Source organism: Vombatus ursinus, unplaced genomic scaffold, assembly GCF_900497805.2.
Source record: "Vombatus ursinus unplaced genomic scaffold, bare-nosed wombat genome assembly UNPS02014840.1, whole genome shotgun sequence".
Lineage (NCBI taxonomy): Eukaryota > Metazoa > Chordata > Mammalia > Diprotodontia > Vombatidae > Vombatus > Vombatus ursinus.
The window spans coordinates 1,452,426-1,518,533 of record NW_020954618.1 but is presented as its reverse complement, the minus strand read 5'-3'; the positions used below and the strand labels follow the sequence as shown (position 1 = coordinate 1,518,533).

General features: G+C 45.3%; 2 protein-coding genes across 4 annotated transcripts in view; one reads left to right on the top strand and one right to left on the bottom strand.

The window, feature by feature from the left end:
* Positions 1-15,828: 15,828 nt before the first annotated feature.
* On the top strand, positions 15,829-42,887 carry KBTBD2 (kelch repeat and BTB domain containing 2). 3 transcript variants are annotated; one of them, XM_027840221.1, is made up of 5 exons: positions 15,878-15,912; positions 26,533-26,608; positions 31,015-31,513; positions 37,370-37,535; positions 40,244-42,887. In XM_027840221.1, the coding sequence occupies exons 3-5, from the start codon at positions 31,344-31,346 to the stop codon at positions 41,777-41,779; spliced, it is 1,872 nt and encodes a 623-aa protein (XP_027696022.1). In that variant the 5' UTR covers positions 15,878-15,912; positions 26,533-26,608; positions 31,015-31,343; the 3' UTR covers positions 41,780-42,887. The 3 variants fall into 3 exon arrangements, with proteins under 3 accessions (XP_027696023.1, XP_027696022.1, XP_027696024.1); XM_027840222.1 differs by lacking the exon at positions 26,533-26,608 and having other exon boundaries at positions 15,829-15,912; XM_027840223.1 differs by lacking the exons at positions 15,878-15,912; positions 26,533-26,608 and adding an exon at positions 26,653-26,732.
* Positions 42,888-52,463: 9,576 nt separating this feature from the next.
* AVL9 (AVL9 cell migration associated) overlaps positions 52,464-66,108 on the bottom strand; it is a 70,140-nt gene continuing 56,495 nt past the window's right edge. The window contains exons 11-16 of the mRNA XM_027840215.1: positions 62,975-63,109; positions 61,864-62,083; positions 60,463-60,580; positions 58,603-58,656; positions 58,032-58,120; positions 52,464-56,638 (exon numbers count right to left, since the gene is read on the bottom strand). Coding sequence (XP_027696016.1) covers positions 56,523-56,638; positions 58,032-58,120; positions 58,603-58,656; positions 60,463-60,580; positions 61,864-62,083; positions 62,975-63,109 — 732 coding nt within the window. The 3' untranslated portion in view covers positions 52,464-56,522. The remainder of the gene's footprint in view (positions 56,639-58,031; positions 58,121-58,602; positions 58,657-60,462; positions 60,581-61,863; positions 62,084-62,974; positions 63,110-66,108) is intronic.

The following is a 66,108-nucleotide window of genomic DNA, read 5'->3' as shown; positions in this document are numbered from 1 at the left end:
GGAATGAGATACCTATAGCAGGAAACACACTCTCTGAGAACATTCTGTATACTATACAGGCTTACTCTCTGGAGAAGCAAGTATTTTTTCAAAATGTAGAGAAGATAAAAAATGTAGAGAAGACACAATACCTGTTGTGGGAGACAATCTTTCAGAGAACACTGCAGGTATTGCAGGATCACTTTCTGTCGAAACTCTTGTCTCTGAAAATGGAGGGAATGTGATACCTATGGAAAGAGACAGTCTCTCTGAGAATACTCCAGTTACTGCAGGATTGCTCTCTGTGGAAGCAAATATTATCACAAAACATAGAGAAGGCACAATACCTGTGGCAGGAGAGATGCTCTCTGAGAACATTCTGGATACTACACACTTGCTCTCTGTGGAAGCAAATATTGTCACAGAACATAGAGAGGACACAATACCTGTTGTGGGAGACAGTCTTTCTGAAAACTCGCCAGATACTGCAGGATCACTTTCTGTTGAAGCAGAACATGGAGGGTACACAAAACCTGTGGCAGGAGATATACTCTATGAAAACATTCTGCATACTACAGTCTTGCTCCCTGTGGAAGCAAGTATTGTCTCAAAACATAGAGAGGACACGATACCTGTTGTAGGAGACAATCTTTCAGAGAACGCTCCAGATACTTCAGGATTGTTCTCTCTGGAAGGAGCTCTTGTCTCAGAAGATGGAGGGCACACAAAGCCTGTCGCAGGAGACAGTCTTTCTGGGGACAGTTCAGATACTTCAGGATTGTTCTCTGTGGAAGTAAACCTTATGCCAGAACACTGAGAAGCCAGGATAAGTGTGGCAGGATCCACAAGCTCTGATAATAGACTGGTTACATCAGGCAGCCTCTCATTGGAAGTAAGTCTTGTCTCCGAACTCTGAGAAGAGAAGAGACTTGTGGATGGAGACAGTTCTCCAGTCTCTGCAACCTTGCTTTCTGTAGAATCACATGTGGTCTCAAAATACTGAGAAGGCAAGAGGCTTGTGGAAAGAGACATGCTGGCTGGAAACAGTCTGGCTACTATAGGTTTGCTTTCGGGAGAGGCACGTCTGGTGTCAGAACATTGGGAGGTAAAGAGACTTGTAGATGGAGACATGCTTTCTGGTAATAGTCCACTTACTGAAGACTTGCCCTTTGTTGAAGCAAGTTTTGTTTCAGAACACAAAGAGGGGACAACACTTGTGGATGGAGATGGTCCCTCTGAGAACAGTCCAGGAACTACAGGCTTCCTTTTTGGGGAAGCACATTCAGTGTCAGAACATTCAGTGGATGAAACGCTGATGGGTGATGACAGTCTGCCGGAGGACATGCCTTTTACTACTGGCTTCCTTTCTGGGGAAGCATATCCAGTCTCGGAATAATCAGTGGATGATACACTGATAGGTGGAGATAGTCTGTCTGAGAACATGCCAGTTACTACTGGCTTGTTCTCTGGCGAAACGCATCTAGTGTCCAAACTTTCAGAGGAAAAGATATTGGGAGGTGGAGATAGTGTCTCTGAGAACATGCCAGTTACTACTGGCTTGTTCTCTGGAGAAACGCATCTAGTGTCCAAACTTTCAGAGGAAAAGATATTTGGAGGTGGAAATAGTGTCTCTGAGAACATGCCAGTTACTACTGGCTTGTTCTCTGGGAAAATGCATCTAGTCTCTGAACCCTCAGAGACCAAGATGCTTGGGCCTGAAAACAGTGTCTCTGAGAACATGCCACTTACTGTGGCCTTGTTCTCCGGCGAAGTGCATCTAGACTCTAAACCCTCAGAGACCAAGATGCTTGTGGCTGAAAACAGAGTCTCGGAAAACATTCCTCCTTCTACGGGTTTGCTTTCGGGGGACACACATCTAGTATCTAAACATTCAGTAGACAACACATCGGGGGATGGAGACCCTGTTTCTGAGAACATGCCACTTACTGTGGCCTTGTTCTCTGGGAAAGCGCACCTAGACTCTGAATCTTCAGAGGCCAAGATGTTCGTGGCTGAAAACAGAGTCTCGGAGAACACTCCTACTACTACAGGTTTACTTCCCGGGGAATCACATCTAACATCCGAACACTGGGAAGACAAGACAAGGGGGCCTGCACGCATTCTTTCTAACAATTCACTTATTATAGGCTTCCTTTCTGGGGAAGCGGGACCTCCCATATCACAATACTCAGTTGATGAAATGCTAATGGGTGAAGATGACCTCCTTGGGAAGAGTCCACTTACTATAAGCTTCCTTTCTGGGGAAGCACATCCAGGATCAGCATGTTCAGTAGATGAGATACTGATGGGTGATGACAGTCTTCCTGAGAATAGTCTACTTATTATAGGCTTCTGTTCTGGAGAAGCATAGCTAGTCTCTGAACTCTCTGAAGAAAAGCTACTAGTGTCTGGAGACAGCCCTTCAGAAAACATTTCTGTTACTATAGATTTGGTTTCAGGGGAAAAACTGCTATTGTCAGAACTTTCAGAGGACAAGACAATTGTGGTTGGTGACAGTCTCCCTGAGTACATTCCAGTTACTACAGGCCTCCTCTCTGGGGAAGCACTGCTAGTTTCTGAACTCTCAGAGGACAAGACAATTACGGTTGGTGACATTCTCCCTGAGAATATTCCGCTTACTATGGGCTTCCTCTCTAGGGAAGCACAGCTAGTCTCCGAACAGTCAGAGGATGACATACTTGTGTCTGGAGACAGTCTGTCGGAGAACATGTCAGTTTCTATGGACTTTATGTCTGTGCAAAAATAGCTAGCCTCCGAAGAGTCGGAGGAGGGGGAGATACTTAGAGATGGAGACAGTATCTCCGAGAACATGCCAGTTACTACAGGCTTGCTCTCCAGCGAAGCACAGCTAGTCTCAGATGAGATGCTTATTGGTGGAGATAGTCTCCCAGAAAAGAGTCCACTTACTATAGGCTTCCTCTCTGGGGAAACATATCCAGTATCAGAGTACTCGGTGGATGAGACGCTTATGGGTGGAGAGAGTCTGTCCGGGATGATTCTGGTTACTACTGGTTTGATGTCTGGCAAAACACATTTGGTGTCTGAACATTCAACAGATGAGACATCTAGGGCTAGAGGCACTGTCTCTGAGACCATTCCAGTTACTATTGGCTTGGTTTCAGGGGAGAGGCATCTAGCCTCAGAACATTCAGCTGACGAGACATTTGGGGATGGTGACACTATCCCTGAGCACGTTCTACTTTCAACAGGTTCCCTTTCTGGCAACGTACATTTAGTCTCCAAACATTCAACAGATGAGACATCTGGGGCTAGAGATACTGTCTCTGAGAGCATTTCACCTACTATAGGCTTGCTCTCAGAGGGAATGCATCTAGCCTCAGAACATTCAGCAGTCACAACATCTGGGACTGCAGTCACTGTCTCTGAGAGCGTTTCACCTACTATAGGCTTGCTCTCAGAGGGAATGCATCTAGCCTCACAACATTCAGCAGTCACAACATCTGGGACTGCAGCCACTGTCTCTGAGAGCGTTTCACCTACTATAGGCTTGCTCTCAGGGGAGGCACATCTAGTCTCCGAATCCTCAGAGGCCAAGATGCTTGAAGTCGGAGATGCTGCCTCTGAGAGCGTGCCACTTACTACTGGCTTGCTCTCAGGGGAAGAACATCTGGTCTCCGAATCATCCGAGGCCAAAATACTTGAAGTCGGAGATGCTGCCTCTGAGAGCGTGCCACTTACTACAGGCTTGCTCTCAGGGGAAGAACATCTAGTCTCCGAACCCTCAGTAGATGAGACATTTGGGTCAGGAGACACTGTCTCTGATAACATTCCTGTCACCACAGATTTGTTTTCCGAGGAAATACATTTAGTTTCACAACACTCGACAGACGAGACATTGGGGGGATCTGAAGACACTGTCTCTGACAACATTCCGGTTACTAGAGGTTCCCTCTCTGGGGAAACACTTCTAGTTTCCAAACACTCATCAGATGAGACATTTGGGGCTGCAGGCACTTTCTCTGACAACACATCAGTTACTGCAGCCTTTATCTCAGTTTCAGAACACTGGGAAGACAAAACACTTGAGGTAGAAGATAGCTTTTCTGATAACATTTTGGTTGATACAGCCTTGTCCTCTGGGGAAACACTTCTAGTTTCTGAAGGCTCAGAGGACAAGATATTTACATCAGGAGACCCAGGGTGGGAGACTACACTTTTCACGGTAGCCTTTCCCTCTGTAGAAGCCAATTCTGAGTCAGGACACTTAGAATCCGAGCTACCTGTGACAGGAGCCATGCTCTCTGACAGCATTCTTTTTCCTGCAAGCTCACCCTCTGTGGAAACAACCTTTGTATCAGTTTCCACATTCTCTCCTAATACTTCAGTTGCCACAGGCGTGCTCTCTACGGAAGCAAACCTTTTGTCAGAACACTGAGACGACAAGCGATCTGTGTCAGCATCCACAGTCCCTGAAAATACAGCAGTTATTTCACGCATGCTCTCTGTGCAAGCTAATTTTGTTTCAGAACACTGAGTAGACAAGATACTCGTAGCATTATCCCCAGTATTTGATAACATTTCAGTTGCCGCAAGCTTGGTCTCTGTTAAAGCTAATCCTGTCTGAGAAAACTCAGACCCCTCATCTTGGTCACCCAAACTGATGTGCACGTACTTATTTTTGCTTTCTACCGGCCATCTGATAGAGTGAGCTTGTGAGGCTCCCCGCTCTAATCCAATGCCTGCAACATCTTTCTTTTTCTCCTCTTTCTTACTCTCATCTATACCTTGCACAGTCTCAGGCTGCTTTTCCACCAACCTAGGGACAACTTTCCTTTTGGGAGCGCTTAGGCCAGCCTGTGGTGAGAGGGGACGCTTCTGAGCTTTGGGGGGCTCCGGCTGGAGCTTTTGGTGGGAAGGCATCTCCTCTATATGCATGCCTTCTACCATCTGGAGGAGTTTCTCCATCGTTCGCGGTCTGTACTTACAGCCAAAGAAGACCAGGATAGAGCAGCTGACGGAACGCCCGGGGCTGGTGTAGATTTACAGGTGCCGGCAGATGAATTCCAGTACGGGATCCAGAATCCAGCATCCAGCAACCAGCCAAAGATGAGTCTAGCTGCTGATGAATTCAGTCGCGGAACCCAGCATCCAGCGGCAGATGAATTCCAGCAAGAGATCCAACATCCAGCGCAGCCACTGGTGGTTGGAAGGCGGCTCCGCCCAGCTCAGCAAAGACGCAGCTGCTCTAGAGGTGGGGGGGAGTAGGGGCGCAACCAAATGGCCGACCGACCCCCACTGCAGACCTCTCTCTAGCCTTCAGATTCTAGCCACCTTACTGAGATGGGAATGGCGCACAGCCAGCCCAGCCCCCTCTCTGGCAGACACCTGACACAGATGCTGGTCTCGAGCCTCAAAATCTTGTTCCTTGGGACCTCCGATGAGAGCCCAGGCGATGCTTCCAAATCACTTTCATCGTTTTAGTGCGTACAGTGTCCTTTGAAATGGCACCTTCCTGCCTCTTCGGGATACGCTCCAAGCACTTTGTGACGGAAAGGCAGAAGGGGTGCTGAAGAGCTGGGCGGTGCATGCAATGATATTTTGGGTTTGGAGTCAGAAGACTTGGGTTCAAATTCTGTCTGTTAATTACTAGGAATGGACTGGTCATTTCTTCTCTCTGGGTTCCAGCTTCCTCAGAGAGGACTTTGAAACAGATGACCTCTAAAGTCCATTCCAGTTAAAAATCTACGTTCCTACAGGCAGAGTTTAAGGGAGTCAGATGCCCAGTTTTCAAAGTCCACTAATTGATAAGTCACAATTCTTGAATCAAGGAAAACCGTCTCACAACGGGGCCCCTTTCCTACCTTCTCAGACTTCTTAAATGTTACTCCTTTCCACACGTACTCAACCATCAGGGACACTGGCCTTCTTGTTACTTCTTGCTCAGTTTACTTCACCTCCCAAATTCAAACTTTTTTTATTGGCTGTCCCCCATCTGTGGAATATTCTTCCTCACCTTTGCCTCCTGGCTTCCGACAAGACTCAGATCAACATATCCATCTCCTCCCCCACCGCCAGTATCTTCCCTCTGAAATTCCATCCCAATTATCTTGCATGTGCATAGTTGTTTATCACATTACCCCATGTTGTGTCCTCCATTAGACTGTGAATTCCTCGAGGGCAGAAGCTTTTTACCTTTCTTTGTATCACCAAAGCTAAGAACAGTGCCTGGCGAATAGTAGGTGCTTAATAAATTGCTCTTTGTTTTAACAGAAGTTGTCTATGTTAACCATAATTCATATGGTTGGAGTCTTAGAAGTGAAATAGGAAAGGGGAGAAAAGAGAAATATTATATGGCTAGAAGTCATTAAAACCTTTTATTTCAGAAAGGATGTTTTAGTTCCACTGTATCATACCTTACCTGCTGCAGACACACCAGAGAGGGACCTAGGTGGCACTATAGTCAGAGGGCCAGGCCTGGAGTCAGAAAGACTTGGGTTTAAATATGACCTTAGACACCTACTGTGTGACCCTAGGCAAGTCACTTAATCTCAGTTTCCTCAACTGTAAAATTGGGATAATAATAGGACCTACTTCCCAGGGTTATTATGAAGATCAAATGAGATAATATTTGTAAAGTACTCCCCCCATGACATAGTAAGTGCTTAATAAGTGATATAAATAATAACTGCAAAACATTTAGCACAGTGCCTGGCACACAATAAGGGCCATGTAACATTAGCTATTATTATTACTATTATTATTTCTTCAATTATATTCAGTAACATTCAAGCTCTGCTGAAGTCCCACCTTGGGCAAGTAGGCTTTCCCAGGCCTACTTAATCCTAGTGCCTTCTCTCTAAGATCCTGTGTGCGTGTGTGTATGTATACATACTTATACACGTGTATATATACACACGTTTTCGTGTGTAGTGTTTGTAAATAGTTTGTAAATGGTTGTTTGCATGTTGTTTCCTCCATTCCTCCATCCTCAAGATCAAAGACTTTTTTTTTTTTGGTGGGGGGCTTTTCTTTGTATGCCCAGTGCTTAGCATAGCGTCTGGCACATAGTAGGTGCTTGCTGAATTGACTTGAATAAGGATTATAGACAGTATCCAGGAATCCAGGACATGTGATAGACTGGACATTAAAAAGGGAGAATGTCTTATGTTATTTATTGTCATCCAAATATGATTAATTTCCAGGAGCTGGAGAATCATTCATGGTCTAGGCTGAAAGATATTCTGTCCCACTTAAGGAACATCAAACAGTCCGATTTACTTACTGCTACTACTACAAAATAGTACAAGGTGCTAATCAGTTCAGAAGACAACATTCGAGTAATCCTAATCCCTCCCATCAAGGCTCCCCTCTTTTTTCCATTCAGCCCTTACTCTGACTGTCTTTCCAGAAAAGACCTTGTTCAAAGTATGCAGTCAATACTCAGTCTGATACTGAGGTGCATGAATGTGCTCTTGGGTAAACACCAGGTACATTATGTCAATTACAACTTCAGCTCAGTTATCAGGAAGTCTTCAATTTCTTCAAAAGGGAAAATTTCCAAGGTTGTCTCACTGCTGAGCTCAAGAATCCCAGAGAGCAGAATTAAAATGGGGGTGGGGGTGGGGGTGGGGAAGGAAAAGGGGGTAGTAGACAGGAAAGGATCTAATGAAGATTTCACAAAGCTCACCAGTTGAAATTTCAGAAAGGTGCCTCCTTACTCTGATTTGGACTTGTGAAGGGATGGTGTCAGCAGCCAATTTAGGTCTAGATGGCACCAAAGAGACAGGTGGAGCCCTACCAATCCCAGATCAGTGTGCCCAAAGGAACTATGTTGAATTGAGGAAAGAGGTAGATGGGTTCCGTTTGGATAACAAGTGAGCCCTCACCCTGACCCCCACGATTTAACTAGAATAGTGCTGTGGAGAGGGCTGCACTCATGTAATACAGACACATGCACAAATCCTGATTAGAGGTGCCCCACCCCCCACCCCAAGAAGGAAGAAGGGGCCAGCAGTGCTTTCCAGTTTTCAAAACTTTCCTCCCCCTCTTCCTTTCCTGCCCCTCTCCCCTTTCTCTTTCCTCCTCAGGGAGGGCCCCCTGCTGTGGTGACTTAATGAATGTAGAGCTAGGGGAACGAAGGAGAGGAAGAAAATGAGAGAAGAAGGGGGACAAGAGGAGAATAAGACAGAGAAGGTGGGGAGGGGAGGATGGCAGCTTCCCAGGTATGAGCTTTGTAAGTGTGAATGCACCTGTGGGTTTCCTCATTCTTGCCACAAGATAGAGAGGCTGACTAGCACAGAAACAATGAAATGTCACAGTTGGAGAGGATTTCAGAGGCTGTCTAGTTCAACCCATGTCTGAGCAAAAATCCTCTCTCTAACATTATCAGACCAATGGTCATCCTTTGCTTGAAAACTTGGAGGATCCCCCCCCCCTTGGACAGCTCATTCCACTTTGGGCAGCTCTCATTGTTAGGAGTTTTTCCTGAGATCCAGCCTAAATCAGCCTCTTGGCCACTTTTACCCTGTTCTTGCTCCAAAACTACAGCCTGTAGTTTTGATCTTGTTCTAGACACTAATATTTCTTTGAAAACAGCTTAAGAAGGAATTAACTTTCTTTTTTTGACAGCCAGGTCACAATGTTGATTTATTTTTAGCTTTAGTCAATTAAATTTCTTAAGTCTTTTTTTCACATTAACTGTTTTGTTAAATCAGGTCTTTTCCATCTTCCACTTGCCCAAATAAATTTTTAAACTTAAGTGTACAATTCGACATTTCACCCTATTATTATACTTTTCTGGTTGAACTCAGCCTTTTATTTGACAGGATCCTTATTCTGATTTATCCCTGCTTGCTTCATGTCATCCAAAAATGTGATAAACATGCATCCCTACGTTTATGCCCCATAGAATGTAAGCTCTTCAGAAGCAAAGATTGGTTTGTGTTAATTTTCTTATTCCCACTGCCCAGCCTATGGTAGGTGGAATCAATGCTAGTTGAATGAATGAATATGAATGAATGAGTGAAAGAATGCAAGTCATTGACAAAAATGCAGAATAAGAACTCCACTGGAGTCTCCCCTCCAGGCTGACAATAACCTCCACAATCTGGGTCAAATCCTTGAAAGAATTCGGAATCTTCCTTTTGTTTGGTCCACATTTGTCTATATGTACATGCTGACATCCTTGGAGACTCTGGCAAATGCCTCAATAAATACCACTGTGTCTGTGGTTTTTCCTCAGTCTGGTGAACCGCACTTAAAACTGGGATAAGGTGGTGGCTCTAGTCACTTTCACCAACATTTGAGTGCCTTTTGTTGGAGGCACCAAAGGAGACAGAGAGATGAATGATAAGGGCTACTTGGCCCAGACTCCAGTAGAGGAAATGGATGTGTCCCACACACAGATCAGTATAATACAAAAGGAAATGCTGGGAGTCCTCTGAGAGCTGAATTGGACCTGCAGCTTCACATGCACCTGTGTTCAATTTAATATGGTTTATTCCATTCCAAATGACTAAAGTGTTAGGTTGCCTGTTCCATTAGTCATTATCACTTTTTTAATTGAACGTTTTTATTGATACTTCTGCTTTTCTATCCCTGTCACTTTCCAGCAATCCCTACTTCCTATGTAGACTCCTGCCTTGTGAAAAAGATAAACAGTGGAAAAGGTATGCTTAACTAGAGTTCCTGTTATGGGAGGTGGGTACTGTTGGGGTGAGAACTATCAACAGAAAAGAGCAGAGATGTAAAAAGGACAAAAGGCATTAATAAAACACTTTCAAGAAACAGGTAAGCAAGACAAATGCACAAATAGGTTGTATCCAACAAGCTACGCATAATTTCACTGCTACAGACCATAGCCTCTCTTTCGAGAGAAGGAAAATATGTCTCAACATTAGTCTCCTAGAATCAAGATTGGTCATTCATTATATTAATCTGAATTTTGATGTCTTAGGATTGTTTTCCTTCACATTGTACATATCATTCTCAATTCTATTTTTTTTTGCTCTATGTCGCTTCATATGTGTCTTTTCTTGTTTCTTTGAATTTCTCATGTTCATTGTTTCTTACAGTGCAATAATATTTTCTTTCCTTTTTTATGAACGTGACAAATATCAAACATGATCATTTCCATATATAAGGAATAGACATAGATAACACCATAAATCTGTATCGTATACAGCTTGCTTGTTTAACATGGCAATTCTAATTCTGTCCTGCTTTTCTCTGTGCCCTTCTGAATGACTTTCTTCTTTTTTTAAAAGTAGATTTTTATTGGTATCTTTTGTTTTTGTCACCTAATCCCTTCTCCACTCCCTTCTAGAAAGTCATGCCTTATAACAAAAAATGCTTTTAAAAAGAGGAAGACATGGGGGCAGCTAGGTGGCTCAGTGGATAGAGCACCGGCCCTGAAGTCAGGAGAACCTGAGTTCAAATCTGGCCTCAGACCAAACACTTGACACTTACTAGCTGTGTGACCCTGGGCAAGTCATTTAACCCCAATTGCCTAAAAAAAAAAAATTGTTCTCCTGATTCTGCTTGCTTCATTCAGTACCAATTCATATGAGTCTTCCCAGCTTGGCTTGAATCTGGCCATTTCTTGGTGCAATAATATTCCATTAAATTCATAAGCCATAATTTGTTCAGTCATGCCCTAAGTGACGGAGCCCCATTTTGTTTCTAATTTTTTTAACCACAAAAAGTGCTGATAGGAATATTTTGGCATACAAGGGACCTTTCTTTTTGTGTTTAACCTCTTTAGGATATATACTCAGAAGTGGTAATGTTAGAACTAAAGATACAAACAATTTAGTGACTTTTCTAAATTCCAAATTGTTTTCCAGAACAGTTAAATCATTTCACCACTGATGAATCCACCAACGGTGGATTACTAGAACAATCACTTTTGGATATGTTACTTAATTCTTTTCAAGACTGAAGTGTTGGAAGAATAAAATGGGAATGTGCAGAACATTTATATGATATGTTGAAACGAAATCAATAAAAAAATTTAATAGTCAATTTCAAGTTCTTGCCAGGGATCAATAAACCTTCACCTCACTGGTTTATGGTTTCCAGAATCCATTTAACAATTAGGATATTTGTTCATCTCCAATTTTTGAAAGCCCAGGATCAGAGATTTAGGCCTGGAAGTGGCTTTAGAGGTCACCAAGTTCAGCCCTCTCATCTTAGAGGTGAAGAAACTGAGGCTCAGAGAGGTGAAGCAATTTGCCCGAGGTCATACTGATAATAAATGTCTAAGGCAGGATTCACACTCAGATCTTCCTGATTCCAAGTCTAATGTTCTCTCCACTCTACAACTTTGATTAAATTGTCATTATTCTAAACTCATGCATTGTTCTGCTTCAGAGAGAAATGTCCAAACTGAAAGTCTCCTCCTGCTCTCAGACATTTCACTTTACACAAGACATTTTGAAGTGATATTTCTAGGATTCCTGAACAAGGATACTTCTCCTGATGATCAAACAGTCACACAACTGAGGCTACAGTGAAAGTTACCATTTTGCTTCATCCATTCAGAACAATTGTCACTTAATCTTGGAGGAATAACGTAATTCCTCAAGATTGTGGCTATTATACTGAACTGATGAAGCAAAATGTTAACTGTTTAGACTTCCTACATATACCAGATGCTTTATAAACTTTTTTTTTTTAAGGCAGTTGGGGTTAAGTGACTTGCCCAGGGTCACACAGCTAGTAAGTGTCAAGTGTTTGGTCTGAGGCCAGATTTGAACACTCAGGTCCTTCCTGCCTTCAGGGCCGGTGCTCTATCCACTACGCCACCTAGCTGCCCCTAAAAACTCTCGTTGGTTGTTGATTGATATCTGATGAAGAATTCACACTACAACCCCCAAGATGTGGTCATTCAGCCTTTGCCTACAGGCCTTTAATGAGGAAGATATGGCATCCAAAAGAAATCTTTTGCCTTACGTTGAGCTGAAATGTGCTTCTCTGCAATTTCCACCCCTTCACCCGATCTCCCTATCCTTGCCCCAGAGGCCAAGTGGAACGAACCAAATCTCTTTTTCACATGACAGGAGTCTGGGGGATCGTTTTCGCTTGCTGTCCCTTCACAAAACAACTCTGAGACCCCTAATCTCTAGTCTCTAAGTCTGGAACATCCTTAACCCCTTCCCTTTCCCCCCTCAATCTGAGTCTTAGAATAATAAACATTAGGGCAGTATTTGGAGGAAATGGTTGTGCATGGAATGTACATGTGGGTATAGTCAGAGAGCAGGGGGGAAAGAGAGCTAATCATGTTTCAGACTAAGAATATCTCTGATTTTTAAATAAAATAGAGACTTTCAGGTTGTCTGTAGTTTGGCTTTATTTATGTGTTTATTCCATTCTACTAAAACAGGTTATCCAGGCTAATTAAAGCTGAACAATTTTTATTGCCAGACTCTACCTTAACCACAAAGAAGGTGAGGAGAAGTGGGTAGTTACCCCATGAGACAATTTTACTAGCATTTGCCACATTTACAACCTATTGGGTGCCATGCACGAATGGAAAGACATGTCTTTCTTTTTTTTTAATGGACACCTTTACCTAATCTAGTTAGAATTTTCCATTTTGGGGGAGTTGGAGTGATCAAAGAACAAAATGTACTTTAGGCTGAGAATGATGACTTTTTTTTTTTTTGGTTATACCCAAGTCCAAATGGTTTATAGCTCAACATATGTAGAAAGCATTTGCATTTGAGCAGTGGAGAGCCAGTTTTCCTTTCCAGCCTCTAGTTTCCATCACTAATATCAATTTAGGAACTTTATGGAAATAGCAATCTAAGGAAATGTGCCTGTAGCACCACTGGAAAACAGAATGAGATCATTTGGACTTCAGAGGAGAGAGGGTAAAACATGCCTCCCTTCTTCCTGTAAACACCTCACAGGGAGACAAAAAAGTGGAAATGGCCAGAGGCAAGCGAGGAATCAATAATCATTGACCCCCAAAACCATTTTCATTGCACTGTGCAGATTTATGAGGCAAAAGGGTTATTTGAAGTTGAAGTCAATTTAGTTTACTTCTGTTCCACATGTTGTTTGCTCTCAGCAGAATATGAGCACCATGAGGGCAGAAACTGCTTCTCTTTTTGTCTTTGTATCGCTAGCGCCCAGACAGTGAGTGCCTGGCCCACGGTATGTGCTTAATGAATACCTGTTGAATTAAAATTGTAAGTGAAGACACCGTGAGCAATATAGTATAAAAACCTGACCAGGCCAAGAAATTATTATTCAATCTATGTGAAAGGAAAGAAGGGTATATAAAACTAATATTGAAATTCATATGGAGGAATAAAAAGTCAGGAATCTCAGTACGATGGGGAAAAAGAAGTGGAAAGTAAGGGCATCTATCAGCACGAGAGCAATAATCATTAAAACAATTTAGTACTGTTTAAAAAAGAGAGGTCAATCGGTGGAATAGATTGAGTGCGTAAAATACAGAAGCAAATGAACACAATAGCATAGTGTTTTGATAAAACCAAAGACCCTAGTTACTGAGACAGATGCTTACTACTGACAAACACTTCTGGGCAAACTAGAAAGCAGTTTTCTAGAAATCAGGTACAGACCAACAATTCACCACATACCAAGGTAAATTTCAAAAAGATGACATGACTTAGATACAAAAGCGACCTTGTAAGAATCTGATACTGTTGATCACCCTTCCCTCTCTGGACTTTTGTGACACAACTCGTTCCTGGTTCTCCTTTTACCTACCTAAATGTCCCTTCTCAGTCTCTTTTGCTGGCTCTGAATCCAGATCATGCCCCTTCATTGTAACTCTTCCCCAACATGCTGTACTAGGTCCTCTTCTCCAATCTATGGCCTCTCTTACCTGTCTGTTCATTCATTCTCAGTCTCCTGTGCTGGCTCATCGGCCACATCCTGATTCCTAATTGTAAGTGTTCTCCAAAGTTCTGTCCTATGAGCTTGTTTTCTCCATTCTGTATAAGCTCCTCGGATTCTGTTCATCTCTATGCAGATGATTCCCAGATCTAGATAGACATTTCCAGATATTCAGTCTTGCTTTACCAATTGTCTATTGGATAGTCAAACTGTTTTGTGCATAAACTCAACATTTCTAACACCAATCTCATCCCTAAAACGTCCCCCCTTCCAACTTTCCTATTTCTGGCCAAAGCACCACCATCCTGCCAGTGTCTCAGGTTCCTAAGTTCTGAACTATCCAGGCCTGTTCACTTTCCCCAATCAGTTGCCAATGTTTTGCCCTTCTACCTTCTTGACGGCATCTCTTATTGACACTTTCTCTCTATTTACATTCTTTCAGCCTCGGCCTCTCTCGACTTGTTTCCCCATCTGTAAAAAGGGAATAATAATAATAGCACCTTCTTCCCAGGGTCGTTGTGAGGATAAAATACGATGTTTGTAAAGTGCTTTGCAAACGTTAAAGTGCTACGTAAATATTACTGTTCCATTACTTAGGCAATTGTTACCTTCAGTCCTTTCTCACCACTCGTCTAAATTATTGCTACAACGTCCCATTCGATCCCCTTACCTCTGGGCTTTGCTCGCGCCAGTTCCTCCTACATTGTCACCAAAGTAATTTTGCTTAAGCATAGATCTGACCACGTCCTGGACTTCCCCACCACCTCTCCCACAAGTTCAATAAACATCAGTGGCTTCCTATCGTCTGCGGCTCAGACACCTGTATAGCTTTTAAAGCCCTAGACCACCTGGCCTCATTGGAAGTCCCTTTCTCCCCCACCCCGAGATGCAGCCTTAATCACACCCTCTTTTCTTCGCTCCGGACCCTCCCATCTCCAGTCTCGGTGCCTTTGCACTGGCTGGTCCCTCATGCCTAGAAAGCAGCGCCCTCCTCCGGAGTCCCTGGCTAGCCTTTCCTGACGCCCCCCACCCCCCACCTTGTATGCAAGTACGCTTTGTATATATCAACTCTATATACAATGTATTAACTGCACGTGAATCTAGGTGATAACTGCAGGGTATAAATGTAATTATAAGTAACGCTAACTTTGTGTGGTTCTAACGCACATGGCTTCCAGAGCGCTTTCCTCACTCGATCCTCCATATAGATCCTAGTATTATCCCCATTTTGCAACTAAGGAAACTGAGGCAGGCATACAGAGGTTAAGTGACTTGCCCAGGGTTACGTGGATAATTAGCGCCAGGCCCTAGTTTGAACTCAGGTCTTCCGGCTTGCAGGCCCCTTGGAAGGTGAGGTGCTTGTGAGGAGGGGTCGCCTACAGCCCCAGAGCCATAGCAGGCCCCGGCATCCCACGGTGGAAACGGTTTCCTGGGGTATTTCTGGACCCTCGAGGACCTGCATCTATGTGGGGTCAACGTCTCTACGGAAAACTCCCAGCCCAAGGACCCGCCCCGACTGGGTGGTCGCCCTTGCAGCCCGGCCGAGAGAGGAAGGGGAGGGGGGAGGGCGCTCAGCCCGCATTGCGGCTGGGGGGAGGGAAGGTCAAGGCTGCGGGGCCCCTCCCCCTCCCCATGCCTGGTCCCAGCTGCCGCCCCAGCACGGGGAGGGGGAGGGGGAGGCTTTCAGAGGGCAGTCCTCATCGAAAAGCGCGGACAGAGACTGGGGGGGGGGCGGTCCCGGGGGCGCGGGGGGGGGGGGGGGGGGGGGGGGGAGAAGGAGGAACAGCCCACAGGGATCACTGCGGCAGCGCCCTGGACCGAGATGCTCCTCTGAGCCCCCTCCTAGTCACGTGAGATGGGCGCCCGCCGGGGCCGGGAGGGGCGCGGAGGCTGAGGGGAAACAGAGGAGCAGAGCCGGAAGGAGGGGCGGGAGGACCGGTAGACGGACGGACGTGAGGGCGGAGCGTGGCCCGGCACCGCCCCTCCGCTCCCGCCCTCCCGGCGCGGCTCCTCTGCGCGCTGCTCCTGTCGCCGCCCGCCCGGACCGCGGACCCTCCTCGGCGGCGCCGGCCTGCGGCCCGGGTGAGTGGGGGCCGGCGGGGCGGCGTGTTGCGGCCGAAGCGCTTCCGCCGGCGCGGGCCGAGGCCGGGGCGGGGGCGGCGGACAGGGACTCAGAGCCGAGCTGGGCCCGGGCCTGGGGGCGGCTCTGCCCGGCGCGGCCCTGCCCGGGGGCGTGGCGCCGCCGTGCGCGTGCGCGGGCCTGGGTCCGGAACTGCGCGTGCGCCCCAGCCCAGCCCGCGCTGCTCCCGGAAAGCGGGCGTCGGAGGGGGCGGGGCTCCGCCGCCCACTCGTGTTCCTCCTCGGCCCCCTGGGCTGGGACCCCAGGACAGTCGCCCCCCCCCCTCCCTCCCGCGCCTCTGGGTGCCTGCCCCGTCAGCCTTCTGGCTCTCAGGCCAAGCTGCAAGCATTGATTAAGCGCCTACTGTGGGCCAGGCGCTGGGGGTACCCATGCCAATCTGGAGTGTCATCTCCTTCCCCCATTAGACTGGAAGCACCCTGAGGGCAGGGGTCTCTAGGCCAGAACTTAGTAGGCACTTACTCGATGCTTGACTTTTCCTTCCCTGCTTTCTCTTGGGGTTATTTGGAATAGGAAGCCTGTCTGCAATCACCTCAGTGCTTTAAAGTTTCCAGTGTTTTCTTCACAACCCCATGAGATTACAGTGGGGAAACTGAGGCGCATGAAGGTGAAGTGGTTTGTCCAAGGTCATTCAAGTGTCAGAACTTGGATTTGATCCCAGGCCATTCCTAAACTTAGTGTTCATTCCATTAAAATTCCTGGAGGGTTACCTCTGGGGCAGTTAGACTGGAGATCATCGTGATGCTCTAAAGTTGGCAAAATGCTGTCTTCATAATCCTGTGAGGGAAATGAACACTCACGGTCTCACCCCCATTTTACAGATGAGCAACCTGAGGCATACACTCTAAGACCTTCAAATAAAAGTGTCATTTTGGGGATTTGAACCCATCTCTTGCCCTAATCCAAGGTTCTTTCCATTAGAAACACTCCCTTAGTTTGGAGGTGATTAGAATAGAAATGCTGTTGCAGTCATTTTACTTAATATTTAAAGTTGGAACAGTACTCTCTTCCCAATTCTGTGAGGGGGTAATAATAATAGCTAATATTTAGAGAACACTTTAAGGTTAGCAAAGTCCTGTGCATGTTTATCTTCTCTAATGTTCACAACAGTCTTATCCCCATTTTACAGCTGAGGAAACTGAGGCACAGAGAGGTTAAGTGATTTGCCTAGGATCAAGGATCTATACAGCTAGTGAGTGAGTTAGGATTTGAACTCAGTCTTTTTTTTTTTTCTTACTTTATTTTGCTCCAAATGCTGTTCCTCCAGTCCCTCCCCCACTCATTGAAAAGGCAAGCAATATGATATTAATTACACATATAAAATCATGCAAAACACTTCCATATTAACTATGTTACAAAACAAACAAAAGTAAGAAACATGAAGTGGAAAGTCAGCTTCAGTCTGCACTCCAAGTTCATGAGTCCATTGGAATCATCTTGAATCACTGTGTTGATCAGAGTAACTATGTCAAACTAGGGTCTTCTCGAGGTAGAAAAGGTGTTCTTTCTATTTTGTTTTTCATGTTCACACTTCTGCCTGAACATTAGTAGCGTAAATCTCCAGTACTTCCAAAAAGCGAGTGGTACAACTCGTACTAGGCTGCTTAACTCATGGGGAGAAGTCGGTGAGGGCCCAACACATTGTTTTGGACAAATTCAGTCGGTTGTGCTTCACCTTGGGTGGGGATTTTTCTTACAGTATTTGGGAATTTTGTGTTCTCTTCTTTCATGTTATCGTTGTCGGTGGCAATCTGCTTTTCCCTTCACTTTGACCTGTGGTTGAGTGGGTGTTAAGTGAAGCCAGTTAGATTTGAGCTCCAAGTTCCTCTAGAATTTGCTCTTCCTGTCGCTCCCACTGGGCTGCCTATGGGTGGGGATCAGCCCTAGTCCTGATGGGGCTGCCATCCTCATGCTCCAACCTTTTTCCTCTTGTGCATTCCTTTGGGGAACAGAAGTGAGTGGTTTCATGCCGATGGTTCATAAAATCCACATCTATAAATGAATAGATTTAAATGTGGTGAGTGGCAAATACCTTAAAGTAAAGGCAAAAGTTGCCTAGTCAGTCAACAAACATTTATTTATTAAGTGCCAGCTATATGCCATGGAGAGCTCCAGGCCTCCAGTCTGGAGGACCTGAGTTCGGATGTGACCTCAGATACTTCCTGAAGCTGTGTGACTCTGGGCAAGTCACTTTACCCTGTTTGCCTCAGTTTCCTCATCTGTAAAATGAGCTGGAGAAGGAAATGCCAAACCACTCCATTATCTTTGCCAAGAAAACCCCAAATGGGGACACAGAGAGTCAGACAGTTCTGAAAACAACTGAATAGCATGTGCCAGGCCCTTTGCTAAGCACTTGGGAGGCTTAACTATCAGAACTAAGGTAAAGTTCCTCCTTTATTCTAAAGAGAATTGGTTTCCATCTTCAGCAGTGAGATGCACATTTCACACGATTATCCTCACTTTCCAAAGACATTCATGTCGAAAGGCTTTTATTAATTCAAAATTCTAAATCAGTCTTTAAAAAGTATTTACTAGGATGACTTTTTTCTCACTAAAACATTTGTGGGTAGTAAATTATTGTCAAAGTCCATCTTGAAGTAAATACCATTAAGACAATTTAAATTTCTGGAGCAGGACTTTGGTTGTCTGTGCAAACTGAGGTGGAGCGGCATTTAGGCTCTTGGAGATGGCAGTGTGGTGTGACCAGTGACTTCCAGGGTAGGTGTCTCTTTGCCAGGAATTAGAAGGATTTCAGCATTTCCTAGATACTGTTCTTGTGTGTAGGAGGGTTAATTGGAGCAGCTGTAATCCTTTAGCGGCAGATGTGTTCCCTCAGTGCTTCTCAAATGGTGTGATGGAGACGATAGGGTTCAGAGAAGGGGCCTGGCCCTGACATTAATCACCTGGGGGTCCCTGGGTAAATTATTTAAATTCCCTTACCCACACTGGAAGGGCTTATCTGTTTCATAAAACAAGGCATGTGGTTCTATGAGTCTGTTCCTCATGTTTAGATAGACAGAAGAACTGTGAAAGTCAGACATTTCTCCTTCTTCAAAGGTGACAAACTCAGGAAGATGAAGTATTGCATTTGGCCCAGTGTTTGAAGAAATTTCCACACTGAAATGATGGGTCACACTTTATTCACATTGTCTCAAAAGTCATGTTCTCACTGGAGAGACAGGTAGTTGTGAAACCTGGTTCTGACATTAGCAAGGCCTTGTTCCCAGTACCCAAAACCACAGAGTACATCCTGAAATGGGTCTTGTCAAGATGAGTGTTCCCTCCAAGGGTGCCCGTTCATTCTGTCCTTACCCAGTCCCTGTCTTCCCATAAGTTTGCCCCAGGACATCCATCTGTGAGGCTGATGTTGAGGACGCCAGTGCAGTGTGCCAGGTATCCCACAAAGCCTTTCCCAGTTTCTGGTGGGCTCTCTGTACTCTTGCTCTCTCATGAGGACTTGCAGGAATACCAGTTGCAGTGGTGCATCAGTGAGATGATCTTTGAATTGGCAAATGGGAGAGACATTTCTGCTTGTGCCCTAAATCCAACTGGGTATCAGACGGTAGGGTTGTCTCCTCTGACCCAAAGATGTTGCTTTGAAGAGTCATCAAGTTGTGTTCTCATGAGGGTGCCATGTGGTGGTCAGCCTAGAAGTAACTTTCTGACCTAACATTCCATCGTTCCCCCTCTGACATGAGACACCCATCCTACGTCTTCCTTTGTCCCTTGTCTTTCACTGCTTACAACTTCGTTAACTCTGCCTCAGTGATGACTTCTACATAAGCACATATGTTTAATTAAACAGACACTTAAAAAAGTGTCGGCAGCATTTTGAAATGAGTTCTGGATCTGGAATAATAATAGCAGGGTTCAGATCCTGGCTTTAGGCCTTACCACCACCTGTATGACCTTGGACATATTATTTAATCTTTCTGGGCCTGTTTCCTCTTTTGTCACATGAGGGGTTTGGATGGGATGAGCTGAAGTCCTTCCTGTTCTAGACCTATTATGAGGTAGTGTGTAGGGCACACCTGTTTTTAAATGCTTCCCTTTCCTTCATTTCCAGCTATTGCCCAACTGTGTTGAGAAAATTAACTTCTTTCATTGTTGCCTGTCTCTCTCTTGTTCCATTTTTGATCCAAAGAACCCTAATCATGGCTGAAGAGTCATGCTAGTGATACGTTTACATCAGGGGAATGACTAGTAAGTCAGCGTAGCCTCTAAAATCCCGTGAGGGTACACAGAGGTTTACTTTACAATTCTCCACAAACATTCTCAAGTTAAATGCCTTTTTTCAAAATTCAAAATCAACTACTTTTCTGCAGTTCATCGTTTTTTGTTTCCTTTGCTTGATTGAAACAATTTTGCATTTTTTCGTTACAAATAAACCATTTTCATCTACATTATGGTTTTTGTGACTAAACAACTATTTGTATAGTTGTTGAAGTGGGAAAATGTGTTAGGTTGTATTACCAGATGGAGGTATGGGGGAACAGATTGGGAGCTGTGTACAGTAACTTTGAAGACTGTCTGGAGTAGATGTCAAGGGAGGGCAAGTTTATTAGATCTAGGCTGTCATGACTCGGTGTCATTTGTGTACAGCTGCACCTTGTTCCATCTTTTGTGAGCCACAGAGTATGTGGGGAAAGTATGGGAGTGGACAGCCAGGTAAAGCTCTAGAAATATCTTGCATGAGCACACCCATGACGATCTGGGCTTCTGGGTTTATCTTGAGTGGCCCTGATTGATACTCCTTAGGGAAGGGGCACGTGGCCCACTTTGAGAACCTAAAGTAGGAACCTTGGCATGGATCCTATACCAAGAGATGGCGATGGGGACGTGGCCTACATGTTCTCCTGATTCTAGCCTTCCATAGCAGTTCTCTGGAATGCTCCTTTGACAGTGGGCACCCAGGAAGTTCTTGAATCAGGCACAGAGAAGTGATGGTTCCCTTTACCCGTGCTTCTCAGCACCCACTAACTGATGAGGAGAAAGCAGTCTCAGAAAACGAAATTGGTGAGGAAATCTGTTTGCATTTGTTTTACTTCTCCGTGAAGATGTTGTGTTACCCCACAGAAGGTAAGCTCCTTGAAGGCAGGGACGGTCTCACCTTGGGTTGGTATGTCTGGCACATGGTAGGCCCTGAATCAGTCCTTGGGGATGGTGTCATAGGATCATAGCTCATGAGTTGGAAGGGACATGCAAGGCCCAGCTGTCCAAGCCCTTCATTGTACAGAGGAGGAAGTGAGGAGCCAGGGCAGGTCTAGGGCCTTGGTTGGTCAAGGTCTAAGTGGCAGAACTGAATGGTGACTCCAGGCTCTTCTTCTGGGTCATACCGACCTGTAAGGGCCTAAGTTGACAGGCTTTGTTCAAGGAGGAGTACCTAGAATGTCCTTACTGCTCACACAGCCTCTGAGATCCTTAGCTTCCTTCAGATTTTAGTTCATGGACCTCTTTAGTTAGTGTTTTCTCTCTCCTTAGGTTATTTTGTATTAACTTACTGGTAGAATGTTTTTGTTTGTTTGGGTGTTTTTATGGACTGTACCTACCACAGTGCCTCACACATATTTAGTGCTTAATTAAGTGCAGACAATAGTCTGTTAATTGAAGGTTGATAATGATTTTGTATCGAAACTCGGTTAAAGAAGCAAGAAAGGAAGGACATTTTAAGCATCTTCTATGTGCCAGGCCATTATTTCATTTGATCCTTACCTTGTGAGGTACATACTGTTATCTTCACTTTATAGATGAGGAAATTGAGGCAGACAGAGGTGAAGTAACTTGTCCAGAGTCACCAAGCTAGTAAGTATCTGAGGCAAGATTTGAACTTACAGCATCCTGACTTCAGGCCCATTCTTCTATTCATTGTGCCACTGGCGGCCTCTAGCTCCAGCCCTGGGGTCTTGTTTATTACCATAAAGAATTATCACAGGTGAGGTGTAGTGGTTTGTTTCTTTTTTAAGCTTCCTAGCTTCTCCCATGTACTGTTGGTGGTCCTTTTCCCTTGTCATTTTATCCTGTCACACATTTGTTCCCCTTCAGAAGAGCCAAGTCAAAAATTAATTGATTCAGCAGCTTGGCCAAGGGTTGGGACTAGAATTTCTGTGCCTTTCAAAGTTTGCCCTCCATTTCAGCCAGACTGAACTAGGAGCTATCTCTTCCCCACCTGGGACACACTGGTAAGCCCTTCATCCTGGCACCTGGTCCCCACCTTACGTCCGCCTGTCCAGCGCCACTTCTTCCTTTGAGGCTTCGCTGTCCCTAATCTATATGGAATCTAGTTCTCTCAAGCCCTTCCTGGTTGTCTCCCGCCACTAAGACTGCCCTTACCTTCAGCTTCCCCTGCCCTTCTGCTCTTCCACCTGCATTTGGTGCCTTTACTCTTGGTCCATGTTGTACTTAAGGGTGTCCAGGCCTCAAAGGAGACTGAAAGTTCCTTGAAGGCTGAGGCTCTGTTCTTCACATGGTCTCCTACAGTGTCCTCTCAGGGTTGTCTTTTGTGTTGGTAGCTTTTGGGAAGTGCTTGCTGAAGTGAATTTGCAAGATCAATGCATTGCGTACAGCATTTCATAAAATTTGGCATTTCCTTGTATCCTGCTTCAGGGGTTCTTAGAAATTTGATGTGACTTAGAAAATAGTTCTTAGAAATTTGATAATGATAGAAGTTTGAAAACAAATTTTGATAACGGTATTTCAGCATAGGTGGTTTCCTTTGTAATCCTTTGTGTTATATTTTATATGTTTACAGCTGGATTCTGAGCAGGCTTCACTAGACTGCCCAGAAGGCCAGGACACAGCAAAGGTGGAGAACCTTTGTCCCACTTGGATACCAAGTTGAGTGATTGGGCCCCCTTTCCGTCTAGGTAAAAAATGATTCTGAGGGAAGTTCTGTAAAGAGGTGAAATAGGAAAGATCAGTTTGAGAGAAGTGACTTCCCAGTTATTTTCAAACTGCAGCATCAGGAATCAGGGCACATGCATATGTTCCAAAGCTCTGTGCTTCAGAACTACCATTTAAAACCTTGAGACAAAAGAAAAAAGTTCACAAGTAACTGAGCAAAAGGAGAGGCAGCTGCTGTGTGTGTGGAAATCTGAGGGCAAATGTATTTTGACCATGCCCAGTCTTCCTTCCAACCTCCCCCTAGTTCCCCAAATTAATTTAATACCTATTATTTCCTAAGAATTTAAGATTTGTGCCTTTCCCTGAGGTTTTGATCTGAAGGGGAAAATGATTCCGTTTTCAGAAGTGTACATTTTTGACTTGACCATGAGCATCTCGAGATCTGGCCATTCCTGCTTTCTCTAGGTGAGAATGCAGAGGCCCAGTGAGAAGGGACCCAGAAGACAAGGACCTAGCCAAGCGGGGTTCCCCTTCCTGGGCTGGTCATCTGAACGGTAAAGGAACTGGGTTCCAGATGCTCTCTCAGCTGCCTTCAGGCTCTGACCTTCTGTGAGATTCACTTCAGGTGGGGGTCTTTGATTTTGAGCTGAAAGCTGACTCTGAGGGCATTCAGTGCATTCTCTGGAACATAAGATTTCTGCTTTCTACCTCTGCAGATATATCTGAAAGAGAAAAGATAATAGATGGGGAAGCTGAGGGCCTGGGAAAGGAAGTGACTCACCCATGACCTTGCAGGGATCATGACTGGGCCTTACAAACCCCTAAACCCTAGCACTCTTTCCCTTGGGTGACACTGTTCACACTGGCTGCTTAAAGTAGTTTACAGTCAATTCCCAGTTTTATAGACACAGAATTTGAGTATTGTAAGGGGTCTTAGTGGCCATATTAACTAATTTATGCCCTGTAACAAACATTCACTATTAACTTGGGGGTTCTGAACTTGTTTTTTCTTTTTTAAGTATTTTGATAACTTTATTTCTATATAGTTGGTTTCCCCCAGACCAGAGATGGGGAACTGGAGGCCACATGTGGCCTTCTTGGTCCTTGGGTGAGGCCTTTTGACTGAGTCCAAGTTTTACAGAAAGGAGAATTGTTCTGGACCTAGAGGGCCACATGTGGCTTCGAGCAGGTTCCCCACCCTTGCCCCAGACTGTCAGAAGGGTCCATGGCACAAGAAGGTTAAGAATCCATGTTCTAAAGGAATTCTCACCAGAACATGCAACAGGTGGTCTCTTGGTATCTGCTTACAGACCTCCAGTGAGGGGAACCCACTTCTTTTTGAGGCAATTAAAAAACTGAGATTGGTTTGTGAGTTGATTCAGAAATCAGCATGCAGTTCTTGAGAGGGACAGTATTATTGGATTGCAGACTAGGTCACAAGAGTCTCTTGAAGACCTGAAAGTCAGTACTCTAGTGTTTTGACAGGTCCATGATCTTCTTGAGGTACCAACACTCATCCCGCAGTGCCTCATCTTTTGGGATGATACCTGTCAGATGGTGTTGTTCGGTCAGATCTGCCACTTTGTCATCCCATTTGGGGTTTTCTTGGCAGAAATACTGGAGTGGTTTGCCATTTCCTTCTCCAGCTCATTTTATAGATGAGGAACTGAGGCAAACAGGGTTAGGTGATTTGCTCAGGGTCACATAGCTAGTAAGTGTCTAGGCCTGGCATTCTATCCATTGCACCACCTAGCTGCCCTGATACTTGTCAGAGGGTCCTTGTAACTTGTTCATATGGAATCTGCCCAGTAGACTCAAGTCCTTCCTTTGGTTGTCCAAATGTTGTCCATTATTCTTTCACTCTGATCAACCTGTCTCCTCTTTTGGTCATATAGGTGCTTGGGGATTTGTTACAGTCTTCGTAACAAGTTCATTTTGACCCATTTTTTTCCCATGGGTAGCAAATGCTATAATAATAATATTACAATATATTATCGTTGAGCCTAACCACTGTAGAGAACAATCATTCTATGGTTTTGTATATCTAGACACTAGAAGGTCTACACAGTAACAGTAACGTTGTTCGATGACTAATTGAGAGATTTAGCTCTTCTCTGCAATGCAGTGATCGAAGACAGCTCCAAAAGATCCATGATGGAAAAGGCTATTCCACATCCAGAGAAAGAACTATGAAGGATGAATGTAGACGGAAGCAGACTGTTTGCTCTCTTCTTTTTTTTGTTTCCTCTTTCTCGTGGTTCCTCCTATTGGTTCTAATTCTTCTTTACAACATGACTAATGTGAAAATATGTTTAATATGAATGTATATGTAGAACCTCTATCAGATTGCACGCTGTCTTGGGGAGGGGAGGGAGGCAGAGAAAATTTAAAACTCAAAAGCTTATGGAAGTGAATGTTGAAAGCTAAAAACAAATAAATTAATTAAATTTTTAAAAATTGAGTGAAAAAAAGGCCAAGGTCTCCCACCGCATCGGGGGCTATTGCCAGTCATCCTGATCTGTGGCTTCCCACTGTACCCAGTTGGTACCAGAGGAGAAAATGAGGCTGGTGACTTTGCATTACCTAAATCCACTTCACTTGTAAGTCAAGACATCACCTTCCTGATGTCTTTGGTGCTCTTCTAGAACAAATGACAAACAACGACACACAATTGAATTCCCATCTGTTCCTTAAAGAAAACCTTAAAAATAACCATTTCTTCCCCTCCCTCCTCAAAACCACACACACACACACCCCCTACCTCTGTAGGTAATGACCTTCCCTTCTGGATTTCACTTCAACTTTGTTTTATATCTCTCTCAAACCCTATCATGATGTAAATAATATATTTTTTTTATCATCATTCTCTCTATGACTTCTCCTTTCCTGTGCTGCAGTCTCCATAAGGGCAAGAGAACATGTTTTACCTACATTTTGTGTCTCACCCAGCACCTAGTCTAATGCTCTATATACAGCAGCCACTCAATAAACTTGGAATGAATGGCTCATTTTATCTTTAAATTGGTGTTACTGTGGGAGAATAGCCAGTTTTTCTAGTGTATTGATTATCAAAAATCTTGTTAGTCTAAAAATCGCCTTGTTAATGTAGCCCAGTTATTGCACAGTTGGTTTTTGAATGAATGGAAGATTCTAGGTAGGTTTATCATGTAATTCAAGGTCTGATCTGGAAGTGGAAAGTTGCTACCTTAAACGACCCAAAGTTTGTTCTGTTTTTACACCTGTTTTGGATACTTCCATAGCTAACTTTGTTGGAAACTTGACAGTTGATATCAAATTCGTGTAATAGTATGGTTTGGCAGGAAGTACCATTTGACCCTTGCATAGATAATCTTGCATAACTGACATTCTGTGAGCAAAATATCAGCGGTATCTGCGAGATCTTCGTTTATAGTTTCCGTGTTAAAAGTATTTGCCCTTTGGATTTTTGAAACTAAGCATCATGTAACTTAATTAGGCATGAAGATACTCTATATATACTTGCATACATTTCCTAGTCAGGTCTTCTCTCTCCCCCATCTGCCCTCTCAACAAGCCCCAAATTTGAGTAAGAAAAAAAAAAAAGATTCTTTCTCCACTTTTTCTCCATAATTTTATCCATGGTTATTCAGTTGTTTCTGCTGCAGGTAAGAAAAATTGAAGGGGTATAAGTGGTATTTCGTTGTTTTTTTCTGTTGGTAAATGAAAATATATTTTATTATTTACAGCTCCTCAATTGTTCATCTGTTCTGAAAGGAACTGTTCCTGCTGATAGCTCACATACATCCCCAAACTTTGGTCCAGGTGAGAAACTGCTCTCAGACATCTGCTTTACCCTGATGGAGATCTATCTTTTACCTCATAAACAGTGCATCTTCCCCATTTTATCAGAACAGCCTCTGGGGGAAAAAAAAAAGGAGGAAAATATGTAAGTCAATGTAGTTTGTGTTATTCATAAGTAGAAACTTGACAGCCTTTTCCAATTCAGTTATATTGCTGTGGTTAGGCATTCAGCAGTGGATTGGACTCAGAAATCATAACACTTCAGTGGATCCGTGATTTAATTATCCATGTGAATGTACCCTTCCAAATAGTATATGCAGGAGTGCATCCTGTGCTCCTGTTCATATTCTCCTGTAAATCTTTCATCTGGGATGGAACAACTTGACAATAAAAACTGTTGGGATTAGTTTTACGCAGATGTAACTTGAACAACATGCCACCACTTGTAGAAGTCTGTTAAGGCATATATAGGCGGTGTTATTCTTACGATGAATTCTATCATATGGGGTATGAGAAGAACACCTTTGCTTGCCAAAGGAGTCTGCTTCTGTTGTGGGAGATGTTTTTGGTTGGCAGTCCAGTAGGTTAGTGAGTACATGTTGGGCAGGCACTGTCAGACCTGGCACTGAATCCCAGGAAGAGAGGAACTAGATTAGGAATTGTATCCTGCTTTTAAGTGAACTCAGACTGCTCTCTGACATACAAATACATATTCTTCCTATTGTGCTACATGGTTGCAAATCATGCAGTACCGTTATCATTGAAGAATCTTCATTATAGATGAACAAAGAGGCTGCAGAAATGCATGGCGGGTGTAAATTGGCTTTAATGTATCACTAGTGATGACTTTCAAACAAGAAGTGGTAGAAAAGATGGCATCTAAGAAACAGATAATCGGGAAAAGAGTTGGCCCAGTCATGTAGCTGCCTTGAGCAAAGGGTAGCAGATGGGTAGCCTAAGGGCTGTTCTAGAACCTTTGTGGCTGTCGTACAGTCACTCAGTCCTGTTCAACTCTTGGTGACTCCACAGACCACAGCACACCAGGCCCGTCTGTTCTCCACTATCTCTCAAAGTCTGTCCAAGCTCGTGTTCGTTGCTTCCATGACACTCTCTGTCCATCTCATCCTCTGCCCTCCCCTTCTCCTTTTGCCTTCGATCTTTCCCGACATCAGGGTCTTTTCCAGTGAGTTTGATCTTCTCATTACGTGGCCAAAGTATTTAAGCTTCAGCTTCAGTATTTGACCCACAGCATTTAAAAAGATCTCATAGTGCATTGCGTAGATCTTCTGTAGAAGGCTTACAGGAGAAAATGAACACACACTCAGGAGGAGAGAGCCTCCCGTGGCGGTCCCATTGCACACCTCATGAAGAGAACACGGATGCATTGAAGAGTTTGTAAAAGAGTTTAATAATCCTTTAAATTGTTGTATTCCGTAAAGCAGAATAGCCAGTCAATTAAGCTTGAATTGATCATTTTAAAATACAGGCCTCACAGGGTTCAAGCACCATTTCTTTATACAGCATGTCCCAAAAGTTTTGGTGCTGTTTTAATATCTTAAAACTTAGTTCAAGTTTAAGATCCTAGAACTTCACCAAGTCTTTTTGGATCCCTCGTGTTTAAAGTTGCATTGTCTTCTAGGTACTTGTACGGTTTCCTATTTAGTAACAGCTGACAGCTACATAGCAGATATTTAAGGTTTTCAGAATACTTACATAGATGATCTCGTTTGGTCCTCACAACAGGCCTGTAAACTTGTTGACAAAATAGATTAACGATGAGAAAATTTTCATCTCCCTAGTCAGTTTCTGTTTCCTCTAATAAAATACTAATCTCAGCTATGTGTGCACCCACATTAAAGTGGAAGAGAAGCATACGTATTCACTACAGAAGAAGAGTTATGTGAAGTCATGAACTCTTGGGTTGTGCAGCTCTCAGAAACGCAAGGCCCTCGCCAAGTTATTAGGTTGGTGAGGCAGCAGTGGGCTCGCCCAGCGTCACCCAGCAGGGCAGTAGACAGGCAGGACTGGGAACCACGTCTCCCACCTCCTTCTGAGGCCTCTTCCATTGTGCTTTTGGTTCTTGGTTTTTTAATAATTTGCAACATTTTTGCGATAATTTGATCCTTATTTCTGAGGAATGATATGTGAAAATGTGGACTAAGAAATTTTAGGATGGTGGAAGTTGGAATATAGGCACGAATCATTGTAATGAAGTAGAAAGGCCTTGATTCAAAGGAGGTTGTAGCCAGTCGACTTATCAATAGTCCCTTAATTGATTTGTTGGTAGTTTCCTGTCGCTAGGGCCATTTAATCTGTGTTTTTTTTTTGGACTGTGACAGACTTTCTCATACGTGACTCATTTTTGTCAAAGATTCTCCTTGCTACCCACACTTCTAGGACATCTCTACAGCAGCCAGTAGGCCTTGGGCGATGGGCTTAGCTGGACCCTGTGACTTAGCTTGGTCGGGGACCCCACTGCATCCCATCTCTTGGCAGAGCTGCTTCAAAGACTCTCCCAACAGCTAATAAAATTGGCTGGACTTAGGAGAAGGGGGGCTCTCCTGCGTCTCTCCTTAATTCTGAGTTCTAGGATCTTTCACCCCAGAAGAGAAGCATCTTGTGTATACACTTTGGTTATGGTTGTGACATCTCGAAAAAGGGTCATTGGTGGTGCACTGAATAGAGCAGTGGGCCTGGAGTCAGAAAGGTCTGAGTTCAAATGTGAGCTCAGATCCTTACTAACTGTGTGACACTGGGCAAATCTCCTAATCTGTTTATTTTAGTTTTCTCAGCTGTCAAGTGGGGATAATAATAGAACTTGCCTCCCGGGGTTGTTGTGAGGATCAGAGGAGATAGTAATTGTAAAAATCGGTTAGCACAGTGCCTGGCACACAGTGGGTGTTATATAAATGTTAGCTCTTATTATTATCATCATCATTACTATTCTCATCATAACACTAGAGCTGGGAGGAACTCAAGAGGCCAACTGTCTTACTGTACAGATGAGGAAACTGAGGCCCCAGAGAGAGGAAGAACCTGCCCAAAGTCAGCAGGCAGTGAGCCGCAGGGGCAGGATCTGAACTTGGCCTCTAGTCCAGAGTGAGCACTGTCTACTGTCGCTAGTTCATCCGGTCAAAATAAGTCATTGAATCAGATTGGCCTGATATGATCCAGCAGACTTTTATTAAGCCCCCCACGGTATGTACAAGGCAGTGGGGGTAGAAAGCCAAGCTGTCTTTGCTAGAGGAGGGCTTACACCTTCTTCTTCCTTTTCACATCTTTCAGCTTCCTTCAGGGTTCAGCTCAGCTATGACCCCCTGCCAGGGGCCTTTCCTCATTCCCTGAGTTGTTCTCTTCCCACATTCCTGATAGGATAATGAATTTATTTTGCATTTAGTTCCCTGTGTACATGTTGTTTCCTCCCAGAAGGTAAGGTGGAAAGTAAGCTCCTTGAGGGCAGGGGTAGTTCTGATTTGGGTTTTGTATTTCCTGGACCTGGCACCTCATAGACATTTAGTAAATACGCGTATTGATTTGAATTCTACCGGTGAGATAACAGGGCGGACAGACAAAATGACAAAGCATTTGATAAGAACCTGCTGTTTCAGGCGCTATGTGAGGTTCTGCAGGTGTGGACAGAGGAAGTGAAGGAAGCCAGTACCTTCCATGAGATAAGTGAGCTCTCTCAGCTGGGAGCATCAGAAAAGGTTCCCATAGGAGGTGTTCCGCTCACTGAACCCTGGAGGAAGCCAGGGACGTCCCAAAGTGGGAGGCCCTTCCAGGTCCTGGGTAGATCTCGTACAAAGACATGGAGGTGAGGGATGGGGTGCAGAGAAACCTGAGGAGAACAATGTGGGTGGAATAATAGGGTTTGTGAACATGTTGTGCATACTCTGGACAAGGTAAGTTAAAAAAAAAACCCTTAGAAGGGAGTTGGTGGTACGCTATGAATGGTGAACATGCGAGATAATGAAATTTAACATAACATGTTGCTTGAATTGATTAGATGACTGTATTGTCAAGAATAACCTATAAGAAAATGGGTTTTCCTTAAAGCAACTTCATTCCAAATGCCTAGAAAGCCTAGCTTGCTTTGCTGGACTTTTTACTCGTATTCTGTATTCATAAAGATAACTCCAAAATAAGAATTAACAAGCATTTGCATCTTGTTACTGTCTTTCTGGCATCTTTGCTTTTGGAATGGGAAATAAGACATCAGAGTTGTCCTTCTGTCTCTTATTTCTAAACTAAGGGTGTGTTTATACTCAGATTTTAATAGCGTTTTAGAATATCTCCTTTCTTTTTATGGTAGTGTCTAAAATTGTACTTCACATAAGTACAACTTACATCTAAATGTCATTTGAGGCATTGCTTTCTAAAAATGTATTGGACTGGATTCTCTGCTCAATTCAGTTTTTTCTTTTTAGTTACTGAAGTGGATCCCAGGATGCTGCCACGAAATCTACCTCCTCTCTCACTTTCTCCCACTTCTGTGCAGCACTGTTGCACATCTGGGCACCGGACCCACAGACTGTCTTGAAAGCCCCTGAAGAAGAGTTTGGTGGAATAATTGAGGAGTTGTTCTAAATCTGCAGCAAAACCTTGCCCAGTGAATCTGCATGTCTCAGGTCCTGAATGCTGCAGATAACCTCACGCAGAGTTCCTTCTTTTTTGACGGAGGCATTCACCTGATCTTCCCGTCAGAAAGACTGCAGCCACCTCAATCTGGTCCTAGAGATATTAATGGAATACAATCATGTCCACTCAGGACGAGAGGCAGATCAATACAGAATACGCTGTTTCCTTGTTGGAACAGTTAAAACTGTTCTATGAACAGCAGCTGCTAACTGACATAGTGTTAATTGTTGAGGGCACCGAGTTCCCTTGTCATAAGATGGTTCTTGCAACGTGTAGCTCTTATTTCAGGTAGGTATTTTATCTGTTCAGCTCTCTATGTATACATTGGATTTCTTTGTTTTAGTATTGGTCCCTCAGAGCCCATTTTCAAAGGTGTCCCATCCTGTGTTGTTCAGTTCTTTCTGCAAGTGTGATGATTATGTGCAGACCTCCGATTGCATCGGTGTGCTGAACTCCAGAAACTCCTTCCACCAGTGCCTATTGGTGGACGTGTAGAGTCCCAGAGAGTGGCCTGGGAAGTAAAGGCTTGCTCACGCTCCCAAAGCCAGTGTGCCTCAGCGGTGGTCCATGAAGCCAGGGTTTCCTGACCCCCAAGGCCAGCCCTCGGTCCACTTTGCTGCTCTGTTTCTATAGAGATGCTCTTATGCTTGGTTGTACCATCTTCTTGTACTTCAGGAACTGATGAAAGAAGTTTGGAAAAGATTAAAAGAAAGAAAAATGGTGGATGACAGCTGGGGACAGTGGACTTTAAAGTAGATGTTTTAAATATACATTATTCTGACTAGCTCCACTTTAAAAGGCCTACCTCACTGTGTGTGGCCATGACTGAGTTTTCCAAAGCTATATCAACGGAGCCATCTTGGACAGGCCCCACCCAGCTGGAATGGTTTTGAGTAAGCACTCAACTGTAGATTGTCTGTCTGATTGAGGGTCATGGAGCAACCTGGGTTTTCTGGGGCTTTATTAGAACATTGGTTACTAAGTAGTGGAGGTTTTGGGCCCAGAATAGTTTGCAAAAACCTGCCACCAAGGCATGGAGGGTCCATGGGGTCTGTGATGGTAGAGGAAAACTCACCTTGCTGTAGCAATGTTGGATCCTTGAAATGTTTTGTGTTTTGACAGATGTTTCCAGCTAACAGAGAAATCATCCCTTTATTTTCTTTTGATCTTTTAAAGCAATCCATTTGAAAAGACCCTCCATAAATTTAAAATTTGCAAAAGCTTAACTTTTAAGTAGTATTTCTAAGATCATTATTGATGTTTACAGGAGCAACCTTTTTACTTAGGAGGAGAAAACAGTTTGGGTTTTTTCCTCATTTCCCACTGTTATTTATCATAGTCTACTTTATCATATTTTATCTTTACCAGATTCCTTGCTGAAGGTAAAATTTTAATGCTTTTGGTACTCTTCATGTCATTGCCTTCAGAGTTAGATTTTAAATTGGCTAGCTTACTTAAAAACTAATAAAGCCACACCCATTTAAAACCCTTTGAGGCTCTGGAATCATTGATTTCTGGACCTGGAATTGAGATCAGAGTCCAAGTTCCAGCTTTTCCTGAGCACAAACCAAGAGCAGCCTGGCTTGGTGGGGGCTGGGCTGCTCAAGGCCTCTCACTTGGTACCCACTCCTGATGGGCTTAGGGCGGAGATTGTGCTGATTGTTTCCATAACAGCGGGGCACAGTTAGCTGTTTCCATAGCAACAGGGCACTGTTAGCTCCACTCACTCCTTCAGGTTTTTTTCACATAAAGGATTATTGAGGCAGACCTTTTCCTTACTGGGTTGGTGCAGTTAGTTTTTTCACCCCTAAATGCAGGACATGGTTTGTTGCTGTTAAATTTCATTTTCGTGGTTTAGGCTCATTGTTCTGGTTAATTAGGGCCATTTGAATGTTGGTTCTGCCATCCGTTATATTACTTTTTCCTCTAAGCTTTGTGTCATCTGCAAATTTGATAACCATGCCTTCCATATGTTTATTCAGATTATTGATAAAATATGAAGTGGAATAGATATCAGGAGTACATTATTGCCTTTATCTCAGTTGAAATTGATCTCAGAACTATGGATTTGGTTGTACGGTTAGATATAGCTCTACTTAACTATACTGTTGTTCAGTCCACATTTCCACATTTGGTCTACCAGGATATCATGAGAGATTTCTAACTCCTTTGCTGAAATTGAGATGCTTTCTAAATTGGTGTTCCCCATTCTATGAGTCTAGTAAACCTGGGATAATGATAACATCTAACATTTATATAGTATTTATTATATGCAAGGCACTGCGTTAAATGCTCTACAATTATTATTTGATTAATTTGATCCTCAACAACACTGAAAGGTAGATAATTATTATTATCCCCATTGTACAGATGAGGAAATGAAGGCATACTTTCTTCTCCTAACAATGCCATTCTGCTCTCCTACTCTTGTTCAAGGTGTGAGGGAAGAGTGCTGGTCCAAGGCCCAAGAAGTCTTGTTGGGATTCCCAGCTCTTGACCCTAGTTCTTTGACTCTTATGAAGGCATTTAGTTGTTTACGTTAGAGGCCTCTTGAGAAGAAAACACTTTCTAAAACTTAAAAGTACTATCTCTGTGTGAGTTGTGATGAGAGACCTATCCTCCCCAAGAATTAGTGATGCTTTTTAAGATTGAATGCTTCTTGGTGGTGGCTTGGCATCTGTTTGTCTCCCATACTGTATGCATCATGATAGAGACACCTGCAACCACCAATATAATTCACAACTCTCTTTTGTTTTCACCAGTCACTTGCTGGTTGTTCTCTTCCATGACATATCCTATATTATGCTTAGGGCTTAGAACTGAAAAGGGCCCTCCTTGTCCTCTTTTACCCAGATTCTGGCTTTACCAAGGCATTTTTCACTCTTTTTCCTAAATTTAATTTTTATTTCTGCTGGATCAGGTAGGTTAAATCTCCTGCCAAATTTCTTCCCAGACTGGAATGCACTCCATCCCTTGCAAAACATACCATTGCTGTTGTAAACAGTTGTGGTTCAGAAAGCCATCTTCGTAGGTAGTTTTTAACTTCCTGTATCCTGTTTCCTCTTCCAAAGTCATTACTAGCAGAAGAGATGTAAACGATACCTAGGTTTCTTCTGGCTGTGTCATTCCCACATGAATTTACAGGTGCAACACAGCCATCACCTCTGGAGGATTTGGAGAAGCCTGGTTTGGAATCCTGGTGATGGTGAGCTGGTTATTCTCTTTGAAATTTAGTTGCCCTATCTCATTTCTCTTCTCTCTTCAACCAGTTTTTTAGTGCTTTGTTAATCTCCCTCCCTCTCTTCCTTCCTTCCTTGGAACATTCTCTAGGAGTTAGGCTTGGGTCTTTAGTCTTGGTTTTTTATTTCTTCGGGTATATGAAGGGGGTCTAGGATTTTATCAGTGTGGAGACTCTTTTCATCAACCCATAATCCATTTCACCCTTCCATGAGTTAGTAGGGAATCCCAGAGTGTCTTGGAAGGAGGTGAATGTCTGTCTTTCTGATCTGAGGGATAGTACTCTACCCATGGCATCGTTCTCTCTCCATATCCTGTTAGCAGCTCCGTTTTTACTACTTCAGAGCAGATGATTCCCAAATCAGCTTGGATCTTAGTTCTTGAGTTCTAATAAATAACGTTTTAGACATTTGCACTTGGTGCCTGGGCCTTGCTTTTAACTCAGTGTCTGTGTTTCCCTCAAGACTGGCTTCTTAACTTTCCTCTTTATTTCAGTGGTATTACCAAGCTCCCAGGTACCTATTTCTGAAGCCTTAATTCTTCCTTCTTCCCTTTCCCTCCCCCATGTATTAGCTCACATTAATGTGGAACTTTACAGTTTGGAATCAGCTTTGCTTACAGCTAGTTACCCTGGGAGCTAGGTCATGTTTAAGAATTTCTGTCCTTATTTTACAGGTGGGGAAACAGGTCTAATCATTGTGAATGAGTTGCCTAAGATCACATAGCTGATAAACATCAGAATTTGCCTCTGAATTTAGATCTCTTGACCCTCAGGTCCTGTGTTCTAGACTCATTGCCACCACCTCAGCCCAGGCCTTCATGCATTATACTTGAATGTCCATAGTTCGTATCCTGACCTTCTCCTCGTGAGCGTTGCTCATTTTTATTTTTTAACTGAAATGTATTGTTGCTTTTTGTTTTTATATGATCTGCATGTTCCAGTGTCTTCCTTTCTTAGAGAACCATATCTTATAACAAAGAATAAAAGACAGAACTAACCCATGTGTCCCTGCCATCTTAGCCCCAGTGCTCCTACCTTGGCAGAGTATTAGGGTGGGGCATCTTTTCCTCTCTGTTTCCTAGCTTTCAGTTTTTATTGTTTGTTCCTTCCCTCCCATTTTTGTGGTCATGATATATATGGCTTCCCTGGTTGACTGACTTCATTTTGTGTCAGTTCACATCAGTTTCCTATACTGAATTCATCGTCGTCCTCGTTGCTATAGCATAGTGGTATGCCATTCATGACAGTCGTGTATCCCAGCTTGTTTATGTCTAGCACATGGGCCTCCCTTTTGTGTTGGAGTTCTTTGCTACTACAAAACCACGGCTTCATTCTCATCCAGATGAGGCAGAAACTCTTTTGTCTGTCCTCCAAGTTTCTCTTTGCTGTGGCCCCAGTTTGCTTTTCCAACCTTCTCTCCCTCTATTCAAGTTAGTTTACTTGCTGTCCTTGAACATAGCTTATTCATATCTCTCATCTAATTACAGCTCCCACCGTTCCTCCATTAGCTGAAGCAGAGATTGGGGGTGGGGAGCGGCCGCAGGTGCCAAGCATGTCAAACCACCGCCATTTTAACCGCTGCATCCCCTTCAGCCGCCATCGATACAGCCCCAAGAGCCCTAGGGAGATCAGTATCCCTCAGACCACTTGGCCCCTGTAGCCACCTTGATGGAAATGGGACCTGAAAACCCTGTGGGCACTATAGCCCCTATCTCCTCAGCAGCTGAAATGTTCTTGGTGCTGTAAAATGGCTCAGCATCAGAGACAGATAAGGTTCTATTGGTGGAAATGACATAGAAGAAGATGCTACATTTGCTGCAGCCCCCTGAAAAGCCGGGGGCCTTTCTGTCATCTGGCCTGCAGCTGAAACCTCTTTCGTGTATGTGTGTGTTCTTTCTTCCTGTTAGCACATAAGCTCCTTAAGAACCCTTTCCTCGTAGTATCCCTAGTGCTTTGCATACAGGAAGCACTTAATAAGTACTTATCCATCCATCCATCCACCGAGAGCCTAGCTCAAGGCTTATCTCTTTTTATAGGGAGCCTTCTCTGGCCAGTCCAGTCAAAGATCACTTCCGCTTCTGAACTACTGGTACCACTTTAAAAAAAATCACCCACTTGATTACCGAGTGTAGTCATGCAACACACAAAAACAAAATGGGAGAAAGACAGTTTTCAATCACAAGCATGTTTATGTCTGCATCTTAGCATCTTGAATTGACTGTTCTTTATCAACTCAACCCAACTTGGTGCTTTTCCAAGGTCTCGACCTCTTTGAGTCATCTCCGATTGTAATGCCAGTTTTTGTACGACTCCACTGAGGCATGGGACGATTTTTGCTCTTGTTTCTTGCCCAAGACGTTCTTGATCCTGGAAGTCTTGTGAAGAGGTTCCAAAGCCCATTTGGAGAGCCTGAAAGAAATCTCTCTTCCCCATTGGCAGTTTTCACCATGTGGCCTTGGGTGGTTTGGTGTTTGGTATGTGTGGGAATTTCATCTCTGCAACTGAATATTCAGCACTCTGGAAGTGAACAGTCAGACCCCATTTGTTCGCATCTTCCACAGTGTTGGCATTGTACATGGTAGGTGCTGGGCAAATGAGATACTGAGTACATTAAGCTAGCTGTTGATAGTGAGAATGGAGGAGTGGGGTGGACTAGTCATCTTGGCAGAGAACTAAATTCCTTTGGACTTCCTCAGAATCTCTAGTGATTTGAATTAGTCATCTGCCTTTGATCTAGTTTAATTCTAATTTATGGTATTTATGAATTTAGTCATCATTTCTAAACTTTTGATATTGTTTTCTTGACTTGTGAATTTCAGGCTCTGTGTAACAATTGTCTTCATTAAGTTTTACTCTTTTTTACTCTGATATTTAGACTAAATTAAGACTCGTGGGTTCCTCCCTAGGGCCATGTTCATGATCGGACTCAGCGAAAGCAAACAGACACACGTGAACTTGAGGAATGTTGACTCAGCTACGTTACAGCTCATCATAGCTTACGCATACACAGGGAATTTGGCAATAAATGACAGCACTGTGGAACAGCTCTATGAAACAGCTTGCTTCCTGCAGGTGGGTGTTCACCCCGTCCAGGACGCTCTCTTGTCTCTTGTTCTACTTTAGTTGTGATAACTTCCTGTTGAGTTACGGAAGCGTTCTTGGTGATTTCCTGTACTGCTCTATTTTAAAATATCTGAAGATCTGTTTTATAACATAAAAGAGGTGATTCTTATTCCCTTTCATCTCCTTTTGAATAAAAGAAGGAAAGAACTAGAAGTTTGTTTCCTATTGTTTTGAACTATAAGATCTTTTTTTTAGTCTTACTACAGAAACTGACCTGGGCACATTTTCCAAAAATTTAATTGAAATTATATGTCACATGATGTTTCCATTTATCTAAGATGTATGATTTCATACTTTTAAAGCTTTTTGTGTTTGTTTACTGCATTCATGTACTTCATGTGCTTTTGGTTCAAGAGCATTGGAAACTTAGTATCCTAATTTCTACTGGCATTACTTTATTCAAATGAATTTTTATAGCTAACTTCAGTTTTTATGTCACTCACATTTCCAATGTGTATCTTCCCCTGATCCTAAGAGCAATCCCTTACAACAAAGAAAAGGGGTGGGGGGAACATCTAGCAGAATGCGCCAGCGTATCAGAATAGTTTGGGAATGTCTGCCAGGTAGCGTGTCCTCGGCCGCTGCAAAGACGGGAGGAGAGCTGGTAGCCTTTCTTTTTCTTTTGACAAGGTCTTGGAGTAACGGATGAACTCTGTAAATCTTTGACTGATGGGTACACGGCCAAAACATCTTTGAACCAGAGTAAAACTTTTTTAATGTCTTTATCTGTGATAATTTATTTATATCATGTGTTTTATCTCATTTTACCCAGTGAACATTTTAGAAGATGAAGGATAAGATTTTCTCTGAAATTCGTTATCCTTGCTAGGGCAGATAGAAAGTTAGATTTCAGGAGAGGGTGACTTGTCAGTGCTAAGGGTCAGGTAGGGAAGAGGCAATATTCACTTCTGTGCTCCTTTCCCTCCCCAAAGAGGGTGGCAAGGGGAGGGGATGTGGGAGGTGTGCCAGCATACCCCCATCTACTGGAAGATGAGCTGATACAGGGCCCCAGCTGTTTGTATCGGCTTCCTTTGGAATCTAAGTTTTTTGAACCCAAACCTGAAACTTTGCCTCCCTCCCCCCAAAAAAGAGAATACTGACTCTAAATAATGCCTTTCAATTACTGGTAAATTATCTCTTGGCAGGAACCCTACAGACTCCCCACTAAACACTTTTTCCAAAATTGCTGAAGAAAGGAATAGCATTTTAGGACATCTAGACTCCAATTAACTTTGCCAGTCAGTAATTTTATGTTGGTTCTTTAATAAACTTATTCTGGCATAGTGACAGATGCTTCAAGGGTGTGTCTCATGGGAAGGTGCCCAGGGGAGGATGCCTGAAACAGGACTCTTCCCTACTTGGGGAAGGTCACCCAGCCAATCCTGGAACAAGAACTTTGTGTCTATGATTCTCTTTCTAAGCAGCCACTTAAAAGACCACCAGATGAATAAATGCAACAGTTGGTAACTGTCTTAGTGGCTTAAACTGAGATGTGTACCTCCTTCCTTTATGAGAATAAACAAACTATCCCCAGGACACCAAGTGTCAGGTAGTGAAAATGAGAGATTTAAATGTTCCTAATTTGTAATTGCTTATAGACTTGGTTATTGTTACTTTTAGTATTAATTTGTCATTCCTGTAACTAGAAAGTGTTAACAGTGCTATTTGTTATAATTCCCTCTATACTAATAATTAATAAATCAACTTGGTGTATAAATAGTGGAAAGAGCATGGTTCTACTATTCACTACTCTGTGACCTTGGGAAGGATACTGTTCTTGTGTCTTCATTTCCTCCTCTATGAAATGAGTGAGGTGTGACCTCCACTCATTCTCTAAAACCCGAAGGTCTGTGATCCAGTCCAGTCGGTCCCATGCTCAGCACTGTGCCTGACGCATGAAAGACGCTTAACAAAGGATTGTTGAGGTGACTGGTCCTAAGTAGGGAAGAGCTCCATTTTAGGAATGTCCCAGATGTAAATGATTACCCATTACGGGCACAGACTTGGGGCCTCTGAGAGCCTCTGGGAAGCCCTGACCCACAGCTTCTCCCCTTTTTGTGTCCTGGACTCCATGCAGCAGTCTGGGCAAAGCCTGTGGACCCCTTTTTGAAATAGTGCTTTTACATGCATACAGTAAAATACATAGGAAACCAATTTTATTGAAATATTATGAAAATATTAAAAAAAAAAACCAACCCAAGTTCACAGACCCCAGGATAAGAACCCTTGGATTAATTGTTAAGGGTTTTTTTAAAACCTAATGGTTTGTTTATAATACTTGCCCTTGTGAGAGTGTCCAAGCACAGTATAAATGATACTTTTGTATATGTGTATATGTTTTTTTTCCTTCTTCAGATTTCAGTTTATTTATCTCTATCTAGATTTCAATTTATTTATCTCTCTATCTATTCATTCATTTATTTATTTGATAATAGGTTGAGAGCACACAAGTAGGGCACTTAGTCCTTGGGTGGGAAACTGAGTGTAAACACAAGCTTCCTTTGACCATGAGTGTTGGCTTCTGAATTATGCTTTGTTTATGGTCCCTGAAGGTAGGAACACTCTAATAATGTGTGTAGAGAATCTAATGCTGTTCACCTCTTGTGAAAAAACAAACGAGCCTATCCTGTTCTCATCGGCCTTCTTTTAAATTCTAGGTAGAAGATGTGTTACAGCGATGTCGAGAATACTTAATTAAAAAAATAAACGCAGAGAACTGTGTTCGCTTATTGAGTTTTGCCGATCTCTTCAGCTGTGAGGAGTTGAAGCAAAGTGCCAAGCGGATGGTGGAGCACAAGTTCACCGCTGTGTATCACCAGGACGCGTTCATGCAGCTCTCTCACGATCTGCTCATAGACATCCTAAGTAGCGACAACTTGAATGTGGAGAAGGAGGAGACGGTCCGAGAAGCTGCCATGTTGTGGCTCGAGTACAACCCAGAATCGAGGTCGCAGTATCTGTCCTCGGTTCTCAGCCAAATCAGAATCGATGCCCTTTCAGAAGTAACGCAAAGAGCCTGGTTTCAAGGTCTGCCACCCAACGATAAATCTGTTGTGGTTCAGGGTCTCTATAAGTCTATGCCCAAGTTTTTTAAGCCGCGACTTGGCATGACTAAAGAGGAAATGATGATTTTCATCGAGGCTGCTTCTGAAAACCCTGGTAGTCTTTACTCATCTGTCTGTTACAGCCCCCAAGCGGAAAAAGTTTACAAGATTTGTAGTCCACCTGCTGATTTGCATAAGGTTGGAACCCTTGTAACTCCCGATAATGACATCTACATAGCAGGGGGGCAGGTTCCTCTGAAAAACACAAAAACGAATTTCAGCAAAACAAGCAAACTCCAGGTGGCCTTCCGAACGGTAAATTGCTTTTACTGGTTTGATGCCCAGCAGAACACTTGGTTCCCAAAGACTCCGATGCTCTTTGTCCGCATCAAGCCCTCTCTGGTTTGCTGTGAAGGCTACATCTATGCAATTGGAGGAGATAGTGTCGGGGGGGAGCTCAACCGAAGGACTGTGGAAAGGTATGACACCGAGAAGGATGAGTGGACCCTAGTGAGCCCATTGCCTTGTGCCTGGCAGTGGAGTGCAGCAGTCGTGGTCCATGATTGCATTTATGTGATGACGCTGAATCTCATGTACTGCTACTTTCCAAGGTCAGACTCCTGGGTGGAAATGGCCATGAGGCAAACGAGCAGATCCTTCGCTTCTGCTGCGGCTTTTGGTGATCAGATCTTCTACGTCGGAGGCCTCCACATTGCCAGCAGCTCTGGCTTAAGACTGCCGACCAGCACCGTCGATGGGTCTTCGGTCACTGTGGAAGTGTATGATGTAAACAAAAATGAATGGAGGATGGCGGCCAACATCCCTGCCAAGCGGTACTCTGACCCTTGTGTGAGAGCCGTGGTGATCTCGAATTCTCTGTGTGTTTTTATGCGAGAAACCCACTTAAATGAGAGGGCAAAATACGCCACCTACCAGTACGATGTGGAACTTGACCGCTGGTCTCTGCGGCAGCACATATCCGAGCGCGTACTCTGGGACTTGGGGAGGGATTTCCGATGCACTGTGGGGAAGCTGTATCCGTCTTGCCTCGAAGAATCTCCGTGGAAACCACCAACGTGTCTTTTTTCACCTGACGGAGCCGAGGAGTTTGAGCTGGACAGAGACGTGCTTGCCTTGCCCCCCGTGTAGTGGGGGGGCTGAGGACATGCCCAGCCGCCTGCGCTCTGGAGTTCCCCGTTAGAGAGAAGAGAGCTTTGTGAGAGGAGGACCAGAAGCGGGAACGTTCGGTCCTGTCTTTCATCCATTGTATTTTTACGCCCTACTCAATATTAGCAGCAGTATAATCCGTATATCAGTGAGTCTTATGGAGAGATAGACTACCATAATCTGAAATAGTTTATCCACTAAGTGAGGAACTTTTATGTATATCACGCCTGGAGTATCTTCTTTTTAGCCCTGTGACCTTACCATGTGGGTCAGGTTGGCTTCATGAAGGTGGTTGGGTGTGCCCTCTGTGTTGCATCCCGCGCCTTCTGAGACCCTTCCCACGTGTGTTCATGATCCCTGTGCTTCTCTGTGGAAGGGCTAGAAAAACATTTTGTGTGGGGGCATCCCTGAGGGGAGTTCCCACCCCTCTCTCTTGGTCTAGTCGGGCTGTCTCAGTCCCCAGAGAGCTTCACCTTGAGCTCGATGGGTGCTCCACAGGGGCGCAGCCCCTGACTGCAGGACCAGTCAGCTGGCTCTGTGGAGGACAGGTCTTCCAGGTAGGGGGTGGATGACCAGCCGGGGGGAGCTTAGCTAGCCCCCGTAGGGCGGGTCTGGGTGGGGTTTGCATTGGTCAGTGCCTCCACATCCTGTGTCACAGGAACGTTGGCTCAGGCATATATGACTTCCTGCTGCTGCTGAGGTATTTTTCCAGTGTCAGACCAAGGTTTAGTGTGGGTTAACCAGGTCTTTTAATTTTGGCTAATTGAATCAGAAGCATTACTGTAGAGTGGTTGTGTATGGATATCCCTTTAGCAATCAGGTTGTGTTTTTTTTTTTTCCTTTGGAGGTGGGGGGGTGGGGTCAGGGTCAAGTTTTTGGGGATGAAGCGTTCAGGAATCCTCTGCATGAGGTGGGCAGCAGGGCAGAAGCCAAGGGCCGCTCTGGAGCTAATCCCAGGAACCACTAGAAGAGGCGGGGCTCCCCCCCCCCCCAGAAGCACAGGTGCTTCGTGACCAACATTACCAGCATGTTGAGCTGCATCATGTTCGGCACTGTATTTTGACTGGCGTTAATTTATTAAAGAAATTGTACCTTGAAAATGTGGGCTCCTCATTTGTGTGTGTGTGTGTGTATGTACACGTGTACACGCATGCACGTGTGTGTGCACTCATGGCTCGGGGAGGGAGGAACGGCTGCTGAGCTCTCAGCTGGGATGATTTCACCAGTTAATGGTCACAGATTGATTGAGTTTTAGAGCTGGGGTCCACCTCTGAGAACTAATACAACCAACTTTTCTTACAGAGGACAGAACTGAGGCCCAGAAAGGTTCAGGTGAGCTGCTCCAACAATAAAGCATTAATTGGAAAACATTACAGGAGAAAATAGAGCATGGGAACTTTGTTTTGGTCTTTGGATGCTGTGTGAATTAAAGAACTGCACATAGTGCCCACCATGTTGGACTCTCTTGTCTGAGTAAACATTGAGGTTGGTGAAGTCTGTGGGAAAGGTAATTTCTCTGCATCTAGATCCTCTGGAGTGACCAATGGCTTTAATGCCGTTTCTTTCAAAGGTTGAACATGGCATTTTTCTCGAGTGAACGAAGTTTTGCTTATGCTCAAAGTTGATTTTTACCCACATCCTAAATTCACTAGAATGGGCAACATCTATTCCCCAGTTTTCAGGGATAGTTCTGTGATTATGTAGATAAGATCTCTCACCTCTGCCTCTGTCTCTCTGTCTCTCCTCCTTCTCCCCATCTATCACTGTACCTCTCCCCTTCTTCCTTTTCTTCCTTCCCCATCCCCTCCCCCTTTCTCCCATCTCTCCTTCCCAGCAATTCCTGGAGTTCATTAGGCTTTAGATTAGAGTGATTTGTTGGGTGTGGATCTAAATTTGATTGGCTGCATTGAGAAAGGAAAGAGCCCAGGATTTAGAACCAGTGGGCCTTCATTTGAAGCCCAGTTCCACTTCCTAGCTGTGTGACCATAGGAAAATCACTTTTTCTCTCTGGCCCTCAGGTCCTTTCTCTGTAAAATGAAGGAGGTGACCTTCATGATTCTAAATGACCTTCCAGTTTTGAAAACCAGTGACATCTCACCTGCTTTAAAGAATGTGTGCTTATATCTTGTACAGTTTCACTTAACACACTGGAAAAAAATGAAAAGTTTAAACCACTGCCTTCTAGAAGTGGTCATTATTCAACTTAACGTCACTGTGGGCTTTTGTACGAGACCCTCAGAAGCCCCTCTCCATAGAGGGGAGTGCAAGGAGAAGAGCACTTAGGAATAGCCGTTGGCTCTTTGAATCTCCTTGGTGTTGCCTTGTGGCTCTCTTTCCATTCTCATACTCATTTTTAATGAATTGTACTTTTTGCTCTTGTTAAAGTGAATTATGGACAAGGTCACAGAAACGAAATTCTGGTGAGTCATTCAGGCACAAATGATCCCTCCAGGAGGAACCTAGAAAAAGCTCTGCCAAAGGTTAAAAAGTGAGGACCTTGAGGACACAGGCAGTATTTCCGTCACTTCTGCCTGAAATGAAAGGATTGGAAAGAGACAATAGCTTGTTAAGGTGGTACCCCAAGGAAGGGATTTGGATTTCCGGAAAATGTTTAAAATAAAAGAGTGGACTATACTTAATAAGAATTGATAAAATCCTTCCTTGGAACCTTCCAAATCTAATCAAAAGGGCTTTAAAAATGAAACAAGGGGGAGGGATCAAACCCGTGTGTCCGTGCACACCAGTCTCCATACCTTAGAGATATCACACATCATCTGCTAGGTGCTGGGGATCTTGGGACAAAAATAGAATGGCCCCTGATCTTGAGGAATTTTCCTTTTCACAGGAAAACGTGTGTGAGATAGGGATGTAGGAAAAGGTTCATATTCAAGATAGTGCTTGAACTAAGCCTCAAATCGGTGATTCTAAGACTTGGGTGAGAAGGGAGTGAAGTTCAGACTTAGAGAACCAGTACAGAGATAGGAGAGCAGTGTCGTCTTTAAGGATAAGCAAAAAGGGTCTTTTGGCTGCATTCTCGGACATGGGAAGGAGAGATGTGTGTAATAAAACCAGAAAAGTGGACTGGGGCCAAGTTGTCAGGGCCTTTAAATGACAATATTTACATTTGATTTTAAAGGCAATAAGGAGGGTTTTGAATAGGGAGTGATGTTTCAAAGGCTACTACCCAATTTCAAAGGGAACAAAGTCCAAGAGAAGAAACAGTAATGAAAATCTCTAGTCTGTATACAAATGCACAATGCAGTACTGAGCAAAAGGAATTCATGTCAACACAAGGCTAGCCTGACTTCATCTAAGTATCATGAAGACATTGGTGTTATGATACCCATGACTGAAATGTGGCTCTGGAAGAATATATTTTATTAGAAAGAAACAGGGCATAAAAAGGGAATGGAGGAGAAAAGTATTTTGATTGTGCGTTAAAAGGGTGTTTTCATGTGAAGCAATCTGGGATCGTGGGGTTAGTGGAGTATGGAAGAGAGCGTTTTCATGGAGGTTGATGTTTGATGTTGGTTCCCCCATTAGACTGTGAGCTCCTTGAGAGCAGGGACTGGTTTTTCCCTTTCTTGGTGTCCCCAGCACTTCTGCACAGTGCCTGGTCTGTGTAGGTGATAAATGTTGGCTGGAGTGACATTTTCATGGGGGAGACAACATGCAAACAATGATGTACAGAATGTGTGTGTGTGTATATATGTATGTGTGTGTATATATATATATGTATATATACACACACACACATATATGTTGGCTGGACTGACATTTTAGTGGGGGAGACAACAGAATGTACAGAATGTGTGTGTGTATATATATATGAAGGCACAAGAAGTAGGGGGGAGGGATGACTGGGAAAGGGGGGATTTGAGCTGTCTTGAGGGAAGCCAGGAGCCAGAGGTGAGGAGGGAGGAGATGGAGTGCGGGTAAGAGCTGGGGGGTCAGTGTCACTGGATCATCGAGGATGTGGAGGGGAGGAAAGTATACGATGACAGGAAAGGTAGGAAGGTGCTCCAAACGCCAGAGAATTGTGTAGTTGATTTTGGGAGTACTAGGGAATCACTGGAATTGAGGGCAGGGCTGGGGTGTGTGTGACGTGGGCGGACCTGCCTTTGCTCTAGTAGCTGAACGAAGGTTAGGTTGGACAGGCAGGCAGACTAACCAGGAGGTCATTGCAGTAGTCCAGGCATGAGGTGGTAAGGGCCTCATCCACATGGCTGTATGAGCAGACAGAAAAGGATGTGCAGGAGAGATATGATGGAGGTAGAAACAAAGCTTGGCAAAGTTGTTCGGGGGAGTGGATGGTCAGTTGAGGACGTTGAGGTTGTGACAGGATATAACAGGAATGGGGAAGTTGGATGGGGGTGGGGTTTGGGGAAAAGAGAATGTGTTCAGTTGTGGACACGAGTTTAAGTTCAAGATGTTCAATGGGCAATTGCAGATGTGAGACTAGAAGTCAGGACAGTAGTTGGGGCTGGATAAGTAGATCTGAGAATAGATAATAATGGAACCTACAGAAGCAGATGAGATCATGAATCGAGGTAGGGTTGAGCAAGAAAAGGAGAGGGCTGGGGATGGAGTCTCCGATCCAGGAAGATCCAGCCAAGGAGCCAGGAGTGGTCAGACAGGTAGGAGGTGGACCAAGAGGGAGCAGTGTCACCAAAACCCAGAGAGAAGAGGGTGCAGAGAAGATAGAAAGGGTGAGGACTGAGAAAAGGCCCTTGGATTTGGCAACAAAGATCGTTCTAGGAGGGCCAGGGCGTGTAATAGAAGATCCTCTTTCTCGTCTTCGGCTTCCTTCCCAGCAGCAGGAGCAAAGGTCCAGCATCAGAACTGGGCATCCCTAACCAGATTGCACCTTCCTCCTCGTCCAGTCGTATTTCTGTTACAGTGTTCGGGGAAGCAGAACAAATCTAGACCCTTGCCCACGTACTTGAGGACCGCTATCATACCCTCCTCCCCAAACCTCTGCTTCTAGATAAACATCCTCAATTCCTTGTACATCACCCTCCTCACGAGCACCCTAGATGCTCTCTGGATCACCAGTGTCCTTCCTAAAATGCCACACACCATGTTCTGACCGGGCCAGAGCATAGGGGAACTAATGTCTCTTCATTCTTGGAGCTAACCTGTCATGGTGCAGCTCAAGATCACACTGTTGGCTGACCTGAAGCTCTGATCCACTCAAACCTCTGGACTTTTGTGCCTTCCCCATCTAGTGCTTGAAAAACAGACTGAATTCGAATGTGGGCTTTTGCATTTTTGTCCCAATTCATTTCATTGAAAATGCAGTCCATCACTCTGCATGGAGTAGCTCTGTCACCCATACCTGTGATCCCACCTAGCTTCATGTCATCCTTCAACTCGATTTAATAGACATGATTAAATTCCTGGTATCCAAGTCACTGATTAAGATGGACGTGTGGCATCAAGTTCGAGGTACCAGCTAGATGGAAATTAACAGTGGAAGATGTGAGACTACAGCTCGGGAGAAATCAGGGCTAGCTCTCTCTACAGATCACAGAGTCATCTGCATGGAGGTGATGATGGAAACGATGGCATGAACACGATCTCCAAAGACACTGTGAAGAGAGAAGGAAAGGTATTTAAAGTGTCTGGGCCTCAGTTTCTCTAATTGCAAAATAAAGGTGTTTGGAATCAATGACCTCTGAGATGCCTTCTCACTCTAAGTCTTTGATTCTATGGGGTCAAAGCCTTGAAAGTAATACCCCTACTCAGGGGGTAGGAGAAGAAAGACCGAGCAGAAGAGGAGACTGAGGAATAGACAGACAGGTAAGAAGGGAACAAGGGTCGGAAGAGCATAATTATGGTGACAAAGGTGGTCAGGAGCATCCAGTATTTTCAAAAGCTAAAAGTGTATAAGTAGTGAATAAAGGCCTTTGGATTTGATCATTTGATCATCCCTGGCAACCTTGGAGGGAGGAGTTTCTGTAGTATGGGGGGACAGAAGCCAGACTGCAGGAGATTGAGTGAATGCGTGGTGAAGGCCCCATCTGTGGCCACTTGCCAGGGTTGCCAGGATGTCTTCAGTTATGAGTTGGGATAGATAACCCAGGTCCTATCTGACTGTGATTCTATAACAGTCTTTCTCCAATAGATGTGTGCTTCTGCTGGTAGGCTTTCCTGAGCCTGGAAGTCCTTCATCAGCTGAACAGTCCCACCCATCCTTTAGGTACCTTGGAGGACAGATGGTTTCTTTGGTTTGGTTGTGACCTCCCCTTCCGCATCTTGGTGGCCAAAGAAGTGCATTCCTTGGTTACTAGCATCTCTGGTCACACACCTTTGTCGTTTTAGTTCAGCTGGTCCTCACATAACAGGCACTGGATGGACCAAGGCTGAAAATCTTGCAGGAATGGTGAGGCGTACCTGTCCTTGTGCTCCTCAAAACCCACGATCTCAGGACTTGCTAGGGTTCTTGTTCGTCCTTAGTCCTCGAAGAGGACCGTGACATTGGGAAGTTAAGCGAATTGGATTGAAGCGAGGCAGGGCTATGCAAAGTCACCAGCCTCACTCTCTCCCCTGGAGCCATATGGGTCCAGCGGCCAGATAGAGATCAGGATGTCTGGGAGGGTAGGCTTTTTGGAGACCCCCTAAAATGCTGCCTTTTGCATGATCTCTCCACTTCAACACCTCATCAGTGATGGCCTGTTTTTTCCACGGCATTTGCAAAATAGAGTGATAAAGCACAGAGTATGTATTGTTTTGTTTCTCTGTGTGTGTGACTCCCTGTCTGGATCAGAACTACATGAGGAGGGCAGGGATTTTGCCAAACTTTGTGGCTGTGCCTTTATGTCACCCTGCCCATAGCCACTGCTTCCTGGGGAGATCGAGACCACAGAGCCTGAATGTGCTCTCATCCTCCCCATTCTCCTTGTCCTGACATCTGCTCCTTCAGGATATTCCCGGTCGTTTGATCCAAGGTAATCAACAGTCTGAATCATGAAAGGCAGTATGGGTTCACAGCTGCCTGTGACACCTGTTAGCTTGTGTGACTGTGAGAAACTCACTTAACCCCTGTCTGCCTCTGTTTCCTTGCCTGTAAGATGGGGATTATAATACCACCACCCACAGATTGTATTTCACAAGACTGTTGAGGGACAGATGAGATGATTTAGTTTATCTCACATCATTTGCCTGCTGCTGTTCTTTATTTTGACTCAAGTCAAGGAAATCCAATTCAACATGGGCCATTTGGCCTCAGTGAAGAAGACTCTGGTGCTATTGATGAACACAGTTGTGCTGTGCGTGTGGCAGTGTGGCTCACCCACCATCCATAAGGATAATCAGAGAGAGATAGATAGATAGATAGGTAGTTAGATAGGTAGATGGTGTGGCTCACCATCCATAAGAATAGTAAGACAGATGGATATATTAGCATTTACAGAACACTTTAAGGTTTTCCAAGCACTTTTTACAAATTTTATTACATTTTATCCTGGCCATAACCCTGGGAGTGGGTGCTATTACTATCCTCATTTCATATGTGGGGAAACCAAGGCAGACAGGTGAAGTGACTTGTCCTGGGTTACAAAGCCAAGGTGTATGGGGGTGAGTTTGAACTCAGGTGTTTTTCCTGACTCCAGATGTGGCACTCTCTTCACCATGCCCGCAGCTAACAGCCTCTTTCATACTTTGGCAATCTATTGAGTTCAAGAGTGTGGGCACAGTCCACCATCACATCACCAAAGGTGACAAGCCTTCCCAAACTCACTGAGTTTGTCACCTCCAGGACTGTTACAAAACCCAGGCTAGAAGCCTTTCCAGCTTGGGAAGCCCCCTGCCCCACAAAGTGGTACTCTCTCCACTGGCATGGCCTGAGAACCCAGGGCTGCCTTCAGTTCTGGGTGAGGCGTAAGAGTAGTACGCTGACTGCAAGGTTGGAAAAATGTTGGGGGCACTTAGGAAATGAGTTGGCTTGGTCAAATGCACTGAACGTTTTTATAACTTCACTACTTTTTGTTTTTATCATAAGGGAATTTTAAAATTTCCTACTCAATACAAAGGCAGGAGTGCCTCTGTAGAGGCAACTGGAATATGGAAGACCCCCGAGTTCAAATCTGACCTGAGACACTAGCTGAGTGACTCTTGGCAAATAACGTAACTGCCCTCAGCCTCAGTTTCCTTGTGTAAAAACAATAGCCCCCACCTCATAGGGTTGTTGCGAGGCTCAAAATGAGATTGTAAAGCACTGGGTAAACCTTAGAGTACTATATAAATGCTAGCGGGTATTATATTGTTTGAAGATGGTGAGGCCCACTCTAGCCATGGTGGTTGCCATGGGAACAGTGAGATTCGTTCCTCCAAAGCAAATGCCAGGGGAAGGTTTGAGTCCCGAGCTAAGCCGTGGAGGAGGGAGGGGCGGCCAGGGAGGAGAGGGGCTTGTAACCCCCCAGTCCCCCTTGTAACCCCCCTGTCTCTTAATAATGGCTAACATTTATATAACACTGGAAGGTTTACAAAGAGCTTGACATCCGTTACCTTTCATTTGACCATCAAAATTGTTAATCAAAATTGTCAGCTTTTGGGCAGAGCCAGGGGAGAAGTGGGTGGGAACAGGTAAAAGGGGCTTTTTAGAGGGAATCTTAAGAAGGATTTAGCATTCCCATTCTCCAACTGGGACTCCTTAAACCTTCTTTTGTCATGGACCTCCCAGGGCAGTCCCATGAAGTCTATGCATTCCTTCTTGGAATGTTTTCAAATGCACAAAATGAAAAACAGAATTACAAAGGAAACCAATTAAATTGAAATCCAGTTGTGTGTGTGTCTGTGTGTGTGTGTGTGTACCCCAAGTTCATGGGCCCAGGGCTTGTTTGGAGAGGGAACGGGAGAATGCCTCCTCCCCACACAGCAGCTCTGGCATGGACAGAAGAAAGAGACTTTTTTTTCATAGACGAATCTAATTTTTATTCTTGGTAAAGCTCTTGAAATGTAAAGAGCCAGCTCTTTAGAAACACCAACTGCAACAAAACAAAGAAGAAAGCAAAGTAATGTCCACCCTCCTCTCTCTCCTTGGCCGGGGACAAAAAACCTCACCATACAAGAACGGTGTGTTTCAATGCAAAAGCCTGTGGCTGGGGGGTGGCTGCCAGCCCCCTCCTGGAGCCCAGAGCCCGGGGAGGCTGGTGTCCTTTTGTCCTCGGGCTGTGCCTCCAGAAGGGGAATTCCCTCCCCCTCCCCCTCTGCCTGGAATGCTTTCCCCCTCCTGGGTGCCTGCAGGCTCCTCAGGAAGAGGGGGGATGGTCTGGGCTGTGAATCAAATGGGATTTTCAAAAGAGAGGCTCAACTGAGGGGGAAGGCCCTGGTTTCTGCCTCCTGGAGCTTATCCCTACAGCGAGCACCGCTCCCCCCCACCCCTTCCCCCACACAGGCTTTTCCTCTCTAGCAAGACACGGCCTCAAACCTACCAAAAGCAGCCTTCCCTCACCCACCCACCTCAGCCTGCCATCCCAGAAGGGGCCCCAGGCGTCCAACCCTCAGCCCACCCATCAACATTGCCCCCCAGAATCAGGAAGGGGTGGCAGGAACCCATCACATCCAGGGGTTCAGTTCAAAGATAGGAGGAGGGGTAGATGGCTGAGGTCAGGCCCCAGAGGCTGCCAGGACAAGGAGGGGCACTTAGGGGACACAGGACACCCGAATAAATGCTTACTTTTTAACGTGCAATACAGCCCAGTTAACAAAGGCAGCAGGGTGGGGAGGGCAGGCAGAGGGGAGAACAGCAGCTTGCTAGGCTGGCCGGAAAATCGGCGTGGGGGCGGGGAGCTTGGAGAACTTCCCTTGCCAGAGTGCAGCATCCCGGTGCCTCCAGATGAGGGGGAATGGGGCAGGGGGCACCCAGCTCAGCCGGAGTCTGAAGGGCACCGAGCTTCCTGCCTCACGGAGGGGCTGCCCTTAGTTAGAGAAGGCAAGGCAGAACACAAAATGGAATTAAAAGCCGCTCTGCCAGCAGCTCTGATAAGGATGTCGACGGGCCCTCAGTCACCAAACGGGCCTGAGACTACTGGGGCTGAGCACAGAAAGGGGGTGGACGGGGCATCCTGGGGAGAGTGGGCCCCGCGTCCCATCTTGTGCCTCCCTGTTCTCATGATCCCCTCCCTTCACCCACGCACGCTGCATCTGGCCGCTCCCCAGCTTCGTCAGGCTTCTCTAGAAGTAACGGAAACACGAGTGAGCCCTTTGCCAAAAGCAGACAACGGAGGAAGAGCTCCCGCTCCCCATTCACGCATCCTCTCCGCTGGTCCCTGGAAACAGGCTTGTCGGGAAGAGCGCCAAGGTAGCTCTGGCCGGAAGGAGGAGAGCCAAGTGCGCCGTGGAGGGGCAGGGCTGCAGCAGCACAATTTTATTCTCATTTTCTTCTTTTTGAAAGAACAGTGCTTTACACTTCAGCATAATTGGACAATAGGATTTACAGACCCAAGGTGTTTTTACAATCATACAGCTCAAATGAGAAAGCTCACACTTAAGGGAGACTGCCTCACACACCCATGGCCACTTCACATCTGACCTCCTTGCTCAGGCGGTGGCCGGTTTTTAGTTTCCAATATTAAAGTCGTCTGAAGACCGCTAAAAGAATTCATCTTCCCTGTAATGAAACACTTCTGGAACTCAGGCACAAACAGCCAGGGTGGCACAAACATTGACAGTCTGATTTTTTAATATGATTGGTCCAGCTGTAAAATATTGAAACATTTCAAGAAAACAACGTAAAATGGCCCTTCAAACATGGAAGCCTTCTGAGAAATTCAATCACATTTTGCCACCCCGCCATCACAGTGAAACCCTGCAGTAAAAAAATATTCTGAGAAGCTCACGATACATGTGAGAGGTCAGTGGCCAGTGAGAAGTGGAAAGGAACTAGGTAAAGCAAGCCCCACTAACATGATCTCAGTATCGAGTCTCCCGTCTTTAACCAATAAGGAAAAAAGCAAATTTGAAAGAGGTGCTGCAAAATATAAATGCACTGACATTTTAGAAAACAGACCAGTTTCTGGGCATGCACGCTATCTTGTTTGGGAGCAGAGATGGAAACTTTGCATCATGATGCTATCAGTAAGTCACTTGTAAAACACAACTACTAGCCTATCGAGAAGACCAGATCTTTATTTCTCTTCACTGTCCTTAAGGAATATTTATAGAAGGTTGAACGTTGGGAAAAGAACCTTTCGAGATCACATACGTAAGGAGATTTTGAATGAGAAAACTCCCATTCCTACATTATGCTACATAGAAGGATTCCTCCAGTAACTGGCTGGATGCTGGGATCAAGCTTTGCATGAGATTTTGAGGCTACATGTGTTGGGAGACACTGCTGGTCTACTCAAGTGTCTGTCCCAAGAGGACTGGGTAGAAGGACAGAGTGTGGTGGGTCAAAGGGTTAGGATACCCCAAAAGCAGGCCTCTGCCCCAAATCCTATGAAGCCAAATAGGAAGTGAAGATTGAAACCCCCAAGTGAGGGAGGGGTGAGGGGATGGTAGGGCTACTGTCGCCCCCTTTCCCTCTGCAATTTCCCACTGATGAAGTCATTAGATTCTACGCTACATTAGCCCCACAAAGTCCAGTTTCCTTACAAGTCTCTGGGACAAGAGATCCCCAAAGATCCAGGGCCAGCATGCTTAGCCCCCAAACTCGACAATAATTAAGCACTTGGTTTCCCAGCTCCAGCAGCCTCAGTAATGCAGGGTGCCTGAAGAAAAGCAACTATGGCTAAAAGCGCCAAGCCCTGCTTAATACAAACCAGCCCCAAGAGCTCTCCAGACAGACTCCTATCTACTCCTAGAGGACAGTCTCTCTTCATTCGGAACCTGAAACACTCAGATCATTCACTGATAATGCCCAGCTTCCCTCCAAAAGAACCCTGCTAGACGATTAAATACTGGTCTCAGTGGACTCTGACCCAGGCATCTATAAACCTTGTTCTCCAACCTCGCTCCCCGCTTTGAAGTCACACAAGATAAATATCACGGGAATGGTTATAAACACTGGTTTCCTTGAGAAAATACAGAATCCTGGGCTCAGTTTACCTTCAAAGCACATCATGGCAGGATGGGTATTGCTTTAAAGAAGGCTTTTTTAAAGCAGGAGGATGTCAGTTAGTCTGAGGGACTGGCACATCACCCATTAGATGGGCTTGGGGGGAGCAAAGTTATTATACTGAACATATAGACACACACATGATACAGGATTTTTTTTGGGGGGGAATTGTGGATTCTACACAATTATAATCAGCCTTAATTTGACTGTCAAATATCTTCCTTTTGAAGGTGTGGCACTCACTGGATGGTCTCTCCTAACCAGTGTGCCAGTCAACGTAAACACTTGCTACTTAGGGCTTGATTTGGAATGACGCAGACTGTCCCAACAGCATCACCTATCTGGACAGACTACAGATGGAGAAAGGGTGTGCATCCATGTTCAATGGTTGGAGGAGGAGGCAAAGGCTCATTTCATGAGCTCTCCTCAAAATCCACAATCTCTACGTACTTCTGGCCAGGTCTGCAACACATGCCCTCAAACAAGTGTCAAAAAGATGGCCAGGGAGTGAGGGGAGAGTTCTATGCTGGCAATACACCTGCAAGCTGGGCCCTGAGCCAGCCACTGGCCCCTGTGCTGGCTCCCTGCTAGATCTTCAGAGCTACAGGAAAAATGGCTTTTTAGTTTTCCTAGACCAGGAGTGAAACGATACAGGCAAGATCTTCACTCGGAAACTAGATCCTGAGCTGTATCTGCTTGTGTTAAAACTCTCCTCTCTTAAGGTACGTGGAAGCCTGATGAGGAAACAAGTCATTCAAGAGCAAAGCTACTGTCTCCATTCGGCACAGCACCTCCTTCTCTGTTCGTGACTCATGTTCAGTTATGGTCTTTTCTTAAAAGACCTGGACCTATCCTCACTGAAATACTAACGGAAAGTTCCTCTGAGGTACATATTCCAATCAAGAAGTCACACTATGGCAGAGCTAAGATTCATCCCCATAAATACACACACACACACACACACACACACACACACACACACAGTCACTGCAGATAAGAGACCGTCCCTCAATGCAAGGAGGAGACAAGACAGAGGCTGGGAGGCTGCCATTCCCTTCACCAGTCGTCATCCTCACACCTGGGGTCTCTCCCTGTAACCAAGTATATGAGGGGCAGGAAGAACGTCCCTGGTCTTGATGGAGTGTCCAGGAAGCAGTGTGGCCTGCACAGGACACAGTTATCGCGTGTCTGAGAGGGCAACGTGAGTCTAGCCTCCTTGAGAGACGGGCTCCACACAAGAGAATCTCCCGCTGAGGAACTGAAAAATCCAATGACTTTTCAACAGAGGGCTGGGAAAGCACGATCTCACGACATGTTTAGTGTAGTACTACAGACAAGCAGGATGTTTTACTAAAATGTCGACATGAGGAAGGCGACTTGTCCACTAGACCTGGTCCCTGAAAACCCTTCTCCTAGAGCCCCTCTGGCTAGTCGGAAAGCAGACAAGGTGATGTAAAAGCCTTTAGGGGCAAGTATAGCATCACACATACCTCTGCACAACCTGACAGCAGGCCCAATTAGTGAGAGGCCGGGGACCTTCCCTTCTACCCCCGGCTTTGCTATCTTCCCTTGAACATCAATATCATTCAAATTTGCACTGGAATGGCACTCCTCTTTTACATTGAGCTTTTTGCTTTTCTTCTAAGAACATGTTAAGGAGGAAACAATTGAAAAGGAGAACGACTTTCAGTTGGGAAGGGAGAAAGGCCAGGCACCTGTGTGAAGAACAAAAATCCTGGGGGAAAACCCTACCAGACAAAATGTGCCAAGGAAGGGCCCGGAAGGCGCCGAGTTCAGATATCCATACGTGGACGCAGAAGATTTTAACAGGGCCAGGGCCGGGAAGACACAAACAGCAGCCATCTTGAAAAATATCTCCCAGATCAAATGCAACCCTGCCCTTCTTACTTTCTGGGACTGAATTAGGTAAAGGAAGGAGGGCAGGGCCAGGCTGGGAAGGACATCAGGGATAGAAGAAGTTTTCAGGGATTAGATGATTAACTTTAAAAACCTCACCATTTTCCACCATCATCTTTGAGTTGCAAATGGGTAGGTGTAATTGAATTGGGGGAAGGGAAACTGAGAGCAGGAAAACAACAACAGATTCATACCCTTGTCATGTAATGATGAATCTATACCTCTGCTTAAATTAATTTAGAATAGAATAAAGTAAGAAAAACAAAACCCAACAGCAAAGGGCTCAAAACTTATAAAGCCAAGGGCCAGGTAACATTTGTGGGCCCAATTTGAGAGGAATCAATATATGATGTTATTTTTAATGAACAAATTATAATATGCATTTGTCTATCCAAAAGATAAAACATAACTATAATTTACATAAACTTCTATAGACAAATAAATGTACAAAATCAGAAAATCAAAACCATCACATGGTCCAATTAGAAAGGCTCAGATTTAAATAAAAGTAGTCAATTTAGACACACATTCTAGATAGCAACCTCATAATGGTCATTCTTTTATGCTTCCAAATTAGGCTACATTCACTCACACTCTCACATATATTATTTTAAAAATATACAGAGAGCAAACGTTTCCAATATTCGGCCGGTGAACAGTACAGCGCATTGGTTTCCCTTCACGTGGACCCAGTGACCCAAAGGCAGCAGAAAGATCCAATCTCCCAGCAGGCTCTGACCACCACACTCACTGTTTCCCATCTGGTGGGTCTGTGAGACCTTGTGTGGTTGACTGGGTCAAAGTGGAGAGCCATAAGGACATAGCTGTCTTCGCACTGGACAGAGCTCCACCAACGGACTGGCCTGGATATGGAAGGAGGGGAAAAAAGTCTTAATTTTGTTAGAAGAAAAAGCATTCACCAGTTGCCTGAATTTCAAAAGTTCAGGTAGATGGAGGTGAGTAGTAGGAATGGAAGAATCGGCATTTACTGGCCTATGTTAAATCAGGGCTTCTTACCTTTCTGTATAATGGGTCCTTTAGGTAGTCTGGTGAAACCTATGGACCTCTCCTAAGAATGTTTGCAAATAATTGAAGGCAATATGAAATGAAATTTAAGATTTCATTTAGAGATGAGTGAAAATGAGGCATTTTTTTTTCCTCATCCAAATTCTCAGATTCCCCAGAAAAGAAGGTGAAGATCCCATCTGCTAAATGACTAGAAATGACTAATATCAATACTAATGAAAAAATACCAGGATAATTTCTAATTTCAAAATACCTACATCTCATAGGCATATTATGGACAAGTAGCTGGTTAATTGATTTCTTAGCAAAAGACTTTTAAGGGTCTTACTTCCTAGGCTTTCTGAATCTTCCACAGTTCAACACGGCACTGAATGTCCACAGGACACAAAGTGTCACATCAGGCATTTGAAACACAATGACTGTCACCATGTTTGCGGCACGAAGCAGCTCTTAACATATACTGGATTTGGCCAATTCTGAGCAGAAAGCAGGTCCCTAATGAACCATCCGAGCCCATCACTACGTTCCAGCTTTGGCCGTCCTCGGATACAATGAGCTCCCAGGGTGTACAGAAAAGACGACGTGGTGCGAGCGAACAAAGCGGGGCAGGCACTTGAGTGAGTTCTGGGCTTTCTGGCCTTTCTGATCAGCATCTCCAAGAGTGAGGTGATAATTGATGCTGGGTAGTCCAGGACACTACCTTGGTGCCTTAGGGAGACAAGGGTATTCCCACCGCTGGAGTAATGAACTTACCCTGACCTGCTAATTCTAAATGGGATGTTCCAGGAATCACTGCTGCAAATGGCAGTCCCTACTTTAAACAATGTTCTCCTGAAAAGCTGGTGGTTGGTGACAGGGCACATTGGGCATGGAACTGTGCATGGCACACAATCAACACAGGCAGGGGACGGCTAATGTCTTGTCTGAGGAAAGGAGGCCCGAGAGCTCTCTCCCGGGTCAGTGATGAAGTAGGAGAAGTTTAAATACAGGAAAGGGGCACATTTGGGGAACCACACTGATGTTAACTTGTAAAAGCAAGCAGCCTCCCTTTCTCTGAAAATACAATAAAAATGTGGGAAGCGTAGGAAGGCTCTGGGGACAGTCCTCTTTTCTGTTAGTTTGCTGACCTGCCTGCAGGGAATGAGCTTTGTGGGGGTCTTGTTAGGCTCAGTCTGGCCACGTGGAAACGAGTTTTAGAGCCTGGGGCTCCAGACCAGAGGTGCGCCTTACCCACGGCTTTTCCGGTTTGTACAACGTTCCGGCTTGTCGTGACCATGGCATTTCCGAGCTTTTTTCCGCGTTCGCTATTCTGGACAGAGCTGGGTAGGAGAAGTCACAGATGTTAACAGGGCACTCCCAGAAAGCCACCACCCACCTGCTACCACCCCATGACGTCACTGGTGCACGCACAGAAGAGACAAAGCAGGAGACCGCGCGGACGGGGCCGTGGATGAGGATGGCACACGACGGCCCCTCCCGAGAGCAGAGCTGTCACTATTCCCATTTTAGAGATGTGGACAATGAGGCTCTGGGAATCTGTGACTCGCCCACAACTGGGAACTTGCAAAGGGCAGACCCAATGCTCCAACCAGGTCTGCTGCCTCCAGGCCCTGTGTCGGTGGGAACATTCACCCCCAGCTAAAGTTACTTTTCCAAAAGAAGCTTTCACCCCCTCCCCTGGGGACCAGGGTAGGGGTACTGGAGACCGGGCTGCCTCCACAAGGCATTTACACCCCCTGAAACCAGCCAGTATCACTGGGCCCCCGGGGCTTCCCCAGCACCATCCAGCCTCGATACTCACTGGGAGAATCTCAACTTCACGTCCGACACCGAGTACTGGCCCTGGAAGGGATGGCTGCAAAACAAAGCAGAACAATTTTTACTGTTCCGCCCACGAGGCACCTCCTGGGTGCAAGGTGCCACGGGGGCCATGGCCAGGCCTATGGGCCCTGCCTTCTGGGATCTGGTCAGCTAATGGGAAGACAGGGCAGAGAGCATTAAGCACAACAGCACAAGTGAGAATCTGCCAAGCCCCCAAGAAGGGACCAGAGACCTGGGGAATGAGAAAAGGCTTCACACAGAGCCAGGCTCTGCCCTGAAAAACGGCAAGGATTTAAGGAACAGAGACTGGAGGGTGCTCACGCATGGCGCTGCTATGGTGTGAGCCCAAGCTGCCTGGGAAGGGAGGGAATGAGCGTTTACTTAGCACCCAACCGTGTTCTAGGCACTGCGCTAACTCTTTTTACAAATATTATTTTAACTGACCCTCACCACAGCCTTGGGAGGCTGGTGCTATGATTATCCCCATTTTACAGCTGAGGAGACTGAAGGAAATAGAAGTGAAGTGACCCGCCCAGGGTCACCTAGCTTGGAAGCGTCTGAGGATGGATTTGAACTCGGGCTTTCCTGACTCCAGGCCCGGCACTCTATGCGCTGCATCACCACCTGCTGGATTACACAGGATTAGGGCGCGATAAAACCGTATGGTACAGGGCCACGAGTGCCAGATCCAGGACTGCAGACTGGACTTGACGGCCACTCAAAGTTTTTGAACTAGGTGGGGGTGTAGAAGGGGATGGAAGCTGGGTGGGCTGAGCAGAAGGCTCTCCCACCCACCTTAGGGCCACACATGAGATCACGCAGCGAGAGCATGTGGTTTGATCACGAAGCCCAAGGTCAGGGTTGGACATCACATCAGTCAGTTTGTGCCTCTATCCTCGGCCATCTACTCGAAGGAGGAACTCTGGCTCAGAGTCCCAAGGAAAGTGAGCTCCCCTGTGGAGGGGGCGGGGCCCCCCAGGCTCCTATTTGTGATCCCCCAGAACACTGGGAGGGCTTCCAGGCAAGATGCAGAAACCTAACTATCCACACAGAAAACCAAGTGGATGAAGAACTGGGCCACTGTCCAGATTCTGATATGCACTTGTCCATCAGTGTGTGTTCACATACGCACACAGCCCTTGGATACTACAAACAGAGAAGGAGTTGGCCCCAGAATTAACCAAAACGAGGAGGGCAAGTTGGACTGTTTTTGGGAAACTGCAAAATCCTTTTATTGATTTCAGATTTCTCCCAGGAAGAAGTCTGTTGTTAATGCCAATATTTACTGGTGGCGTATGATTTCTTCAATCAGTAAAGATTTACAAAGTGCTTGCTATGTGCCAGGCCCAGGGCCAAGCACCGGAGATACAAAGAAAAAGCAAACACAGTCCGTGCCTTCAGGGAGCTGATAGTCTAACTGCAAAGCCAATCTGGCAGCCTCACAGGGGGAGGAGGACAGGCTTCTGGGGAAGGCAACATTCCAGCCAGGGATCTTCAGAGGCGAAGGCAAGGAGGGGACGGCCAGGGCAAAGGCTCAGAGGGGAGCTGTGACATCTGTGCCACTAGCAGGAAGAGGAATCCCAGCAAGGACAGGGGCACGCTAGGTGTGACAACTAAGGAAAAAGAAGAGGCAGAGGAGTCAGGTAGGGACCCAGAGAGAACAAGCGAGGAAGCACCGACACAGCACCCGGGAGAGGCCGTGGGCGCCCCTGGACCGCGTGAGGACAGCCTCCCCCACGCGGGGGAGGCCGGCGGGGCAGGAGCCGGCCTGGAGGGCGGCAGACGCGGTGGAGGGGCTTCCTGGAGGGCCCTCCGCCCCTGTCCCCACCAGTCTCCTTACTTTGGGTTCATTTCTGCCAGAGCCGGGTGTCGGGAGCTGTTCCAGACCCTGTAATTGTGTGTGCTCTTCCAGGCCGCGACAAAGGCTGTCCCGTAGTCCGACAGCATCTTTTCATTATCTGCCAAAGAAACAGCTGATGTGGGCTGAAGGGCTTCCAGACAGGGAGGGGGCAAACACCACCCAAAGAACTGCCCTCCCCCTCGCCCCCGCCCCCTTCTCATCACCAGGACCGTTTTTCAAAGGAAAGAGTTTTATTAAAAATCATTTCAGTTAGAGGACTGACAACTGAGCTCTGTAACTAAGAATCTGGACGGGACTTGGAAGTCCTCACACCCTCCTTCGGGATCGGAGGATGACCGATGGTTCCCACACACAGGAGCCAACGTGGCTAAGACCGAGGACGTTGCCCACATTTCAGGCCTAAAAACCCGATTCCATTTTCTCAGTCATGTGGAGAGCCTTCGGGTGGCCCTCGCTGACGGGAAGCCTGCAAGGACCGCTGTTACCGAAGGTACAAGGGGAAAGGAACGTTGGTGAGGGCCGAGGGCAAAGACGGGGAGGGTTCCTCAAGGCACTGTCTAGGACGAGTCAGATTCCACCGCCAACAGCCCCAATGTTAAGACAATTCCTTATCAAGGAAAAGCAACGATTCCTCAGGAGGCCATGCGGCGAGACGGGAAGAACTCTGCAGGAGTCTAAGGCTGGACATTGTATTTTGTCAGAGGGCACTGATTCCAGGGCGCTCAACTGATCTTTCCGCACCTCGGCTTCCTCACCTAGAAAGGTGAAACAACACCGAGTCTCCCAGATGGGAGGGGCTTGCCAGCATCGCCCAGAGTCTGGGGTGCCGATGCGTGGCCCTCTGCTCGACCATGCACGGTACACATATTACAGTAGTGGGCGGCGATCCCTGACACTCGGCCTTCTCACAAAACGGAAAACGAGGGAGTGACCTGAGAACTGCCAAAGAGTGATGCAGTGCAGGTCCACGCGGCAGGCCTGGGGGGGCGGGCGGTGGCCCAGAAAACCTCTGGGAGCTCTTTGGCATTCTTCTAGGGGGCCTGTCTCTGAGTGCGGGCAAGACATCTCACTGCCCAGATAGGAATGACTGAACTATGGTTTGGTTTTTTTTCCTTTTTAAATTTTTGCTTTATTTTTTTTAATTTTATTTATAAATAATTCTACATATTCATGTAATAATTAAATATATAATTAATATAATTTATTTAATCATAATAAGTAATTTTTATTATTCTATTTTTAAAATATTTCTTATGTTGTGCTTTATGTCAAGCTGTACAGTGTAATTAGAGGTGCCCTGGATTATAAGCTCAAGCTCAGTTTGACAGGGTGTACTCTCTGCCCCCTCTGTGAAGGGGCTCCAACTGGCCAGACTCTTACCTAACTGCAGCGAGGCCGCGAGCAGGGCGTGCACATAGACCGCAAACTGTGCTCGAATCCACTCATCCCCTCCCTCCCAACCTGTCCCGTCCAGGAACACGTCATCTCTGTTCTCAGCCACGTGCTTCACCAGATCGTCGGCAAACCTCAGGTCAGCGGTGGTCGGGCTCAGAATCTTCCTCAGTTCTGGGTCATGGATGTGAACGACCGCTTCTTCCACCTACGAGGTATGGGCATGTGTATCATCGTTTGGGGATGTCATATACTGTAGAACCAAAATGAGAGTCTAAAATAGGCCTTCTTATTCTGGGGCCTATGAACCCCCAAAAGTCCATGGAGAGATTTCAGGGGGTCCATGAATTTGGATGGGGGGGAACCCTCTAACTGAAATTGAGCCTTTCCTTCAATTATTTAAACACCTGATTCTGAGAAGGGGTCCACAAAGGGGTCTCTGACACAGAAAAGGTGAGCAACTCTTGATCGAAAAGAAAAGCTCACAGGCCATAGATTTGGAGCTAGAAGGGTTCCAGAGGCCCAGACAAGTTATACAACCAGAATGAACTCGGGTCTTAGGGCTCCAAGTTCCCTTAGCACCATACTGCCTCCCAAACAAGGGAGGTCACCCTTTAAATATAAATTCAGACTCCCTCTAAACTTAAATTTTAAAAAATTTTCTGTCACTTCTAAACTCACCGGGACTCCATTGAGGTATAATTCTGTCACCCCTCCCAACCCCAAACCACACATCTTACAGTGGTCCCAAACAATCTAGCCACAACTATTTCAATGTAACCAATGAGTTACATCTTATCACTGAGGTACTCACAAAAAATAAGGTAGAGTATGTATTTCTGGCTTCTACCTTTTTTAAACCACAAGAGAACCAGTGTTTTAAACTAGAAATGTGGGGAAATGACTCTGACCTTTGCTGAAAGCAAGTTTTAAAAATTAGACAAGCATGGTAGACATTCTGGTGGTGATCATCCATACTTCCATGCCCACTCTAGGGGGAAGTTACTTTCAATGCAAACTCCTTGGCGGTACAACAACATCTGTCTTCTGCCCACAAAACCCCCATTTCTTTGTTCTGCTCCCCATACTCAAGACATACTTCTACAATGGCATCACTGAGGTGTTTCTGTTGCCGAAAAAGAATGTTGGTTGCCCCAGCAACAAATCCTCGAACGGTCACATCAGAGAGAAGGTGATGCTGCTGCAAAGCCATGTATGGCAAACAGAGATAGCCCTGGGAATGAAAGGAAACAGGAAAAACACAACTTGAGGGAATGAAGAGAAGCAACATCTTCCTTCTTTGTCACTGAACGATTGTGGGAGAAACTTCTGGGGAGCCAGCCAGAGACCCCCTGAACTGCTCCTCTAGGAACACCACAGTAGTGGTTCCACTTCCTCTTGAAGTACTGCCTGGGACCTCCACTCCGGACAATGGGGGAAGGGGAGGCCTATAGACATAGTCGACTCTTCCAATAGGCTAGCTCCATTGTTTATTCTTTGTTTTAAAGAAAAGAGGGGCTGGGGGAAGAGATGCACTGAGAAACATAGTGATGTGAAAATAAAAGGAATCTATCACATTTTGAAAAGTCCTGGGTATGATGGGAAGTCTATTTGAATTGGGTCCCACTGGCTTTCAGTTCACTTTGAGGGCCTTGACCTACATTTGACCAAGCCCACTGTTTATTGCTGACTGGCCCCTAGTGATTTTTGGTGACTGAATTTAGGCTGTTCTCTAGCAAGCCCTTGACCCTTTCAATACCTGGGGCTACAAGTATGGGGCTGGTACAGCCAGGCAGGCAATAAACATTGATTACAAACTACTATGTGCCAGGCACTGTGCTAAGCACTCCGGATACAAAAGGAGACAAAAGACAGTCCCCACTCTCAAGGAGTTCCTAATCTAACAGGAGAGACAACAAGCAAACAACTATTTATAAATGAGATACACACACATCTGGTAAATAGGAAATAATTAAGAGATGGGAAGAACTTGAAGTAAGGGGGTGGCTGGGAAAGGTTTATTATAGAAAGTGGGATTTTAGGACTTGAAGGAAGTCAGGAGGCGGACAAGAGGAGAGCCTTACAGGCATGGAGGATGGCCAGAGAAAATGGCTGGAGCCAGGAGAGGGGAACAGCCAGGAGGCCGGTGTCACTGGATTGAAGACTAGGTGTTGAGAAGGAAGGTGTAAGAAGATTGGAAAGGTAGGAGGAGGCTAGATTATGAAGGGCTTTGAATGCCAAACAGAGCTTTTTGTATTTGATACTGGACGTGGTTGGGAGCCACTGGAGTTTACCAAATAGAGCATGACGTGGTCAGACCTGAGTTTTAGGTAAATCATTTCGGTGGCTGAATAGAGGATGGGGTGGAGTGGGGAAAGACTCGTGGCAGGCAGACCCACCAGTAGCTACTGCAATAGTCCAAGTATGAGGTGATGAGGGTCTGCACCGGGATGGGGAGGGGGGTGGCACAATCAAAGGAGAGAAGGGAGTGTATTCAAGAGATGTTGCAAAGGTAGAAATCATTAGGCCTTAGCAACAGCTTGGATATGGGGGGAGGCGAAAGGTAGTGCAGAATCCGTGGTTGTGAGCCTCAGAGACTGGGAGGATGGTATTGTCCTCTACAGTAATAGGGAAGACAGATGGAAGGGAGGGTCTGGGGGAAAGATGGTGAGTTCAGTTTTGGACATGTTGAGTTTGAGAAGTCTACTGGACATCTAGTTGGAGATGTCTGAAATGCAGCAGATGAGAGACTTTGGGTCAGCAGAGATGTCAGGGTGGGATAGGCAGATCTGAAAACCATCAGCTTAGAGATGATAGTTGAATCCATGGAACTGATAAGCTCACCAAGTGAAGCAGTCTAGAGGGAGAAAAGAAGGCCCAGGACAAAGTCCTGAGGGACATCCCAGGTTGGTGGGTAAATACAGCTACGCTGACTGAGAAGGAACAGTCAGATAGGAGAACCAGGAGAAAGTATCAAGGGGAAAAGGATGATCAGTAGTGTCAGAGGCTTCAGAGAAGTCAAGAAGGATAAGGGCTGAGGAAAGGCCATTGGATCTGGCAGCTTTGGAGAGAATGAAGCCAGAAGCTGAGTTCCAGAGGCACCTCCTGTAGATGGCCTTTTGGAGACATTCAGTCACAAAAGCAGAAGAGCTATTGGGAACAGAAGAATGCAGTGGAGGAGCCAGGGGTGTGTTTGTACAAAGTAGGGAAGCAGCCAGCAGCCAGAGGTGACAGAAGGGATGGCAGAGGGACAATCTGCCAGACGGGGCAGGCTGGAATGGGGTGGTTTGTGCAGGTCGAGCGATCAGAAAGGTCACCTCTTCCTGTGAGACAGGAGTAAAGAAGGAAACAGAGGAAGAAGGAAGATAGATGGGAGAAGAGAAGAAAGAGGGAGTCCACGGCAAATGGCCTCATTTTTATCTGTGAAGGCTAAGGTAAGGTTCTCAGCTGAGAGGACAGAGGAAGGAGAACGTCTGGAAGAGTCATTAGGGAGTGGGCCAGCGAGCTGATGAGGGAGGTGGAGGATTGCCGAGCTGCAGTGAGGGCCCAGCTGAGGTTGTGCAGACAGTGGGAGAGACTCGAGGTGGAGGGGGAGCTGAAAACACCAGAAGGGATCCTCTTTGGAGGGCTGGGGAGGGAAAGGGAAAGGGGAAATGAGACTAACACAAAAAGAAAGAAAAGAGGGTGACTGGAGTAGTTTTAATACGTGCCCAGGTCAGAGGGAGGAAAGAAGGAATCGGACAAGTAGAACAATTTTTGAAAATGACATGTTAAACTGCTCATATACTTAACATGAAAAGTCAGCTCTGTAACAGAGATTTGTAACTTGATGTATAAGTCTCACTTTTGTTCTATTACATATATGGATGCGCCCATTTTTATTTGGTGTCTTAAGTCAAGAACAAAAGAGTAAAGCAAACCAGAGTGTATTATCAAGGGAGATTACAAAGTCACGAGTGGATGTCTCCAACATAATACGTGTTTACCTTGGGGGCTATTTTATTTGCCTGAAGGCATGGGGATGAACTAGATGGTTTCTCAAGGTCTCTTTTGGCTTTCCACTCTCTGAAACCCAGGTCTTCCAGATTTCAAGGCTGGCCCTCTATCCACTACACGTACAAGTACACATCTAATTATCGATGACTATATTTGCATGAAACAGTTTGGAGAATTTGGGGAGGTAGCATTGTGTAGTGGATAGAGCACTGACTTGAGGTCAGGAAGACCTGGGTT

What these genes read in the sequence shown, in the direction of transcription:
- KBTBD2 (XM_027840222.1), top strand. Translation starts at nt 31,344, where the DNA reads ATGTCCACTCAGGACGAGAGGCAGATCAATACAGAATACGCTGTTTCC. An exon ending in ACGTGTAGCTCTTATTTCAG is followed by an intron (nt 31,514 to 37,369) that starts GTAGGTATTTTA and finishes GTTCCTCCCTAG; the next exon opens with GGCCATGTTCATGATCGGAC. An exon ending in AAACAGCTTGCTTCCTGCAG is followed by an intron (nt 37,536 to 40,243) that starts GTGGGTGTTCAC and finishes TTTAAATTCTAG; the next exon opens with GTAGAAGATGTGTTACAGCG.